The sequence below is a fragment of the Haliotis rubra genome, unplaced genomic scaffold, assembly GCF_003918875.1.
Source record: "Haliotis rubra isolate DU_JTF1 unplaced genomic scaffold, ASM391887v1 Scf382, whole genome shotgun sequence".
NCBI lineage: Eukaryota > Metazoa > Mollusca > Gastropoda > Lepetellida > Haliotidae > Haliotis > Haliotis rubra.
Genome location: NW_025767060.1, coordinates 315,490 through 385,888, shown reverse-complemented (window position 1 = coordinate 385,888; position 70,399 = coordinate 315,490). Strand labels below are relative to the sequence as shown.

Here is a 70,399-nt window from a genome sequence, read left to right as displayed (position 1 = left end):
CACCTCTCTTCCCAGGTTTTGGCGGGACACGGCACCCCCTGTCTCCCATGCTCTTCACTCTCTCCTGATTCGCCCGAGTGGGCGGTTGTGAGAGCACCTGGTCCCCTATATATCCTTTTATTATTTCGACATTTCTTCTAAATTAGCTGTATAAGGCTTTAGTTAACATTTACCTACAATATTCTACGGAATTAATTCTCAAATTTCTCAGTTTTTATCACGTTTTTACGTGATTATTCACATTGTTTACAATTGATGAAATTTTGTTCTGGTTGTAGGTATTTTTTGTCTGCTGTTGATCCGCATAACCTATGTCCTAATTGCAAGCCTATATGTTTATCTGACACTCGTTCTCAGTTCATATTATGTCTAGACGTGCAAAGGACAGGTCCAGCCGAGAATTACATGACATGTCTAAACCAGCTTAGCTTGCAGAGGACCGGCAGTTGGTGTCTACGCAGATGCACCATTCCAGTGGTCTACCGGGGTCGTCTACGGAGGAGGTTGCCGCCATAGACAATGCTGGATCGAGGAAGAGGTCATCTACATCTGATACACCCTCTTCGCAGTCTAAGAAGACTAGGGCATCATCTTCCCAGAGGAGGAAGGCAGCTACAACTAAGACTTCGTCGAAGTCTCCACACCAGGCAACGCAGAAGACGAGGTCCTTTTCAGCTGAGATCGTCCCTCTGGAAGAAATAGATGTCTACGATGAGCAACCCATCCTCATCCCTGAGATCACATCTAAGAAGAAGACGAAGACGTCTTCTACAGTGACCACGCAGGACAACCTTTCAATGCAGATGTTCGGCACGAAGGATCAACGCCCTTCGCAAGAAGCCTCATCCGTCTCAGATGCGTTGTCAGTACAACAGACAACAGACAACGCAAACCTTCAACCCGGGCGCCTTTATGCAGCAATTTACCCAACAGATGTTGGATCTGATGGAACAACGGTTCGCACACGGGACAGCTGCGACGAAGACGACGTCTGCGACGAACCCAAGTGAAGGTCAACTGAGCACCACACCACGTCCGTTGGGAACCAACGTCCTGCAGAGCATACAGGAAGAATCCAGCTCGACTACAGCGTCCGCACGAATACCTGGCAGCCATACCAACGTGGAACCCGCACCAACTACGTTCGACGGAAGGATCAGACGTTCGCCGAACCCACGTAGATCATCATCGACGTCAGATACGGATGTTCGTCACGAACCTGCACGCAACGGTTCGTTACCAAGGAGAAGAGAATCAACATCCGTATGAAGGCATAGAGATTCGTCACAAGACTCCAACCCTCGACAAAGCCGTTCACCAACACTGCGTCACACCAGGTTTCTACTCCCCAATTTTTCTGGTACCAAAGAAAAATTCAAAAGAAAAGTTCCGACTCATTTACAACATGAGGAAATTCAACAAGGATTACCTCCTACCACGCGCAAAGTTCAAGATGATACAACTTCCACAGCTATGACATGTCATACGTCCGCTAGACTATCTCGCCAGCATAGATTTACAGGATGTATACTTACACATCCCGATCCATCCGGAGTCAAGGAAATATCTACGATTCCTGTTCAACGGACGTCATTTCTAATGGAAGGTCCTGCCATTTGGAATATCGTCGGCCCCCTGGTTGTTTATTCGAGTGACAAAGACCATCAATATATATCTTCATCGTCGAGGTCTACGCTGTGCGTTCTACCTAGACGACGGCATTCAAGCTCAGCAAGATCCCAGTCAATTCAGACTGCAATTGAACTTCACCATCAGACTTCTCACTCCACTAGGACGGCTAGTAAATCTCCTCAAGTTGGAACTAGAGCCGACTCAGGACTTACAATTCTTAGGAATACGGCTTATAACAACAAAGAATCGCATTCTCGTTCCAGAGGATCGTTGGATCAAGATTCAACAAATGATCTCTCAAGTTCTACTCTCTCCGCTACCACTCTCAAATGGCAGAGCATGGGTCTCCCTCCGCGTCAGCTCAAGACATGACGAGATGGAGACTACAACTGCGTCCACTACAGAGATATTGTGAATGCCCACTTACACAGTCTGGATCCTTTCGAAATACCAGACAGGCTAAAACCATACCTACTATGGTGGACTCAGAAGTCAAATGTTTGCGGTGGAAATTACTTAATAGAGCCGGAGTGCAACGTCCACCTCTACGTTAGATGCATCACTGCAAGGATGGGGATGGGGCTGCCGAAAATGGCAAACCTCTGCACAACATGCTCGGCTGCCGGAAAATGCCCTACTTTGGTCCAAATACAAGACATTGATGATCCATGGATATCAACATGCTTGAGATGAAAGCAGGATCAGTAAATGCCCTACTACATTGGTCCAACATACTGAGAAACGCAAAGAAATGTAATAGCAGATGCGCTATCTCGACCACATCAACCATCCCCAACAGAATGGATGTTACATCCACAAGCGGTCAGATGCATCATACAGACGATAGGATCTCCACTCATAGACGTATTCGCCACAAGATTCAACAATCAACTGGCAACATTCGTCACTCAAATTCCCGATCCGCAAGCATGGGCGACAGACGCTCTAAGCATCCCATGGGAAGGACTAAACGTGTATGCGTTCCCTCCGCCAGCGTTAATACCACAGGTATTACAGAAAATCAGGCAGACAAGCAATCTACAACTAATTTTGGTCGCGCCTTACTGGCCAGCAAGAACGTGGCTTCCCGTTCTCTTACTAGAACTCGGAAAACCAACAATACAAGTTCCAGTTTGGTCAAACCTACTAATTCATCCTCACACCAAGCAAGTTCACAAGTATCTCAGATTATTCCACTTACACGTATGGAAAGTATCACGGATTGCTTGTCAAAAAGAGGATACTCCGCCAGAGCAGCGAAAGCAGTTACACTAGCTTTACGCAGATCTACTCGTAACTTGTATGAAGACAAGTGGCAAAGCTTTGAGAAATATGCATCGAGGAAAGGTTTCACTGCAGTGAAAGCAACACATCCTCAAGTGGCAGAATATCTTTGTCATCTCAGACAAATGAAGAAATTAAAAGGTTCCACATTATCTACATACCTGGCGGCTCTCAACTCAGTTATCGCTATGAATACAGGCGTGAAACTGACGAAAGTGCCAGAGTTACTGGCCTTGCTACGCTCTTTTAAACTGGAAGACCAACAAATGAAATTTAAAGCGCTGGCTTGGGATCTCAGCGTGGTGTTACGACATCTTATCAGTGATGTGTACGAACCACTAGAAAGAACTTCCTACGAATATCTTACACAGAAAACGCTATTTCTGATCGACTTGGCAACAGCGGCGTTGATGTCAGAAATACATGCGCTTGACTTCGAACGAATACGTTTTGACACACGTCACAACATGGTTCATCTAGGATTGAGGTGGGATTTCATAGCTAAGAATCAACTGCCAGGTCAACCGGACAGACAATTCCACATCCCAGCATTATCTACAATCCTTGGTCCACAGGATATACAAGATTTATCCTTATGTCCAGTCAGAGCGGTGAAAATATATCTACAAAAGTCTAAAACCAGGAGACGAAAATTCAAACGCCTTTCCATCCCCATATCGTCGGAGACACCCACAGAGATCTCACAGACTACGATATCAGTTTGGATGAGAGCAAACATACTACAAGCCTACAAGGCAGCAGGACTTGAGCCTCCTCGAGCCTCCAATCCGCACGAAGCACTGCAATCTACACTCGCTCTACATGGAAACTGCTCAATATCCACGATCATGGAAGGGTGTTTATGGAAATCGGAGACAGTATTTGCTAACCACTACCTCAGATACTTTGCTACCGAGGACGTCTCCGGTATCCACCAGTTTGGACCTCTGGTTGTAGCTCAACAGCTGACGGTCCCTCAAAGGCACTGAGGTGTATCTCGCCCTTTTACCGCATGTCATGCAAAGCTTGTACTCCAAGGAGTAGAGCTTATAGTCCATGTACACGTCTAGAACAGACTAGCAGGAATATTGGACCCTGTATATGTAAGGAATTACTTGTACACGGATAGGGTCACTACTCCACTTGATACGAACATCAAGAGTTGGAGTTATTAAAATCCACATGTACGGTTACAGAAGAGTCTGTTATATTGTGGTCCCCCCAATTTACCAAATTATTTCGACATATGGATCAACAGCAGCAGTGCCATTTAAAGTTCCCATGGGGGTATATAGGACGTAAATTCATCACTAAGGAATCCAGAGGTGGCTTGACCCACCACCTATCCTGTCGGATTCTACAAGCAATAAGCATGAGTCAGGATAAGGAAAAATATGTAATTTTCTGAATAAAGTTGATATTTTATACTTATGCTGACTCATGAGGTAAGCCCTCCCAACCTCCCCTCAAGGCACTCAGGATTTGCCAGTAAATCAGTGTGTCGGGCTATAAAGTACGGAGAGAGTGAAGAGCATGGGAGACAGGTGGCGCCGATTCCCGCCAAAACCTGGGAAGGGAGGTGACTCCAGGTAAGTGATTTTACGTCCGCTTTTTTTAAAGGAGTTTCAAAAGGGGATTCAAGTGTTCCACTAGCATTCGGAAGGAAAGGGAGACAAGCAAGCAATAAGCATGAGTCAGGATAAGTATAAAATATCAATTTTATTCAGAAAATTACATTTTGTGCTTGATAAATTAATTCTGATGAATTATTTGAATTCAAATGAATACAGCACTAGTAATGATTCTTTAAACTTTTGATTCAGAACTTTATTCCAATGAGTTTTAAACAATTTTGAGAATGCTTCAACAATCAGCCTTTGATGGACACCATAGTTGCCTCAGTGATTCTTTCTTCATTTAGGGCCTACATTCAGTCTACTCATAATCCTTTCTGCATTTCACACCTTAAAGTTTCAAAATAGAGTTGGTTGGCCATGAATAGTTACTTATGTTCCCAAATTATGGAATGTATGGCACCAGAGCAAAATCATTTGGAAAAGGCCAATGCTTTTTCATCATTGGCTTGTTTTTCATCCTAAGTGTTCAGTTGAAAGGAACAGTATATTTCCTCCTTTTCACCAATAGGGCCATCAGTACTGATGGAGCAAGTTGGACTTACACCATGCGGTGTATGAAGGACACACGTTGCAATTATCGATATTTTCTGTGCTGCTTGATCAATCTGATCCCATTTGTTGCTAAATCAAGTACTGGCTAGCAATCCTTGAAACGTTAGCCCTATGAACTCCTTAAGCTCATTCTTAACACACTGGCTACGATGAAAGTCGACAGTGGGGTAGCCCAGGAGTTAAAGCATTCACTCGTCATGCCGAGGTTCCGGGTTCGATTCCCCACGTGAGTACAATGTGTGAAGGCCATTTCTGGTGTCCCCCCACCGTGATATTGCTGGAAAATTGTTAAGAGGAGCGTAAAATAAGCTCTCACTCCTCGCTATAAGTTTTGTCTTCTAACTAAGGCAGGATCCTCCACAGAGTCATCCAAGTGTGGCAGTGCCTGTTAGCTAGAGGTTAAGTATATTAAAGAATAGGCCAGTGATAACAATTACGGAATACAGTTGGCTCAATCAAGTAGTTTTGCCCTGAACTAGCAGTGTTAAAACATGATGATGCAGGAGTCCTCATGCTTTAAGGTTATAATAGTTCAAGGTGAATATGTACCTTATTACACTGTACATTCGGGTAGATTCCAAATTTAATGCATACCGATGAATAATCTAAGGCTCAAAGCAAATGAAAATACTATGTCTGTGATCTAACTTAACAATCCTTGTTCAGGGCTAAATGACGTGCTGTTTTATTGATTTGTCTGCACCCCTACGTTAAAATACACATTGCCATTAAAACCCAGGATATAGTATGACCAGAAATTATTGAGAATTTTAGGAATATGTTTAATTGGATTTCTAGTATAAACATCCTTGACCAGCTATCAAGTGGTTGGTTTCATTCAAGAGAGACAACTCCGATAATCCTTTCTCATAGTTTGTGAAGAGTTATCCCCCCTTTGTTTACTTGCTAGCAGACATTTTCAGTGATCTTCAGTATTTATGATTTAGAGAAGAGGAAGTTGATTTTAGAGAAATGGATATGGCATTGAGCACCAGGGAGGCGCAGGTAGGCCCAGAAAATTGACTGTCGGTGACAGGAGGCGGCTTGGTATTCTTGTTTCTAGACACAAACGAAGGAGTTTAGAAAACTTAGAATCCTTGTTCAGATACATAAATCACTAATTGGCATCGTCATAAATGAAACCCCGTCATTAAAACTACTCATTTCGATCTTTAATTAACTTAAATAGACCTTTTTGACAACAGTGCACAAGCGAAATTTCAACCAATCAGAGCGGCGCCTCTCGGTGACGTCATATGAGGGCCGTGATTACACAATGCCATTTGAGGGCCGATGCAGAATTCATGTGCAGAATTCAGGGGGTAAATTATCCTTACAGATTTGTATAAACCTGAAATCGTGACAACTGGTGTGAAAAATGAAAGCTATATGTTCTCACAATCTACTGTCATTTAATTTTGTCTCCTGCTTTGCCTAGTTTCCGAGTTACAACTTGTTTTCATAGACGATTCGGTCAAATCACTTGGTGGTCAGTTAATGAATTTATAACAGGTATAATTAGTATTAACACCACTTAGATTACCCACCAAAGGTTCCCATTTGGCATTTCTTGTGTGTGGAGTAAATACTCAACATTATAAACATCGATCAAAGGATTAACCGATAACACGTTGATTGATTAATTACTGATATCTTACACAGCGGATTTGTCAAAAGGTAGTGTTTATGTATGTAGATTTACTAATCTATAGTGAATACACTCTGTCGTGTCTGTGTCTGCGTAAAAACAACGTCCTTCTTTCAAAGGATTAACCGTTAATACATTGATTGATTGCTCATTATTGGCTAACTAAATTACTTTTGTTTAAAGAATGGCGGACATTATGCAATTAGTTGCCAGGTGTGCCATCTTCGGTGACCAATGGGATTATACACCAATGTGAAATAGCTGAAACGATGTATCACTTTTTCGTATATTAGACTGTTAAAAGACACATCACTTGGAACAGCTGCAGATGAATGGCATATCATTCGTTTTTTGTGGATATTGATGGATACATTCCTCGAACAAGGTAATAGCCTGACATTGTTCCCATAACTGTAATCTGTTTTAAGTTTAATATTTACATTTTGTTTTTATTCATTTGTGGTAGCATTCAACAGAATCATTGTTTTCGCCGTGAAGTGTAATGAGACAGACAACATACACTAGGGCGTGTGTGCGAATTATGATTCACATTGACAAACTATAAAATGTCTAGATATTACAGTCCTGTTATAAATTCACTATAACACAGGCCACCACTGCGGGTCAGAAAATCGATAAACTAAGCCCTGGTTTACTCACCAGCGTACATGTTATATGGTAGGGGGGGCTGGATAGTAAACCAGGGCTTAGTTTATCGATGTTATATAGTAGGGGGGCTGGATAGTAAACCAGGGCTTAGTTTATCGATGTTATATAGTAGGGGGGCTTGATAGTAAACCAGGGCTTAGTTTATCGATGTTATATAGTAGGGGGGCTGGATAGTAAACCAGGGCTTAGTTTATCGATGTTATATAGTAGGGGGGTTCGATAGTAAACCAGGGCTTAGTTTATCGATTTTCTGACCCGCAGTGGGTGCCTGTGCACTATAAGTATCAGCAGATCGTCTGCTTTTTATTTAGTTTCAAAATGCATAGAAGTATGATAATACTTCGCTTCCGTGGAAGAAATCGTTATGTCATAAGTTGTGTCATGCAAAATCCTTTTGGTCATGATTCAAATACACATTTAACTACGAGTAGAAAGTAGTTTTGATTTTCTAACTTTAGGAAAACAAACCATAATCTCATTAATTCTAACAGACTTTAGCCCGTGACTTTACGATTTTCAAAAATGGCGGCGCAGGGTCGCGAACATCCGCCAGTCTGAGGATAAATGCTATTTAGGTTTGTTTTCACCGAGTTACAAAATCAAAACTACTTTCTACTGGTAGTAAAATATGTATTTGATTGATGACCAGTAGGATTTTGCATGACATAGCTTATAACATAACAATTTCTCTTGTGGAAAGGAGGTGGGTGTCAATATAATACTACTTACAGTATTATTGTTACTTCGACCACAACCTCGCTTCCGAGGAAGAAATCGTTATGTTACAAGTTGTGTCATGGAAAATCTTTATGGTCATCAATCATATACATATTTTACTACAACTAGTAAGTAGTTTTGATTCTTTAACTTCCGTGAAGCGATCTGAACGCAAGTAAGATATCGTTTCAGGCTTCCACAACGCTCGCTTCGCACTCGCAAACATAACCCATTTAGCACGAACTGCGGGGTCCTGTGGAAATCTCTGCATGGTGACACCATCACCCGACCCCTAGGAGCAATTGACGACAACGCAACGATTCGGCATGTCTTCGTTGATGTTGAGAAATCATCAAAATGACGAGCTTGCTACACACTTTATATACAACTATGAAAAAACCCCTGAAAATCCTTCCTCATATGACGTCACTGCAGTGCTCTGGCTACAGAGTTTCGTAACCTGTCTGGTTTCGTTGGCGGGCGAGATTGAAGCAGGCGACTTTTGGCAACTTTGAATCTCTCGGTATTAATTAACCACAAGTTTTTTTAGAATGAAATTGGAGTTCCGCATAAGGCTGACCACAAATCTTCCATATGTAATAGTTAAAAGAGTAAAAAATAACAAAGTTAATTTGTTCTTTAAGGCTGGATATGATTGATAGAGGAACTGTGGCTGTCTGTAAGGAGACAAATAGAACTGAGCTGCATGCAATGGGTTGGCAAAAAAGTCGAGGAATTCCATCACCGATCATGAAACCTGAACAAAAGCGCGAGGGTTGAACTGGTGCTTACAGCATAGAAATTTTAACTGGGACAATGTGATTTTCTCAGATGAAAGTTAAGTGTGGCTGTTTCCTAATACACTGAAATTCTGGACCAAACAAGCTGAAAAACCTTTGTATCAGCGCCCAAAGTACAGTCCGAAATTTAACGTGTGGGGTGGCATATCTGTGTTAGGGGCATCGCCCATCTGTGTATTTGAAGGGAATATGAACAGTGAGTGGTACACAGATAATCTTCCATCTGCTCACGTGTTCTATGGAACATTTTTTATTTTCCAGCAGGACCACGACCCAAAACATCGTTCAAAGCATTCACAGGCCTGGTTTCGGACCCAAAATATGACGTTATTAGATTGGCCAAGCTACATGTATATACCTGACCTAAATCCAATAGAAAATGTTTGGGGACTTATGAAGGAAAGTGTCAATAAGAAAAATCTGATAAATATTGCTGAAATGAAAGAAGAGGTGGTCCGATATTGGGACAGTATGGACCACGACTTTCTAACTTCTTTGATCAGTACTATGCCCCTCCGCATTGAAGCCTGCATTGCTGCCCCTGGTGACTTGACAAAATACTAACTGTTCACATGTCTTTGAATCTGGAGTTATGTGTTCTGCTAATATTCCCATTTAATACGTGAGTAATGAGTGAAAAAAGAAAAAAAATTACTATCTTTAAATTCTCAATAATTTCTGGTTGTACTGTAAAACGTTTCAAGGTGGTTTACATTCAAATTAAACATCTCAAGTTTCAATAAGACATGTGATTTTCGTAAATCTTATGGGTCAATATGAACATTGCGTTTTACTCCTAATGTAAGATTTGATCAGCACATCTAGATCATGCTGACACTGTCACGTGACATTCTAAGGATGCATTGTGGGACTGCTGGCGTTGTTGGCGAACATTGCCTTGTCTCTGTTTAATTGTGAGTTGATTCATTTAAATGTTTATGTTTCCACCAGTGATGTTAGCCGCCTGAAACAGCGGGAAAACATGACATTGGATGCCAACTGACCTAGTTACTTTGTTCCAAACTGGTTTGGTTCATGCATTTGGTTTTGTTATTTTTCATTTATTCTTCATTTAGTATACAAAGCCTCCGATCCAGAGTGCATGCTGCCAAGGATGTATGTCTATACAGAAGCAGCACTCTGTCCGACATTGCTACTCGTGAACATCCGGGTTAGAATTGATCTTCAGCAACCCATGCTTGACGTATGAGGTGGTGACTAACGGGATCGGGTATTCAGGCTCGCTGACTTGTTTTACACATGTATCCCAATTGCGTAGATCGATGCTCATGCTGTTGACCACTGGATTGTGATTATTTACAGATCGTCGCCATACAGCTGGAATAATGAGGAGTGCGGCGTTAAAAAACAACCAACCAACCGATATTGCGTTGTTCATGGACATCATTCTCCCGAATTCACTCGTCCTTCAGAAAGTTCTCTGTGAGCACAATAATAATTTTCCAGTTTCTCGACATGCATCAATGGTCACTTCTGCCTGGGAACATCCTACAGGGTCATGTAGATCGGGCAGGTACAGTCGTATACCTGGGGAGACTAGAGGGAGCTCCTTGAACAGACAGTGGCAAGGCCAATCGTACTCAGCACTTTCATAGCATATGTAGGCGTCATAATCAAAGTCATGGCTTTGTGGCAGGTATACTGGATTGAAACCAGGCACCTGTGACACATGATGTACTGTTTGGGGGAATTTGTACTCAAGAGGAAAGATGGGTGTGAGTTCAGTTGTATGCCGCTTTTTAGCAATATTCCAGCAATATCACGGAGGAAATGGTTTTCTCACCTTGTACTCATGTGGGGAATCGAACCCGTGTATTCGGCGTGTTAACAAACGCTTTAACTACTAGGCTACCCGATCGACCCAGAAGAGCTAGGAACAGCGACAAGAGCGCAATCAGGGTTCCTGTTACGGCCACGCTCAACCAGAACTGTCCAACACATGTTCTCCACTGGAATGTCCTTCTGGCATAAAAGGTGGCTAACTCAGACAACGTTCCATCACCAAGTATACAACTGTAGCTGCCATGGTCATCTAATGAGACATCAGTTTATTGTAACCACTGTATGAAGTGAAGGGTGTCACAGCTGCAGCTGAAGATGTTGCCTGCCATGGAGCCGTTATTAACAACGATGTCTGTTGGTTTTTACTGATGACTGTATTCAAGTACGCCAACATGGTGACGAATCTGGAAACATCGCTTCTTCACGATGTGACGTTAGACGATGACATGTTTGTGTCCCCAACTGAACCCTTCTTCCAGGACCTGGAGAGGAGCCTTAAACAGTAAGTGATACAACGTTTACGTGTGTACACGTGGAAGGATATCTGCCAGTTGCCATGTTGGTGTAAACAATCGCAAACTAAGGAATTGTTTACATGCAAAAAGTAATACCCTTTCCAAGCATTCGTACTATAAAAACACGGCCATTCACAATAATATGGAATCATGCCCTGAGATAAATGGCATAAAAATTAGAGCAATTCCGGCTGAAACAAGATGTTGGTGTAATATTCTGACGGAAATGAACGGAAATGTGTAACAATGGGAAGAATGTTCAAGAAGAATGGAAATGTGTAACAATGGGAAGAATGTTCAAGAGGAATGGAAATGTGTAACAATGGGAAGAATGTTCAAGATGAATGGAAATGTGTAACAATGGGAAGAATGTTCAAGAAGAATGGAAATGTGTAACAATGGGAAGAATGTTCAAGAAAATGTGTAACAAATGGGAAGAATGTTCAATGGGAAGAATGTTCAAGATGAATGGAAATGTGTAACAATGGGAAGAATGTTCAAGATGAATGGAAATGTGTAACAATGGGAAGAATGTTCAAGAGGAAATGGAAATGTGTAACAATGGGAAGAATGTTCAAGATGAATGGAAATGTGTAACAATGGGAAGAATTCAAGGTGTAACAATGGGAAGAATGTTCAAGATGAATGGAAATGTGTAACAATGGGAAGAATGTTCAAGATGAATGGAAATGTGTAACAATGGGAAGAATGTTCAAGATGAATGGAAATGTTCAAGAGAGAATGGAACAATGGGAAGAATGTTCAATGGGAAGAATGTTCAAGATGAATGGAAATGTGTAACAATGGGAAGAATGTTGTGAATGGAAATGGAACAACAATGGGAAGAATGTTCAAGATGAATGGAAATGTGGAAGAATGTTCAAGATGAATGGAAATGTGTAACAATGTGTAACAATGGGAAGAATGTTCAAGATGAATGGAAATGTGTAACAATGGGAAGAATGTTCAAGATGAATGGAAATGTGTAACAATGGGAAGAATGTTCAAGATGAATGAATGGAAATGTGTAACAATGGGAAGAATGTTCAAGATGAATGGAAATGTAACAATGGGAAGAATGTTCAACAATGGGAAGAATGTTCAAGATGAATGGAAATGTGTAACAATGGGAAGAATGTTCAAGAGGAATGGAAATGTGTAACAATGGGAAGAATGTTCAAGAAATGGAAATGTGTAACAATGGGAAGAATGTTCAAGATGAATGGAAATGTGTAACAATGGGAAGAATGTTCAAGAGGAATGGAAATGTAACAATGGGAATGTTCAAGAAATGTGTGTAACAATGGGAAGAATGTTCAAGAAGAATGAATGGAAATGTGTAACAATGGGAAGAATGTTCAAGATGAATGGAAATGTGTAACAATGGGAAGAATGTTCAAGATGTTAACAATGGGAAGAATGAATGGAAATGTGTAACAATGGGAAGAATGTTCAAGAAGAATGGAAATGTGTAACAATGGGAAGAATGTTCAAGATGAATGGAAATGTGTAACAATGGGAAGAATGTTCAAGACAATGGGAAGAATGTTCAAGATGAATGGAAATGTAACAATGGGAAGAATGTTCAAGATGAATGGAAATGTGTAACAATGGGAAGAAATGTTCAAGATAATGGGAAGAATGTTCAAGATAATGGAAATGTGTAACAATGGGAAGAATGTTCAAGATTCAAATGTGTATGGGAAGAATGTTCAAGATGAATGGAAATGTAACAATGGGAAGAATGTTCAAGATGAATGGAAATGTGTAACAATGGGAAGAATGTTCAAGATGAATGGAAATGTTCCTATGGGAAGAATGTTCAAGAAGAATGGAAATGCAACAATGGGAAGAATGTTCAAGATGAATGGAAATGTGTAACAATGGGAAGAATGTTCAAGATATGGTAACAATGGGAAGAATGTTCAAGATGAATGGAAATGTGTAACAATGGGAAGAATGTTCAAGATGAATGAAATGCAATGGGAAGAATGTTCAAGATGAATGGAAATGTGTAACAATGGGAAGAATACCAAAGATGGAAATGTGTAACAATGGGAAGAATGTTCAAGATGGAATGGAAGAATGTTCAAGATGAATGGAAATGTGTAACAGTGGGAAGAATGTTCAAGAGGAATGGAAATGTGTAACAGTGGGGAAAGAATGTTCAAGAAGAATGGAAATGTGTAACAATGGGAAGAATGTTCAAGATGAATGGAAATGTGTAACAATGGGAAGAATGTTCAAGATGAATGGAATGTGTAACAATGGGAAGAATGTTCAACACAATGGGAAGAATGTTCAAGAAGAATGAAAAGAATGGAAATGTGTAACAATGGGAAGAATGTTCAAAATGAGTGGAAATGTGTAACAATGGGAAGAATGTTCAAGATGAATGGAAATGTGTAACAATGGGAAGAATGTTCAAGATGAATGGAAATGGACATTGATCAAAGATATACCAATGGAAAATAAATACAAACAATTACAGTTTAAAATATGGTAGTGTCCCCTTTTTCACAGCGTCTTGGTCACTGATCCGTTAAGGTGTGAAGTTTCACTATCAAGACTCGGATAACTAGCTGCTGTACCAATTAAGGGTAATTATGTGAATGCAATCAACTGAGAGAAGTACAGGAGTACAGCTCTAGTGGTTCCTATATCCATACCAGTAATATGGAAAAAACAGGCACGAGAAGAGCTGACAAGTGTACCAAAGATTTAGGAGATAGATTTTGGATGGGTATGAAGAAGCAACACCTCAAGAGATTGCAGCCCGACTTCAGATGTACGAGAGTATCAAGTCAAGTCTGTACAGACAAAGTACCAAGAAGGTCCTCCGTACTCCAAAAGACGCCCAAAAGCTACAGCTTGATGGAGACCTCATTCACCTGATGAAGGAGTAAGAATAAACTTCGAAACGTCGTGACCCTTCGCAATAAAGAGACCGCCTCCGTGGTGTACTGGTTAGAGCGTCCGCCCTGAGAGCGGAAGGTCGCGGGTTCGATCCCCGACCGCGTCATACCAAAAGACGTTAAAATATGGTAATTGTTGTTCCCTGCCTGACGCTCGGCATTTATGGGTACAACAAGGACTGGTCGGCTCGGAGTCAGTAAAATGTGTCTGAGTGGGGTATTCATGCTTCACTGCGGCATGGTATCTCAGTGAGCTAGCACTATAAAACCAGCTTAAGTCTGAGCTAGTACAAGCAGCCGCATGCACGTCGTCATATGAGCGAAATATTCTCAAGCACGACGTTAAACCCAATTTCACCTCACCTCACCTCACCTCACCTCACCTCACCTCACCAATCCTCACCTCACCAATCCTCACCTCACCAATCCTCACCAATGGATGGCACTTTCAACATTTGTCTCAAAATATTTTATCAAGCATATATCATTCACCCTCATGATAGGTTACATCGTACTTTGCCTGAGCTGTTCTGCCTCCACTGGACCAGTGCCACATACCGTCCGGTAAGCTCACTGTCAAAATTTGGACAACTGGCTAGATCAATTACAGAAGTGTGACATTTCTCTGTCAAAATTGGGACTGTCAAAATCGGGACTAAACCTAAAATATTACATTCAATTTTTCCATGTAATGAATATTTGAAAAATATTACATAAATCAAAGTGAGTGAAGTAATCAATTTTGTAATTTTATTAGCCAACCTTATAATATATACCTATGTATAAGGTACCAGAAACAAGGTGTAATTTTAGAATGTTTGAAAGTGACTTAAAAATACAATAAAAATATTTTTTAAAAACAAATTCGAAACATTTCATGCAATTAATACAGGCTTTAGAAAAAATATTTGATGTTTAACATTTATGATTCATGTACACATCTGCCTTGGTAAGACCCCAAGGTGGCTTCAAAAAGGAGTCTGTAAAATCGTGGAGTTTTACCTGGTAATAAAGATGAAGGAAAAAATACTTCAATAATACTTCAGCGTCTCTAGATACATGGATATGTGCGCTATCTAAATATCCTATAATAATAATGAAGCTTTAATCATTAAAAGCAATCCCGTTTATGAAAGCTCCTTTAACACGCTGAATTTTTAGTGAGTGAGTGAGTTGAGTTTTACGCCGCTTTTGGCAATCTTCCAGCAAAATCGCGGCGGGGGACACCAGAAATAGGCAGTGAATATTAGAATACAGTTGTTTACATCACACCTCTATTAGATTTGTTGGTTTCACACCAAGTTCTCTAACCGACTGATTCCCTGTTAACTTTCAACGTGGAAATCACCACGTAACACAACCGCTGTGTTTTTGTATGGAGCTTTGTAAACCAGTAAACAACAGGAATGCACATGTCGACGAGAGTCAGTCTGAAATCATGGTACTGACATAGGGTGACATAATAGCACGCAGGTATGGCAAACTATTATCTTTCATTAAATACAGCCACCTGACTACTTCACCTTTGTACACTATCAAGTTAAAATGCCTTTAAGGCAATCCAGACCGTGTCATGGGTTGTTAGACATGCACAAGAGCGGCTGACAGAAGTTGCAAATCATGACATCGTTACGTGCTTACTTCCACGTTCGAGCTGAAAGTTTCCCGGGAATCTGTCCGTAAAAAAACTCGATGTGAGTCCAAAAGAGCAATGTGATATACGCGTATTCCAAAATCAAGATTACAAACCAATAGAAATCACTACAAAGGTATTTCGGCGACATTTTCAAAGACAGTGATTATAGCACAAATGTAAATAAAGCACACCACAGTCCCGCTAGCTGCTGCACAATGTTTCACAATGTTGAACATTGTTGCACACGGAATAACACTGCCACATGTGCAACAAACAAACTAAAACAACCCACAGTTCAACATCGGCGTATAGACCTTTCCATGGCTTATTTCATGGGCGCCGCCATTTTGTGGCAGCCATTAAGCGGCTGCAACGATGAACTGGTCTGTGCTATTTGTAACGCCGCGGCAATCTATGACGTTGCAAACAAGTCTAGACGGTGCCCAGTCAACGCTTACGCCGCGAAAAACAACGTCTATTTACAGGTCCAACATTACATCTCGTTTTAGGGATTTCTGATGTCATGTCTAAAACAAACATTGCAGGTAAGATATATTTAACGTACTAAAGTTTAAAGAAATGACCAAGTAATGTCAATATCATGTGCATTTTGTTGTAACTCGGCTATTGTATTGTGCACGAAAACTGAAGGCCTTTAAACGAAGTTGAATTTAACGTGAAACTGCATGTAAACTATAGGCCGCCTGTATCTTATAAGGCCTGTGTTCTGAATTTGAACTTGCCTGTATTTTCAAATATGTATAGGGCATTTAAATATTTCCAAACATATTCCCCTAATGTTGTCTTGTTTATATTTTGATTTGATAGGTCAAGAACCATCGTCAAAATTTATTATTTAGCTATATAAATTTCTAGATTTACACACGGTAATCTCTTACTAAATGCTCACAAATGACTACGTTTTGACTATACCTTGACCAAATAATTTGTGAAAAATACCTTCTACTTTTTATCTACATATTTGTGTTATTAAAAGTACTAGTATATTTCTTATTTATCTCACACAAATTAAGACGTTCTCTTGTAACTAGAAGTAACAGCTGGTTAAATATAATTAGGTCAGATAGTTATCTCAATCTGTAATGAGGCTAGGTCAAATGTGATGAGTGGGTATGGTTATTATTGTACTTTCTGTTACAGAGTCACTACCTGAAGGCAGTGCCAAGTGGGTTACCAATAATACTGGAAAGTGGCCTCAGATAGGATATGAAGATATTATTGACTACCTCATTAAGTCCCACTCATTTGATTCCAAGGAAATGAAAGCTGAGCAACATATGCATATAATTATGTGCAGAATGGATGGTTAGGTGATATTCAAAGCATTGTGGAAAATGAAGTTCATTATCTTAAAGCCTGTGTGTCACCCTCTCAGCCAGGAGCCTCTACAGTTCCTTACAATGCATGGATTGCTGCAAGGAAAGATGGTACTGTATTAACTGCATGTTGCACTTGCCCAGCTGGTCATGGAAGGTCATGTAGTCATGTTGCAGCCATTATGTATGCTGTACATCTAGCCTGGTTACATGGATATGCTGGTAAATCTTGTACTGATTTACCTTGTACATGGGGACGAGGGACTGACAGCAATAAATTACTCAGTGAATTAAAGGCCATGAATTTCAAGCATCCAAAAAGATCTGATGATCCCAGTCAAGCTGCAGAAACGTCTACATCATCGAAAAGCAAGCCCTACAGATTTAAGCAGTTTGTTACCACAGAAGACTTTACTGAGCATGTAAATAATTCTCCACTTTGTTCTCTTTGGAAACTGAAGGGTACACTTCTCCATAAAACATTTTCAGCCACTGAAAATGTAAATCCTATCTGCAAGGAAACGTCAAATGATGAATCAAGACATGGATCTCATGATATTGATTATAGCAAGACTGTCACAAAATTGGAATGTTCTGTTTGCCAGGAATTTTATGACAAGTATGTTAATCTTCCTGAGTACAAAAGAGAAGAATTAAGTAATTTAACATTAAACCAGGGTGCATCATCAAGTCCGCTATGGAAAGACAGCAGGCGAGTAAGAATACCAGCATCAAAGGCCAACAGTGTACCTAAAACAAGTAGAGGCGACCCTGAGAAATTCCTGAACAATCACCTGTATGAGAGATTTAAGGGTAATGACAACACTGCTTATGGAGTGACCCATGAACCCATAGCAAGGACACATTATCAGGATATTTCTGGGAAGAAAGTAATGTGTACAGGAACTGTTATATCATCACATGAACCATTTCTGTCTGCTAGTCCTGATGGAATCATTGAAGATTCTGCAATATTAGAAATAAAATGTCCTACATCTGTGCATGCAATGATTGACTCGGGAAAAGGTGATGTTCGAAACATTGAGAGTGAACTAGTTCTTTACTCAAAAGGGAGAAATGGATATTTCACTCAGGTGCAAATGTGTATGTTCTGTACAGGAAAACATCAGTGCACCTTTCTTATGTGGAGACCAGAAGAACATGACAGAGTCCTGCTTGATGTTGCATATGATTCCAGCTTTGTTGACAATACACTGTCTAGATTAAGAGCGTTTTATTTTAAACATATGCTGGTCCGGTTGGTTGATGACTTCAAGGCAGGTCGGTTCGTGTTGAGTGAGGAATACAAGCAGTTCTGTGTGTCACCGTAGCATGTGTAGTGTAAATAAAGCTGTAACAGCATCAACACATAAATTACACAGCTATGCGAAGTTTGTTGTTTTGTTAGAGCTGAGTCAATAAATTGCTATCTATCTAATTGATGTGATGTATCTACTATGTTATTGACTTACTGTTGATGTTAAAAAGAATTTGTATATAACCTGTAAATGTGTACATTTCCTTCACTCACTGACACTCAAATGAATAGTAATAAAATCAAAGTTGTGTATTATGAATTGCTGATATTTTATGAAGAAAATTACAGTTCAAGTCAAATACTATTTCACATGCTAGTAACTTAAAATAAATGTTTAACATATTTAGGTTGAATAATAAAATACAATGTACCAGTATGAAATGAATATGTGTTTTTGTTTTTAATGAACATGATCAGTATTTATATCTCATGTAATTACTCACACTTAAGATGAAATCTTTAACCCCCTGAAACAGGAATATTGTTGTCACACATATCATGGGACCATATATACAGTTACAGAAACTTGTGAGATTTTCCTAGTGGCCCAAGTGGTGATGTATCTGTAAAAAAAAACACTTTTGGTGATCACTAACTGCTATTGTTTTCTCCAAAATATCAGTGTGGCCCAAAGACAAAAGTGGTGGCCATCTGCCACTGGTAGTTTCTATCACTGTATATATGGTGCCATGCATATGGCAGTCTAAGGGTTAAGGTGATTTACAAGTTTGATTTCATTGAATATCTATAGGTTGGTATTTAAACATAAAACAGCAATGAAAACAAAAATCAAGGTGAGGGGAACATTCAGTTTAATGATTTAAACATCAATTCAATGAGACTATGTATTTATAATTTATCATTCTTGTTGGTGAAATATCACATTGCAAAATCACATACATCTCATAAGCTTAAGCAGCCTACTAGATGTCTGAAACATACATGACTACTCAGTCTTTGTCCTTGATGAGTTCTGGTCTGAGGTTACACAGGACTGCACACACTTTGACTATCTTATCCAACTTTTGAACGGAATTAAGAGGTAGAACCTGATTCAATATTCTGTAAGACTTCAACCTGGCAATTGCTCTTTCTACATGTATTCTTACAGATGCAATTCTTCGTGTTTCTATACACTCTGTAGCACTCAGTTGTTTACGACCCTTCATAAAAGCAGGAATGTTCAGTTTCACTCTTCTAGCATAAAGTTCATTGCTTATTGTAAAGCCTCTATCTGCCATTACCTCATCACCAGGTAACAAGTAGTTTAGAAAACCCGAGTTCTTGGTGATATACACATCACTTGCACGACCCCCATAGCATCTTGAAACATACATAATATATCCATTGGGAGCAATAGCAACAAGAATTTTGGCAGTATTGTGACTTTTATATGTACTGTAGGTTTGAGCTCTAACCTTCAATGAAAATGGACGTTGCAAGAACATTTCTGTACAGTCAATAATGCAGGTAGTGTGTGGATAGGTAGTCTTAAAGGACATTGGCATTGCAGATCTAATAACATCTCTTGGGAGCCAAACAATGCAATCCTTTAGCTTTCTGGCTAAAATTGAGATACAAATTCCAAAAATTTTACTTGCTAATTGCGTGGAAATTGAAAATCTTCTCCCGAGATCATGAAACTGAATTCCAAGCCTAAGTCTCATAAGTGTGAGTAGTGTTTGATCTGAGAGTGGCATCTTAATGTTTGACCGCAGTACAGATGTAAGATAAGTTATTATTGACAGAAACACCTGTAGAGTAAGTCCAGTGTAAAACACAGAATCAGTGTTAGTCTTAATACTGTCTGCAGAAAAGGCAGGAAAATTAACCTGAACAGAGACATTCTTTGTTTTGGTCGTGTAGTGCTGGGTTGCATAATGGTGATCTACTGACTTGTTAAAATGAACCTGTACTCCTACAGTTCTGTTTGGAACTTTTATCATAGGTCTGTGAAGACAAAAACAAGACTTCTGTTTACAACAGTCACAATCACTTGGTCTGGAGTCATCATTCCCCTTTTCCTTCTCTTCAGCTTGAGATACAGGTTGATCTGTCAGTTCAGCTTCAGCATGGCACTCCTCAGTCAGTTGATTGCTCCTTGGGGTCCGAGAAACATCAGAGAGAGGGTGTCGGAAAATGGTCCTTCTTCCTTGTGTCACCTGGAGAGTGGAAAGTTAAAGTATAACAGGCTATTATACTTTTACATCAATGAACAGTAATAAATAGTTAATAACATAATTGTCAAAATAACTTTACGTTTAATACATCACTAGTAGGACTATATTGTACATTACATTAAACTTAAAGTACACTAACCTTTCGTTGATATCCCAAATTTAAGACTGGATCAGGATTTTGTTTGCATTGATGGCCATCCAAAAAATGAATTGAGCATATCTGAAAAAGAGTTATAAAAATAAAATAAGTACATTTCTATTTAGCCAATGTCACTCCAGTAACTACAATGGGTTATCACATTTTCAACAATTTTTTTCACTCCTGTTAAACACTAGAGCCGTTAAATAAAGAAATTCTTTACATCCCAGTACTATGTGTACACTAACGATACACGGAGGGTAAAGTAATTAAGCAATAATAAATTACATAATAAATTAATCCAGTAATGTTATTAACTAATTTTAAGGAAAGATATATTGAGTAAATAATGATAAATAGACTGTTTCCTCTCAATATTTTTGGGCATATTGCAAGATATCAGTAAGTTTCTACAATACAAATGTCTCTAGAATAATGATTTGTAGCACATAAGGTTTTAAAATGTTGGAATATTTTACTAGTAAAAATTGTCGTTCAACCCTTTGTTCCATAGCTTTACCCTACAGTGCATTCGTACCTCCTATACTGTAACATAGGAGGTACGAATGCTACGAGATCTTTAGCTTACGAGAGTTTTGTGAAACGGGGTCCAGCACTGTAGGCCCTACATGAATAACAAAATATCTAACGTTTCATTATCTCTAGTTATCAGATGGGATAAACTATTGTGCCACTAATTATCTTGATAAATACATACCTATCAGATGGGTGAAAATCCTTCCGATTAACACGTGACACCCAAACACGACGACGATCTTCATTCACAGGAAACCTATGGAGATGATAGGGAAATAAACAAGGGCAGTCCTTCCGTGGCAGTTTATGGACTGTACAGGGCAATTCCTTCCATATACGTAGATTTCTCTGGCTATTTGTACAGTCTTTCATAGCACAAATTCTCCCTGATCCACGTTCATAAGGCCTACCTCTGTCCCGAGACATATTTTCGAAAAAAACAAGCAAGTTGCCAGACGTAAAACGTCAATGCAGCCGCTTAATGGCGGACGACACTAGCGCCACCACAAAGGGGGATAACTGAGAGTGGCACGAAGCACTGCTCCGTGGAAAGGTCTATAGTCAGAACAATAACTCCCCTAGTTTAACACTGGCTTACAGTCCCAACAATAACTCCCCTAGTTTAAAACTGGCTTACGGTCACGATGATAACTGCCCTAGTATAACACTGGCTTATGGTCACGATGACAACTCCCCTAGTTTAACACTGGCTTATGGTCACGATGCTAACTCCCCTAGTATAACACTGGCTTATGGTCACGATGCTAACTCCCCTAGTATAACACTGGCTTATGGTCACGATGATAACTCCCCTAGATTAACACTGGCTTACGGTCACAATGATAACTCCCCTAGTTTAACACTGGCTTACGGTCACGATGATAACTGCCCTAGTATAACACTGGCTTACGGTCACGATGATAACTCCCCTAGTATAACACTGGCTTATGGTCACGATGATAACTCCCCTAGTTTAACACTGGCTTATGGTCACGATGCTAACTACCCTAGTATAACACTGGCTTACGGTCACGATGATAACTCCCCTAGTATAACACTGGCTTATGGTCACGATGATAACTCCCCTAGTTTAACACTGGCTTACGGTCACGATGATAACTGCCCTAGTTTAACACTGGCTTACGGTCAGGACGATAACTCCCCTAGTATAACACTGGCTTATGGTCACGATGATAACTCCCCTAGTTTAACACTGGTTTATGGTCACGATGATAACTCCCCTAGTTTAACACTGGCTTACGGTCACGATGATAACTCCCCTAGTTTAACACTGGCTTATGGTCACGATGATAACTCCCCTAGTATAACACTGGCTTACGGTCATGATGATAACTCCCCTAGTTTAACACTGGCTTATGGTCACAATGATAACTCCCCTAGTATAACACTGGTTTATGGTCACGATGATAACTCCCCTAGTTTAACACTGGCTTACGGTCACGATGATAACTCCCCTAGTGTAACACTGGTTTATGGTCACGATGATAACTCCCCTAGTATAACACTGGCTTACGGTCACGATGATAACTCCCCTAGTTTAACACTGGCTTATGGTCACGATGATAACTCCCCTAGTATAACACTGGCTTATGGTCACGATGATAACTCCCCTAGTTTAGCACTGGCTTATGGTCACGATGATAACTCCCCTAGTATAACACTGGCTTATGGTCACGATGCTAACTCCCCTAGTTTAACACTGGCTTATGGTCACGATGATAACTACCCTAGTTTAACACTGGCTTATAGTTCCAACAATAACTCCCCTAGTTTAACACTGGCTTATAGTCCCTACAATAACTCCCCTAGTTTAGCACTGGCTTATGGTCACTACAATAACTCCCCTAGTTTAAACGCTGGCTTATTGTCACGATAATAATTCCCCTAATTTAACACTGGCTTATTTTCACGATAATAACTCCCCTAGTTTAACACTGGCTTATTGTCACGATAATATACTCTCCTATTTTAACGCTGGCTTATTGTCACGCTAAGAACTCCCATAAAAAGTAATTTTGACGTTTTAACAACATTCGTAAATATTCTAAGTACAAAGTGTAGCTTTGAAATACAGACTGCAATTATTCATATAGCCTCAACTAATTAAATTACAATGTAAAACGTTCTGTTTTTTGAACATCTATATGTGAAAAAGATGGAACTCTTGTAGTAGTTATATTCAAAATAATTACATACAAAGTCTTAATTCAAATCTTGTAGATAATTTTGTTCACCCATAGTAGTTTCACTTCGTGTATGCGCATTGAACTGACAACATGCGACATGATATCTCTGCAGAACATACTGGAGAAACAAAGGGGGAACCTCTCGTCAGCTATGACAGGGTTTACTTTAGGATGAGTCAAGCCTTTAATTGGACATATAGTCAGGTTTACAAAGTTGTAAACAAATCAGTTACCTCAGGGGTCGTGCAGTTTATAAACTGTATGAACGCAAAATCCCACCGACGTGTGCTAAAATACAAGATGAGATCAAAGATACAATAAATGTCTCGAAAACAACACTTATTGTAGCTCTGGTAGAAATGGGGTTCAGGTAGACCAAAAGGGGAGATGACAGAGCTGTGTTTAAAGAAACGTACTCAATCCTGTCCATTGCTTCGCTTATCTCCGAACAGTTGAGGAATACCGCAATTTGGGGTTTCAAATTATATACTTTGATGAAACCTGGTGTAATAAAAATCACTCAACCGATCGGATGCGGCTTCCTTCAGATTGTTCTAAGGTACCAGTGTTACCATTAGGCAAAGGTAGACGCCTGATCATCTTGCATGCTGGTACCCGTAGTTAGGGACTGATTGGGGGTTGTGACTTTTTGAGGCCAAGAAATCTGATGGTGATTACCATAGTGAAATGAATTGGCAGGTGGTTCGAACATCAGCTATTAGCTCAGCTGGACGAACCAATCATTTTGGATAACGCCAGTTACCATAACCTGCGTGTCCCTGGTACCATCACACACACCATGAGCAATCTCAAGGCTCAGTTGCAGGATTTTCTCACTTACTGTAACGTGCCTTACAGGCAACCAGAAACAAGGGGTCACTCATGGAAAAAATCCGGCAGCACAAAAAGCCAATCCAGTACATCACTGACAAACTAACTGCAACCAAGGCCACATAGTTCTGCGTACTGGTGTACGGCACTATGAGCTCAATCCCATCGAGCTGATCTGGCGTAACTGTAAGAATTGCATTGCTGGCAATAATACCACATTCAAGCTGTCAGACGTTAAAGAGCTTGCTTGTGTTTGCTTCTTTTGCAAGAATTACCCCAGAAGTGTGGCAAAGTGCTGAAGACTGTGTTCTCAAAATCGAGGACGAATACCGTCTGCAGGACAGCGTTAACGTCAGCCGAGTTGCACCTGTTGTAATTCCGCTGGATTACTTCACCTGCAGTGATATTGACTCTTGATATTTTGAGACGGTCCCTGACATGTACTGCCCGTGCGTTACATAACGTTGTCACCCTGTCTGCCTGCCAGGTGGGTCACAGTATAGTTTGTTTCTTAGAAGGGTTTCTACCATCGATTTTTTTCTACGTTTTTCGATATTGTATGAGTAATCATTATGATTAGGGAATGGTACATCGTGATTACTCATATGCCGTATTAGATCGAGGTGGTATGAATGATTGTATATGAGTTTTGAATCTGAAATATCAACCATAATCAAATAATTGCCAAAAAGCATTTTCCAAGCATTTCTGGCATTACAATTTTTTAGTTTAGCACTGGCTCTTTGTCACGATATTGTCTTTCAAACTCAGAATTCATCTTGTGATACATCCTTTAGTAAACAGATTCAGTTTCATTCGTGTAAAGTAATTTCAAGGACTTAAAAAGTGATCATTTTCACTTAAACAAAGTCTCAGCGTGGATGTTTTGCTTCTTTAATGATACTATACTAATAGCACCTCGCCACTCCCTTGAAATCCAGTCCTTGGAATGTATCGGCAGCATTCAAGCGAATGTCAAACGCAATAGATACCTAATGTCAAACGCATATAGAGTACATATTTGATATACTTTACATGTGCATCCGGGTCCGAGTTTATCTATTCCTCCGAAATATCCGTAAGAACAGCGACTAACTCCCGAGAAATACGTATACAATACATGTACAACACGTTCTTTCTGAAAAACACCCTGTCGATGCTTGTCCACGAAATAATTCAATACCACCTATATCTTTTGTAGGCTTCTTGTGTTTGAAGGTTATTTAGTTTAAACTTGTGTTGTGAAATGTTTGCAATTATATTTATTTACACTCCTAAAGTTTTCTTTTCTGCCAGATTATATGATGTGTGTCTTTTTAAAACTGACATTGTTCTTCTACATTGATTTAAAATGAAGATAGTTTATTGTACGTAAAGAGTATTAAAATGATAGGCAAAGTAGGGATAGTGCAAACAGCCGGAAGCATAAAAATATCGTGCAATAAGTTGCCAAAGAAATCACAGTCTTTCTTCGTGTCAACGAATGTAGCTAATGTTGCATGAACAGATTCGTTTTCTGATGAAAGAAATCAGATAAATGTTTCCTTAGTAGGGTGACACAAATATTTTTGTGCAACATACTCCTTTCTTAAATCGATGTATGCACCACATATATTCGTCTACGATATCCGCCATACCAAAAGGGCAAAATCTTGAATGTTTGGCCAGTGACTGTTGACAATGTATAATTCAAACGTACTCAAAAATGTTTCTATTCAGCAACTATTTGTATTGAATTGCCATTATAAGCCCATTTTCGCTATTAGCTAGTTCTCCACCCCTTCAAAATACTTCAGTATTTGACTTATCAAGGTTAACATCTAATTTCCATTCATTCGAGTTATTCTGCAAAATGTCAAATTGTTCCTTTTAACCTACCACCGAGTCAGATACTAAGATCACGTCGTCAGCAAACACTAAGATTATAATCTATAAATTATCATGATATAGTTGTACGCCATGTTTTCTGCATGGATTATTTCATTTTCTAGTTATAGATAAAGAGGTTACTGATAAAGAAGGAGAAAAGAATAGGACTTAACAACCACCCTTGCTTCACACCTGATGGGTATTTCACAATAGGCAGTGAATCCCCCCCTCGCTGCGTACACAAGCCGCAACGCTAGGATAAATACCTTGTAATATAAATAAATTCTTTCCATCCAATCCCGCCCATCTTAAACATAACAATAATTTCTGCACAATTGCTCACAATATGAAAATATGATCTGCAGTAGAATAGCCTTTCCTGAAGCCAGCTTCAGAATTTTATCTCTAATATTTGCCCTCATGTTTGGGCTTTTGTTGAGGATAGAAATACAGAATTTTAGTATACTTCTTGTCAAAGATATGCCTTTACAATTATCAGAGTTATTCATGTCACCCTTCGTATGTAATGGTACTGTTGTATAATAGACTGATGTTAATAATACAGGTCTTTGGAAGTTTTATTATCTCTACTAAAATCTTGTCCGGACCAGTTGATTTTCTGCTTTTAAGATGTTCTGTGGCATCGAGAAATTCGGTTTCTGTTATCATTGAGTCAAGGATTTCCACATCAGTCTCTGTATAGTCACTGGTCTCTAAAGTATCCATAGTGTTCAACAATTGGGTTGTATTATAACAATCAGCATCTTCATCAGAATGTGAAAAGACAGACCGACCGTGTCACAACCACTGGTCTGTTTTTATTGTCCGACTCTCCTATAATAGCCCAGCGGATAAGTGATCAAATTGTGCACTTTGTGTTACGAGCATGAAATTTGGCGTGATTGTAGCTTATACCATTCTTATTGAATAAAGATCGAGAGGCCTCGCAGATTTTTTATATTTTCAATAATTTTGAGGAAAAAAGTGAAAAAAAAATCATTTTTTATACTATTTTCGTCATAATTTTAAAAAAACATTCTCCAAAATTCTCAAAAGTAATATATCAAATTGTAGGAAATTCATAGCTGGTCATTTTCCATCTATACATGTCTTTTTATCTTTAATTTATATCATGACTACCCGAAAATGGGAACATTGGCGGCCATTTTGAAAAATGGCCGCCATATAGAGTACATCAGTAAAATAAGTATGAGATCATCCCATGATCTAACATATTTTTTATCATTTCTTTGCAAATTCAATGCGAGAAGCCTCACAGATTGTGGCCATTTTTCATATTTGGGGGGAAAAGTGGGGGGGAAATGGAATTTTCCCCAAAATGTTATTTTAACTCAATTTTAAATCCTCATAAATTATGTATCTAGAATATTGTGAGAACAAATGAATGTTTATTTCAAGGAATATATCATTAGATTTACTTACATGTATAATGTATGAGCTTGGTTGACTATAGATCACCTATGAAAACTTAGCTATCTCAAAGTCAAAGTAGCTATCTCATTAATCTATGGAAGGTTACTCAATCCTGTGTAATTGTATCTAGGTTGACTGAATCAGAAATGTGCAGAGCACTTAAGAGCTGCTTTTAAACCAGTTTGGACCAGTTTGAACATTTTATACACATGCATTTCAGCAATTCCTGGCAGCCCTTTCATGCCAACAGAAGAGTTGTCCATACAGGTCCAAGCTCTCCCCTAGAGTTATTGCCAACCCTATGCAGAGGGCTTGGTAACTCCTGTGATTTCATCAGGCATTGCTCTGAAACATAACTCCCCTGATTTACAGCTCTCTTTATATGTTGGATCAAAGCTGATTCTGTTGGGGGAATATTGTCCAAAGTTCTCCCCTTCGTGGTGAACAAATGCTTTCTTGCTTCATTCACTTTCACGAGGTTGCTTGCTCTGTCATACAGCAGTACATCAAATCTCTCAAGCCGATGAATCAGCATTAGTGATTTCAAGTGGTGGACAGGTGAGGGAAATAGAGGTGCCTGTAAGTTCAGGAAAAATTGTCACAGAATGTGAAGCTGTGAAACATTGGAAGGGATCTACTTTTCTCAGGACCCAGACCTGATGCAAGTTCACGAATTACAATATAGCGAAGAGTTTTCCGGTACCAAACCCCACCCATACTTCTTCAAGATCGAGAATGCCTGTTGCAGCTATGGCCAACACAACCACATCAGTGTCAACAGTACGGCTGTAAAACTTCTTCCATCCTTTATGTGAAGCATCAGCGAAGCAACTTTCTTTTATCTTTTTATCTCTTCATAGTTACAGGGTGCCAATTCCAAAAGGTCTTTTGGTTGATTGGACACCACATATTCGCCAATTGTGCTGATGACTTGTTTGATTCTATCAAGGCTATTTTCTGTACAAGGAAAGCAAAAAGTTATTTCTTGCTGGCATCACATCTCGGGAATTCTTGCCAGTTCTGAGGAACTGGCTTCCACTCGTCGTCTTTTTCCACTTCCGCTTTTTGTTCTTACACTGGATTTTTACGCTGTCCGTTTTGTATTCGTCCCAGACAATATCCACTCTCTGATTAGTGTCCAGAAGAGACTGCAAGTACTTCAAGAACACATTATCAGCATATTCATCAAATGCTATTGGAGCTGCTGGTTTTAGCATGTTTATTACTGCAGATCCATCAAGGATTGATACGTCAACATCTGGTTTTGAGTCAGTTGGTGGTGAAATTTTCTTCATGCAATTGAGAAGAACTGATTTTGCGCATGGACGTAGAGAACCTTGATGAGATATAGTTGGTGAGCAAGACTGATTTTCATGTCTGACAAACCCATCCAGGTTTCCATCCCTTGACTCGTCTGTTTATATCTTGTCTTCATGGAAGAAGTTCTACATCTGTATTGTTGACACAGACGTGGTTGTGTTGGCCATAGCTGCATCAAGCGTTCTCAGTGTTTCACAGCTTCTCAGGCCATGACAGTATGCCATCCTTTGGTGGAATTGAAAAGAAGGCCTCGCGGAATACATGGAATGCTTTTCCTGAACTTACAGGCACCTTTATTTCCCTCGCTTGTCCACCACTTGAAATCCTAATGCACAGATTCATCAGCTTGAGAGTTTTGTTGTACTGCTGTATGACAGTGCAAGCAACCTCATGAAAGTGAATGAAGCAAGAAAACATTCGTTTGCCACAAAGGGGAGAACACTGGACAATATTCCCCCAACAGAATCATTCCCCAAACAGAATCATTCCCCAACAGAATCAACTTTGATCCAACATACTAGTAACTATGGACAACTCTCACGAAGGCATGAAAGAGCTGCCGGGAATTGCTGAAATGCATGTGTATAAAATGTTCAAACCGGTCCAAGTGATCTCTCAAATGCACTGCACTTTTCTGATTCAGTCAACCTAGATACAATTACACATGATTGAGTAACATTCCATAGGTTGATGAGATAGATACTTTGACATTGATGTTGTGTTGATTTTGATATGTTTTTATAGGTGATCTATAGCCAACCAAGCTCATACATTATACATGTAAGTAAATCTAATGATATATTCCTTAAAATAAACATTCATTTGTTCTCACAATTTTCTAGATACATAATTTATGAGGATTTAAATTTGAGTTAAAATAACATTTTTTGGAAAATTCAAGTTTTTTCCACTTTTTCCCCTCCAAAATTGAAAAATGGCCACAATCTGAGAGGCTTCTCGTATTGAATTTGATAAGAAATGATAAAAATATGTTAGATCATGGGATGATCTCATACTTATTTTACTGATGTACTCTATATGGCGGCCAATTTTTCAAAATGGCCGCCAATTTTCCCATTTTCGGATAGTCATGATATAAATTGACTTCCGTAGACCTAACCGTTAAAGATAAAAAGACATGTGTAGATGGAAAATGACCAGCTATGAATTTCCTACAATTTGATATATGATTTATGAGAATTGGAGAATTTTGTAAAACGTTATGACGAAAATAGTATAAAAAATGAATTTTTTTTTTCACTTTTCCCCCCAAATTATTGAAAATATAAAACATCTGCGAGGCCTCTCGATCTTTATTCAGTTAGAATGGTATAAGCTACAATCATGCCAAGTTTCATGCTTGTAACATAAAGTGCACAATTCAGTGAAAAAATTGCACTTATCCGCTGGGCTATAAACTATGTAATAACAAATTGATAACAAAGTAGAGAATTGGATTAACAAAGGCTAGGTGTGGAAGGCGAAGGTGGACGCAGGGCCAAGCCAAAGCGATTGAATGACCTGCTCATTATAAATCGAGGTATTAATCGAGCGAGAGATTGGTCCCGCGTCCGCCCCGAACCTCGCCACCTGACGTCATTGTAATTCAATTTAATTGTACAACAAAGTTAAACCATTTAGGATGAAATCTGTGGGTAAATAGATTAAGGTTATGTAACATAGAGATAGGGTTGATAACAGTTGTAGTATTTGGAAGTTTGAGATGAGAAACGTGATTTAAGTTATAGGAAAGTGATAGAATAAAAGGGTTTGGCAAACATGGGGAGGGTGGGAGGGAAACTGAGAAAAAGATGATAAAATGAAATTGCTAACAAGTGGTTGATAAAATGACGGTTATCTAAAATGGCGGCGGAATGAAAGAAAGTGACGTAATATAAATATTATGATGACGTGTCCAATTGTGTGATGACGTAATGTAAGCGGATGTGATGAAATGCACATCTTGGGGTGTTTGTAAACATGAGCAGGTAGTTTTGTTAAGAGGAATTTATTGTGTTTGCTGTAAAGAAATGATATGTAATTGTCAGTAGAATGAGAATAATTGTAGGAATTCAGGAAATGCATGGAGCGTACAATAACGACATTTAGCCAAATAATGCTAAATGGAATTATATTACAAGCAACATCACCTTTGCGTTTCAAGGAACGAATCTCTTGACAATATTTACCAGAATGTTGAATGAAAGTGCTCAATTGTTTTCAGTCGGAGATCTCTTGTTTTCTTCTTATATTTGCTGCATGATCTTTTATATTTACTCCTAAAAGTACAAAAGACTTTCTATTGTAGGCAGTGTAAGTTTAAACTTCCAAAGCGCCTTCCTTTGTGGACCTACACTCGTCGTTTATAGGTCCGCGTCTTAACATTATGCATTTAACTGCAGTTTTTTCATGCATCTGGCTGCATCCAGATAATGACAGCAGCATCTAAATCTGTGTCAATATATTCTGCGAAACTTTATCAGATACATTGTTTAAACAATTAATTTGTAATTGTTAAGACCTATACCTCACATGGGTATAAAGTTTCCGGTTCTCACAAATATGCTAACGTTTTCCCCAGGAAGGGTATGCCGAGAAGGGTATATAAACCACCCCGGTACAGCGAGCCTCAGTGAAACCTTCAGACCAAGATGGAACATGATAACACCACTACTCTTCCTCAAAATGATCCCCAGAAGGCCACCAGGCAACAGTTATTGGACGAAGCAAAAGCGCTGTATCAAATTGACAACTCCAGCGAGGAACTGCCGGTCAAGGTAGATTCTTACGTCGGTTCTTTGTTCTAGATAGATCATACATTATGCAAGGTTTTCTGTTCAGCAATTTTTGTCCATTGCTCATATCAGCAGGATGGGCAGTCCGTCCATTTTTATCAAATCGTTTGTGAATCCATCCTTTTTGTAGAAGCAGACTCGACTGGTAATTCCCTCCATGTATACCCTCACCTCGCCTTGTAAGCTTTGCAGAGACAGTCCACCAATTTGTACCCTCACCACGCCTTGTAAACCTGGCGGAGTCAGTCTAACCTTCTTTAAACCACTAGGGAAAGTTAAGTCCATTGTTCTTGGAATTGTTTTATTAGCATAACTGATTAGCTGCCCTAGGGCAATTATTTCTATTTAAAAACGATAAAATCGTACTTATTTTGATAATCTTCATCATGCCTAATACATAACACGCGTATTAAGCCGTTTACTTACCCTCAATTAGGTAGTTATTTAAGTAAACTCTGTTCGGGCTAAATAACTACCATGTAAATGTGATTAACCTATACATACCATAACCTCGCCTTGTAATCCTCGTGGAGTCAGTCCACATTTCTATACCATCACCTCGCCTTGTAATCCTCGTGGAGTCAGTCCACACTTCTATACCATCACCTCGCCTTGTAATCCTCGTGGAGTCAGTCCACCCTTCTATACCATCACCTCGCCCAGTAATCCTCGTGGAGTCAGTCCACCCTTCTATACCATCACCTCGCCTTGTAATCCTCGTGGAGTCAGTCCACCCTTCTATACCATCACCTCGCCTTGTAATCCTTCAGTCCACCCCTTCTATACCATCCTCGTGGAGTCAGTCCACCCTTCTATACCATCACCTCGGCATGTAATTCTCGTGGAGTCAGTCTACCCTTCTATACCATCACCTCGCCTTGTCATCCTCCTGGAGTCAGTCTACCCTTCTATACCATCCCCTCGCCTTGTAAACCTTGTGGAGTCAGTCTACCCTTCTATACCATCTCCTCGCCTTGTAAACCTTGTGGAGTCAGTCTACCCTTCTCTACCATCCCCTCGCCTTGTAATCCTCGTGGAGTCAGTCCACCCTTCTATACCTTCACGTCACCCTGTAAACCTTGTGGAGTCAGTCTACCCTTCTGTACCATCACCTCGCCTTGTAAACCTTGTGGAGTCAGTCTACCCTTCTATACCATCCCCTCGCCTTGTAAACCTTGTGGAGTCAGTCTACCCTTCTATACCATCACCTCGCCTTGTAAACCTTGTGGAGTCAGTCTACCCTTCTATACCATCACCTCGCCTTGTAAACCTTGTGGAGTCAGTCTACCCTTCTCTACCATCCCCTCGCCTTGTAAACCTTGTGGAGTCAGTCTACCCTTCTATACCATCTCCTCGCCTTGTAAACCTTGTGGAGTCAGTCTACCCTTCTATACCATCACCTCGCCTTGTAAACCTTGTGGAGTCAGTCTACCCTTCTATACCACCACGTGGCATTGTAAACCTTGTGGAGTCAGTCCACCCTTCTATATCATCACGTCTCATTGTAAACCTAGTGGAGTCAGTTTACCCTTCTGTACCATCACCTCGCCTTGTAAATCTTGTGGAGTCAGTCTACCCTTCTCTACCATCTCCTCGCCTTGTAAACCTTGTGGAGTCAGTCTACCCTTCTATACCATCACCTCGTCTTGTAAGCCTTGTGGAGTCAGTCTACCCTTCTATACCATCTCCTCGCCTTGTAAACCTTGTGGAGTCAGTCTACCCTTCTATACCATCACCTCGTCTTGTAAGCCTTGTGGAGTCAGTCTACCCTTCTATACAATCACCTCGTCTTGTAAACCTTGTGGAGTCAGTCTACCCTTCTCTACCATCCCCTCGCCTTGTAAACCTTGTGGAGTCAGTCTACCCTTCTATACCATCACCTCGTCTTGTAAACCTTGTGGAGTCAGTCTACCCTTCTATACCATCCCCTCGCCTTGTAAACCTTGTGGAGTCAGTCCACCCTTCTCTACCATCCCCTCGCCTTGTAAACCTTGTGGAGTCAGTCTACCCTTCTATACCATCACCTCGTCTTGTAAGCCTTGTGGAGTCAGTCTACCCTTCTATAACATCACCTCGTCTTGTAAACCTTGTGGAGTCAGTCTACCCTTCTCTACCATCACCTCGCCTTGTAAACCTTGTGGAGTCAATCTACCCTTCTCTACCATCACCTCGCCTTGTATACCTTGTGGAGTCAGTCCACCCTTCTGTACCATCACCTCGCCTTGTAAATCTTGTGGAGTCAGTCCACCCTTCTGTACCATCATCTCGTCTTGTAATCGTCGTGGAATCAGTCCACCCTTCTATACCATCACCTCGCCTTGTAAGCCTCGGGGAGTCAGTCTACCGTTCTATACCGTCATCTCGTCTTGTAAACCTTGTGGAGTCAATCTACCCTTCTATACCATTATCTCGCCTTGTATACCTTGTGGAGTCAGTTCACCCTTCTCTACAATCACCTCGCCTTGTAAACCTTTCGAAGTCAGTCCACCCTTCTATACCATCACCTCACCTTGTAAACCTTGTGGAGTCAGTCCACCCTTCTGTACCATCCCCTCGCCTTGTAAACCTTGTGGAGTCAGATCACCCTTCTATACCATCACCTCGCCTTGTAAACCTTGTTGAGTCAGTCCACCCTTCTATACCATCACCTCGCCTTGTAAACCTTGTGGAGTCAGTTTACCCTTCTATACCATCACCTCACCCTGTAAACCTTGTGGAGTCAGTCCACCCTTCTGTACCATCACCTCGCCTTGTAAACCTTGTGGAGTCAGTCCACCTTTCTATACCACCACGTGGCATTGTAAACCTTGTGGAGTCAGTCCACCCTTCTATACCATCACGTCTCATTGTAAACCTTGTGGAGTCAGTTTACCCTTCTATACCATCTCCTCGCCTTGTAAACCTTGTGGAGTCAGTCTACCCTTCTATACCATCACCTCGCCTTGTAAACCTTGTGGAGTCAGTCTACCCTTCTATACCATCACCTCGCCTTGTAAACCTTGTGGAGTCAGTCCACCCTTCTATGCCATCTCCTCGCCTTGTAAACCTTGTGGAGTCAGTCTACCCTTCTATACCATCACCTCGTCTTGTAAGCCTTGTGGAGTCAGTCTACCCTTCTATACCACCACGTGGCATTGTAAACCTTGTGGAGTCAGTCCACCCTTCTATACCATCACGTCTCATTGTAAACCTAGTGGAGTCAGTTTACCCTTCTGTACCATCACCTCGCCTTGTAAATCTTGTGGAGTCAGTCCACCCTTCTCTACCATCTCCTCGCCTTGTAAACCTTGTGGAGTCAGTCTACCTTTCTATACCATCACCTCGTCTTGTAAGCCTTGTGGAGTCAGTCTACCCTTCTATACCATCTCCTCGCCTTGTAAACCTTGTGGAGTCAGTCTACCCTTCTATACCATCACCTCGTCTTGTAAACCTTGTGGAGTCAGTCTACCCTTCTATACCATCACCTCGTCTTGTAAACCTTGTGGAGTCAGTCTACCCTTCTCTACCATCACCTCGCCTTGTAAACCTTGTGGAGTCAGTCCACCCTTCTATACCATCTCTCGTCTTGTAAACCTTGTGGAGTCAGTCTACCCTTCTACTACCATCCCCTCGCCTTGTAAACCTTGTGGAGTCAGTCTACCCTTCTCTACCATCACCTCGTCTTGTAAGCCTTGTGGAGTCAGTCTACCCTTCTATACAATCACCTCGTCTTGTAAACCTTGTGGAGTCAGTCTACCCTTCTATATCATCACGTCTCATTGTAAACCTAGTGGAGTCAGTTTACCCTTCTGTACCATCACCTCGCCTTGTAAATCTTGTGGAGTCAGTCCACCCTTCTCTACCATCTCCTCGCCTTGTAAACCTTGTGGAGTCAGTCTACCCTTCTATACCATCACCTCGTCTTGTAAGCCTTGTGGAGTCAGTCTACCCTTCTATACCATCTCCTCGCCTTGTAAACCTTGTGGAGTCAGTCCACCCTTCTATACCATCACCTCGTCTTGTAAGCCTTGTGGAGTCAGTCTACCCTTCTATACAATCACCTCGTCTTGTAAACCTTGTGGAGTCAGTCTACCCTTCTCTACCATCCCCTCGCCTTGTAAACCTTGTGGAGTCAGTCTACCCTTCTATACCATCACCTCGCCTTGTAAACCTTGTGGAGTCAGTCTACCCTTCTCTACCATCACCCTCGCCTTGTAAACCTTGTGGAGTCAGTCTACCCTTCTCTACCATCACCTCGCCTTGTAAACCTTGTGGAGTCAGTCTACCCTTCTATACCATCACCTCGTCTTGTAAGCCTTGTGGAGTCAGTCTACCCTTCTATAACATCACCTCGTCTTGTAAACCTTGTGGAGTCAGTCTACCCTTCTCTACCATCACCTCGCCTTGTAAACCTTGTGGAGTCAGTCTACACTTCTGTACCATCACCTCGCCTTGTAATCCTCGTGGAGTCAATCTACCCTTCTCTACCATCACCTCGCCTTGTATACCTTGTGGAGTCAGTCCACCCTTCTGTACCATCACCTCGCCTTGTAAATCTTGTGGAGTCAGTCCACCCTTCTGTACCATCATCTCGTCTTGTAATCGTCGTGGAGTCAGTCCACCCTTCTATACCATCACCTCGCCTTGTAAGCCTCGGGGAGTCAGTCTACCGTTCTATACCGTCATCTCGTCTTGTAAACCTTGTGGAGTCAATCTACCCTTCTATACCATTATCTCGCCTTGTATACCTTGTGGAGTCAGTTCACCCTTCTCTACCATCACCTCGCCTTGTAAACCTTTTGAAGTCAGTCCACCCTTCTATACCATCACCTCACCTTGTTAACCTTGTGGAGTCAGTCCACCCTTCTGTACCATCCCCTCGCCTTGTAAACCTTGTGGAGTCAGATCACCCTTCTATACCATCACCTCGCCTTGTAAACCTTGTTGAGTCAGTCCACCCTTCTATACCATCACCTCGCCTTGTAAACCTTGTGGAGTCAGTTTACCCTTCTATACCATCACCTCACCCTGTAAACCTTGTGGAGTCAGTCCACCCTTCTGTACCATCACCTCGCCTTGTAAACCTTGTGGAGTCAGTCCACCTTTCTATACCACCACGTGGCATTGTAAACCTTGTGGAGTCAGTCCACCCTTCTATACCATCACCTCGCCCTGTAATTCTCGTGGAGTCAGTCCACCCTTTTATACCAATACCTCGCCTTGTAATCCTCGTGGAGTCAGTCCCGCCTTCTATACCATCACCTCGCCCTGTAATCCTCGTGGAGTCAGTCCACCCTTCTATACCATCACCTCGCCATGTAATTCTCGTGGAGTCAGTCTACCCTTCTATACCATCACCTCCCCTTTTAATCCTCGTGGAGTCAGTCCACCCTTCTATACCATCACCTCGCCTTGTAAACCTTGTGGAGTCAGTCTACCCTTCTATACCATCACCTCGCCTTGTAATCCTCGTGGAGTCAGTCCACCCTTCTCTACCATCACCTCGCCTTGTAAACCTTGTGGAGTCAGTCTACCCTTCTGTACCATCACCTCGCCTTGTAATCCTCGTGGAGTCATTCTACCCTTCTTTACCATCAACTCGCCTTGTATACCTTGTGGAGTCAGTTCACCCTTCTATACCATCACCTCGCCTTGTAAACCTTGTGGAGTCAGTCCACCCTTCTCTGCCATCACCTCGCCTTGTAAATCTTGTGGAGTCAGTCCACCCTTCTGTACCATTATCTCGCCTTGTATACCTTGTGGAGTCAGTTTACCCTTCTCTACAATCACCTCGCCTTGTAAACCTTTTGAAGTCAGTCCACCCTTCTATACCATCACCTCGTCTTGTAAGCCTTGTGGAGTCAGTCTACCCTTCTATACCACCACGTGGCATTGTAAACCTTGTGGAGTCAGTCCACCCTTCTATATCATCACGTCTCATTGTAAACCTAGTGGAGTCAGTTTACCCTTCTGTACCATCACCTCGCCTTGTAAATCTTGTGGAGTCAGTCCACCCTTCTCTACCATCTCCTCGCCTTGTAAACCTTGTGGAGTCAGTCTACCCTTCTATACCATCACCTCGTCTTGTAAGCCTTGTGGAGTCAGTCTACCCTTCTATACCATCTCCTCGCCTTGTAAACCTTGTGGAGTCAGTCTACCCTTCTATACCATCACCTCGTCTTGTAAGCCTTGTGGAGTCAGTCTACCCTTCTATACAATCACCTCGTCTTGTAAACCTTGTGGAGTGAGTCTACCCTTCTCTACCATCCCCTCGCCTTGTAAACCTTGTGGAGTCAGTCTACCCTTCTATACCATCACCTCGTCTTGTAAACCTTGTGGAGTCAGTCTACCCTTCTATACCATCCCCTCGCCTTGTAAACCTTGTGGAGTCAGTCTACCCTTCTCTACCATCACCTCGTCTTGTAAGCCTTGTGGAGTCAGTCTACCCTTCTATACAATCACCTCGTCTTGTAAACCTTGTGGAGTCAGTCTACCCTTCTATACCATCTCCTCGCCTTGTAAACCTTGTGGAGTCAGTCTACCCTTCTATACCATCACCTCGTCTTGTAAGCCTTGTGGAGTCAGTCTACCCCTTCTATACAATCACCTCGTCTTGTAAAACCTTGTGGAGTCAGTCTACCCTTCTCTACCATCCCACCTCGCCTTGTAAACCTTGTGGAGTCAGTCTACCCTTCTATACCATCACCTCGTCTTGTAAACCTTGTGGAGTCAGTCTACCCTTCTATACCATCCCCTCGCCTTGTAAAGCCTTGTGGGAGTCAGTCTACCTTCTCAACCATCCCTCGCCTTGTAAACCTTGTGGAGTCAGTCTACCCTTCTATACCATCACCTCGTCTTGTAAGCCTTGTGGAGTCAGTCTACCCTTCTATAACATCACCTCGTCTTGTAAACCTTGTGGAGTCAGTCTACCCTTCTCTACCATCACCTCGCCTTGTAAACCTTGTGGAGTCAGTCTACACTTCTGTACCATCACCTCGCCTTGTAATCCTCGTGGAGTCAATCTACCCTTCTCTACCATCACCTCGCCTTGTATACTTTGTGGAGTCAGTCCACCCTTCTGTACCATCACCTCGCCTTGTAAATCTTGTGGAGTCAGTCCACCCTTCTGTACCATCATCTCGTCTTGTAATCGTCGTGGAGTCAGTCCACCCTTCTATACCATCACCTCGCCTTGTAAGCCTCGGGGTGTCAGTCTACCGTTCTATACCGTCATCTCGTCTTGTAAACCTTGTGGAGTCAATCTACCCTTCTATACCATTATCTCGCCTTGTATACCTTGTGGAGTCAGTTCACCCTTCTCTACAATCACCTCGCCTTATAAACCTTTTGAAGTCAGTCCACCCTTCTATACCATCACCTCACCTTGTTAACCTTGTGGAGTCAGTCCACCCTTCTGTACCATCCCCTCGCCTTGTAAACCTTGTGGAGTCAGATCACCCTTCTATACCATCACCTCGCCTTGTAAACCTTGTTGAGTCAGTCCACCCTTCTATACCATCACCTCGCCTTGTAAACCTTGTGGAGTCAGTTTACCCTTCTATACCATCACCTCACCCTGTAAACCTTGTGGAGTCAGTCCACCCTTCTGTACCATCACCTCGCCTTGTAAACCTTGTGGAGTCAGTCCACCTTTCTATACCACCACGTGGCATTGTAAACCTTGTGGAGTCAGTCCACCCTTCTATACCATCACGTCTCATTGTAAACCTTGTGGAGTCAGTTTACCCTTCTGTACCATCACCTCGCCTTGTAATCCTCGTGGAGTCAGTCTACCCTTCTATACCATCACCTCGCCTTGTAAACCTTGTGGAGTCAGTCTACCCTTCTATACCATCACCTCGCCTTGTAATCCTTGTGGAGTCAGTCCACCCTTCTCTACCATCACCTCGCCTTGTAAACCTTGTGGAGTCAGTCTACCCTTCTGTACCATCACCTCGCCTTGTAATCCTCGTGGAGTCAGTCTACCCTTCTTTACCATCAACTCGCCTTGTAAACCTTGTGGAGTCAGTTCACCCTTCTATACCATCACCTCGCCTTGTAAACCTTGTGGAGTCAGTCCACCCTTCTCTGCCATCACCTCGCCTTGTAAATCTTGTGGAGTCAGTCCACCCTTCTGTACCATTATCTCGCCTTGTACACCTTGTGGAGTCAGTTCACCCTTCTCTACAATCACCTCGCCTTGTAAACCTTTTGAAGTCAGTCCACCCTTCTATACCATCACCTCACCTTGTTAACCTTGTGGAGTCAGTCCACCCTTCTGTACCATCACCTCGCCTTGTAAACCTTGTGGAGTCAGATCACCCTTCTATACCATCACCTCGCCTTGTAAACCTTGTGGAGTCAGTCCACCCTTCTATACCATCACCTCGCCTTGTAAACCTTGTGGAGTCAGTTTACCCTTCTATACCATCACCTCACCCTGTAAACCTTGTGGAGTCAGTCCACCCTTCTGTACCATCACCTCGCCTTGTAAACCTTGTGGAGTCAGTCCACCTTTCTATACCACCACGTGGCATTGTAAACCTTGTGGAGTCAGTCTACCCTTCTATACCATCACCTCGCCTTGTAATCCTCGTGGAGTCAGTCCACCCTTCTCTACCATCACCTCGCCTTGTAAACCTTGTGGAGTCAGTCTACCCTTCTGTACCATCACCTCGCCTTGTAATCCTCGTGGAGTCAGTCTACCCTTCTATACCATCAACTCGCCTTGTAAACCTTGTGGAGTCAGTCTACCCTTCTGTACCATCACCTCGCCTTGTAATCCTTGTGGAGTCAGTCTACCCTTCTTTACCATCAACCTCGCCTTGTAATACCTTGTGGAGTCAGTTCACCCTTCTATACCATCACCTCGCCTTGTAAACCTTGTGGAGTCAGTCCACCCTTCTATACCATCACCTCGCCTTGTAAATCTTGTGGAGTCAGTCCACCCTTCTATACCATCATCTCGCCTTGTAAACCTTGTGGAGTCAGTTTACCCTTCTCTACCATCACCTCGCCTTGTAAACCTTTTGGAGTCAGTCCACCCTTCTATACCATCACCTCGTCTTGTAAACCTTGTGGAGTCAGTCCACCCTTCTATACCATCACCTCGTCTTGTAAACCTTGTTGAGTCAGTCCACCCTTCTATACCATCACCTCGCCTTGTAAACCTTGTTGAGTCAGTCCACCCTTCTCTACCATCACCTCGCCTTGTAAACCTTGAGGAGTCAGTCCACCCTTCTATACCATCACCTCGCCTTGTAAACCTTGTGGAGTCAGTCCACCCTTCTCTACCATCACCTCGCCTTGTAAACCTTGTTGAGTCAGTTTACCCTTCTATACCATCACCTCGGCCTTGTAAACCTTGTGGAGTCAGTCTACCCTTCTATACCATCACCTCGCCTTGTAAACCTTGTGGAGTCAGTTTACCCTTCTATACCATCACCTCGCCTTGTAAACCTTGTGGAGTCAGTCCACCCTTCTGTACCATCACCTCTCGCCCTTCAAACCTTGTTGAGTCAGTCCACCCTTCTCTACCATCACCTCGCCTTGTAAACCTTGTGGAGTCAGTTTACCCTTCTATTCCATCACCTCACCCTGCAAACCTTGTGATGTCAGATCACCCTTCTGTACCATCACCTCGCCTTGTAAACCTTGTGGAGTCAGTTTACCCTTCTATACCATCACCTCGCCTTGTACACCTTGTGGAGTCAGTCCACCCTTCTCTACCATCACCTCGCCTTGTAAACCTTGTGGGAGTCAGTCCACCCTTCTATACCATCACCTCGCCTTGTAAACTTTGTGGAGTCAGTCCACCCTTCTGTACCCTCATCTCGTCTTGTAAACCTTGTGGAGTCAGGAGTCCTTCTATACCATCACCTCGGCTTGTAAACCTTGTGGGGAGTCAGTTTCACCCTTCTATACCATCACCTCGCCTTGTAAACCTTGTGGAGTCAGTTCACCCTTCTATACCATCACCTCGCCTTGTAAACCTTGTGGAGTCAGTCCACCCTTCTATACCATCACCTCGCCTTGTAAAGCCTTGTGGAGTCAGTCCACCCTTCTGTACCATCACCTCGCCTTGTAAACCTTGTGGAGTCAGTCCACCCTTCTATACCATCATCTCGCCTTGTAAACCTTGTGGAGTCAGTCCACTCTTCTGTACCATCATCTCGTCTTGTAAACCTTGTGGAGTCAATCTACCCTTCTCTACCATCACCTCGCCTTGTAAACCTTGTGGAGTCAGTCCACCCTTCGGTGCCATCATCTCGTCTTGTAAACCTCGTGTAGTCAGTCCACCCTTCTATACCATCACCTCGCATTGTATACCATGTTGAGTCAGTCCACCCTTCTATACCATCACCTCGCCTTGTATACCCTGTTGAGTCAGTCCACCCTTCTCTACCATCACCTCGCCTTGTAAACCTTGTGGAGTCAGTCCACCCTTCTATACCATCACCTCGCCTTGTAAACCTTGTGGAGTCAGTCCACCCTTCTGTACCCTCATCTCGTCTTGTAAACCTTGTTGAGTCAGTTTACCCTTCTATACCATCACCTCGGCTTGTAAACCTTGTGGAGTCAGTTCACCATTCTGTACCATCACCTCGCCTTGTAAATCTTGTGGAGTCAGTTTACCCTTCTATACCATCACCTTGCCTTGTAAACATTGTGGAGTCAGTCCACCCTTCTGTACCATTACCTCTCCCTTCAAACCTTGTTGAGTCAGTCCACCCTTCTCTACCATCACCTCGCCTTGTAAACCTTGTGGAGTCAGTTTACCCTTCTATTCCATCACCTCACCCTGCAAACCTTGTGATGTCAGATCACCCTTCTGTACCATCACCTCGCCTTGTAAACCTTGTGGAGTCAGTTTACCCTTCTATACCATCACCTCGCCTTGTAAACCTTGTGGAGTCAGTCCACCCTTCTATACCATCACCTCGCCTTGTAAACCTTGTGGAGTCAGTCCACCCTTCTATACCATCACCTCGCCTTGTAAACCTTGTGGAGTCAGTCCACCCTTCTATACCATCATCTCGTCTTGTAAACCTTGTGGAGTCAGTCTACCCTTCTGTACCATCACGTCTCGTCTTGTAAACCTTGTGGAGTCAGTTTACCCTTCTGTACCATCACCTCGCCTTGTAAACCTTGTGGAGTCAGTTTACCCTTCTATACCATCACCTTGCATTGTAAACCTTGTGGAGTCAGTCTACCCTTCTATACCATCACCTCGCATTGTCTTGGAGTCAGTCTACCCTTCCTTGTAAGCCTTGTGGAGTCAGTTCACCCTTCTATACCATCACCTCGCCTTGTAAACCTTGTGGAGTCACTTCACCCTTCTATACCATCATCTCGCCTTGTAAACTTTGTGGAGTCAGTCCACTCTTCTGTACCATCATCTCGTCTTGTAAGCCTTGTGGAGTCAGTCCACCCTTTCTACCATCACCTCGCCTTGTAAACCTTGTGGAGTCAGTCCACCCTTCTATACCATCACCTCGCCTTGTAAACCTTGTGGAGTCAGTCCACCCTTCTATACCATCACCTCACCCTATAAACCTTGTGGAGTCAGTCCACCCTTCTCTACCATCAACTCGCCTTGTAAACCTTGTGGAGTCAGTTTACCGTTCTATACCATCACCTCACCCTGTAAACCTTGTGGAGTCAGTCCACCCTTCTGTACCATCAACTCGCCTTGTAAACCTTGTGGAGTCAGTTTACCGTTCTATACCATCACCTCACCCTGTAAACCTTGTGAATCAGTTTACCCTTCTATACCATCACCTTGCATTGTAAACCTTGTGGAGTCAGTTCACCCTTCTCTACCATCACCTCACCTTGTAAACCTTGTGGAGTCACTTCACCCTTCTATACCATCACCTAACCCTGTAAACCTTGTGGAGTCAGTTCACCCTTCTCTACCATCATCTCGCCTTGTAAACCTTGTACAGTCAGATCACCCTTCTATACCATCACCTCGCCTTGTAAACCTTGTGGAGTCAGTCCACCCTTCTATACCATCACCTCACCTTCTAAACCTTGTGGAGTCAGTTTACCCTTCTATACCATCACCTCACCCTGTAAACCTTGTGGAGTCAGTCCACCCTTCTGTACCATCACCTCGCCTTGTAAACCTTGTGGAGTCAGTCCACCTTTCTATACCACCACGTGGCATTGTAAACCTTGTGGAGTCAGTCCACCCTTCTATACCATCACGTCTCATTGTAAACCTTGTGGAGTCAGTTTACCCTTCTGTACCATCACCTCGCCTTGTAAATCTTGTGGAGTCAGTCTACCCTTCTATACCATCACCTCGTCTTGTAAGCTTTGTGGAGTCAGTCTACCCTTCTATACCATCTCCTCGCCTTGTAAACCTTGTGGAGTCAGTCTACCCTTCTATACCATCACCTCGTCTTGTAAGCCTTGTGGAGTCAGTCTACCCTTCTATACCATCACCTCGTCTTGTAAGCCTTGTGGAGTCAGTCTACCCTTCTATACAATCATTTCGTCTTGTAAACCTTGTGGAGTGAGTCTACCCTTCTCTACCATCCCCTCGCCTTGTAAACCTTGTGGAGTCAGTCTACCTTTCTATACCATCACCTCGTTTTGTAAACCTTGTGGAGTCAGTCTACCCTTCTATACCATCACCTCGCCTTGTAAACCTTGTGGAGTCACTTCACCCTTCTATACCATCATCTCGCCTTGTAAACTTTGTGGAGTCAGTCCACTCTTCTGTACCATCATCTCGTCTTGTAAGCCTTGTGGAGTCAGTCCACCCTTCTATACCATCACCTCGCCTTGTAAACTTTGTGGAGTCAGTCCACCATTCTTTACCATCAACTCGCCTTTTAAACCTTGTGGAGTCACTTCACCCTTCTATACCATCAACTCGCTTTGTAAACCTTGTGGAGTCAGTTTACCCTTCTCTACCATCACCTCGCCTTGTAAACCTTGTGGAGTCATTTTACCCTTCTATACCATCACCTCGCCTTGTAAACCTTGTGGAGTCAGTCCACCCTTCTATACCATCACCTCACCCTATAAACCTTGTGGAGTCAGTCCACCCTTCTCTACCATCAACTCGCCTTGTAAACCTTGTGGAGTCAGTTTACCGTTCTATACCATCACCTCACCCTGTAAACCTTGTGGAGTCAGTCCACCCTTCTGTACCATCAACTCGCCTTGTAAACCTTGTGGAGTCAGTTTACCGTTCTATACCATCACCTCACCCTGTAAACCTTGTGAATCAGTTTACCCTTCTATACCATCACCTTGCATTGTAAACCTTGTGGAGTCAGTTCACCCTTCTCTACCATCACCTCACCTTGTAAACCTTGTGGAGTCACTTCACCCTTCTATACCATCACCTAACCCTGTAAACCTTGTGGAGTCAGTTCACCCTTCTCTACCATCATCTCGCCTTGTAAACCTTGTACAGTCAGATCACCCTTCTATACCATCACCTCGCCTTGTAAACCTTGTGGAGTCAGTCCACCCTTCTATACCATCACCTCACCTTCTAAACCTTGTGGAGTCAGTCTACCCTTCTATACCATCACCTCGCCTTGTAAACCTTGTGTAGTCAGTCTACCCTTCTCTACCATCTCCTCGCCTTGTAAACCTTGTGGAGTCAGTCCACCCTTCTATACCATCACTCGTCTTGTAAACCTTGTGGAGTCAGATCACCCTTCTATACCATCACCTCGTCTTGTAAACCTTGTGGAGTCTTCTTCTATACCATCACCTCGCCTTGTAAACCTTGTGGAGTCAGTCTACCCTTCTATACCATCACCTTGCCTTGTAAACCTTGTGGAGTCAGTTTACCCTTCTATACCATCACCTCGCCTTGTAAACCTTGTGGAGTCAGTTTACCCTTCTATACCATCACCTCACCTTGTAAACCTTGTGGAGTCAGTCCACCCTTCTATACCATCACCTCGCCTTGTAAACCTTGTGGAGTCAGTTTACCGTTCTATACCATCACCTCACCCTGTAAACCTTGTGAATCAGTTTACCCTTCTATACCATCACCTTGCATTGTAAACCTTGTGGAGTCAGTCCACCCTTCTCTACCATCACCTCACCTTGTAAACCTTGTGGAGTCACTTCACCCTTCTATACCATCACCTCACCCTGTAAACCTTGTGGAGTCAGTTCACCCTTCTCTAACATCATCTCGCCTTGTAAACCTTGTGGAGTCAGATCACCCTTCTATACCATCACCTCACCTTCTAAACCTTGTGGAGTCAGTTTACCCTTCTATACCATCACCTCACCCTGTCAACCTTGTGGAGTCAGTCCACCCTTCTGTACCATCACCTCGCCTTGTAAACCTTGTGGAGTCAGTCCAACTTTCTATACCACCATGTGGCATTGAAAACCTTGTGGAGTCAGTCCACCCTTCTATACCATCTCCTCGCCTTGTAAACCTTGTGGAGTCAGTCTACCCTTCTATACCATCACCTCGTCTTGTAAGCCTTGTGGAGTCAGTCTACCCTTCTATACAATCATCTCGTCTTGTAAACCTTGTGGAGTCAGTCTACCCTTCTCTACCATCCCCTCGCCTTGTAAACCTTGTGGAGTCAGTCTACCCTTCTATACCATCACCTCGTCTTGTAAACCTTGTGGAGTCAGTCTACCCTTCTATACCATCACCTCGCCTTGTAAACCTTGTGGAGTCAGTCTACCCTTCTCTACCATCTCCTCGCCTTGTAAACCTTGTGGAGTCAGTCTACCCTTCTATACCATCCTCGTCGTCTTGTAAACCTTGAGGGAGTCAGACCACCCTTCTATACCATCACCTCGTCTTGTAATCCTTGTGGAGTCAGTCTACCCTTCTATACCATCTCCTCGCCTTGTAAACCTTGTGGAGTCAGTCTACCCTTCTATACCATCACCTCGTCTTGTAAGCCTTGTGGAGTCAGTCTACCCTTCTATACCATCACCTCACCTTGTAAACCTTGTGGAGTCAGTCTACCCTTCTATACCATCACCTCGTCTTGTAAACCTTGTGGAGTCAGTCTACCCTTCTATACAATCACCTCGTCTTGTAAACCTTGTGGAGTCAGTCTACCCTTCTCTACCATCTCCTCGCCTTGTAAACCTTGTGGAGTCAGTCTACCCTTCTATACCATCACCTCGTCTTGTAAATCTTGTGGAGTCAGTCTACCCTTCTATACCATCACCTCGTCTTGTAAAGCTTGTGGAGTCAGATCACCCTTCTATACCATCACCTCGCCTTTGTAAACCTTGTGGGGTCAGTCCACCCTTCTGTGCCATCATCTCGTCTTGTAAACATCGTGTAGTCAGTCCACCCTTCTATACCATCACCTCGCATTGTATACCATGTTGAGTCAGTCCACCCTTCTATACCATCACCTCGCCTTGTAAACATTGTGAAGTCAGTCCCACCCTTCTGTACCATCACCTCTCCTTCAAACCTTGTGGAGTCAGTCCACCCTTCTATACCATCACATTGCCTTGTAAACCTTTGTGGAGTCAGTTTACAGTTCCCCTTCTATACCATCACCTCCACTTGTAAACCTTGTGGAGTCAGTCCACCCTTCTGTACCATCACCTCGACTTGTAAACCTTGTGGATTCAGTTTACCCTTCTGTACCATCACGTCGGTTTGTAAACCTTGTGGAGTCAGTTTACCCTTCTATACCATCACCTCGCCTTGTAAACCTTGTGGAGTCAGTCCACCCTTCTATACCATCACCTTGCATTGTAAACCTTGTGGAGTCAGTCTACCCTTCTATACCATCACCTCGCCTTGTAAACCTTGTGGAGTCAGTCCACCCTTCTATACCATCACCTTGCATTGTAAACCTTGTGGAGTCAGTCTACCCTTCTATACCATCACCTCGCCTTGTAAGCCTTGTGGAGTCAGTTCACCCTTCTATACCATCACCTCGCCTTGTAAACCTTGTGGAGTCACTTCACCCTTCTATACCATCACCTCGCCTTGTGGCTTTGTGGAGTCAGCCCACCCTCTTCTGTACCATCATCTCGTCTTGTAAACCTTGTGGAGTCAGTCCACCCTTCTCTACCATCACCTCGCCTTGTAAACCTTGTGGAGTCAGTTTACCCTTCTATACCATCACCTCGCCTTGTAAACCTTGTGGAGTCAGTCCACCCTTCTATACCATCACCTCGCCTTGTAAACCTTGTGGAGTCAGTCCACCCTTCTCTACCATCACCTCGCCTTGTAAACCTTGTGGAGTCAGTTTACCCTTCTATACCATCACCTCACCTTGTCAACCTTGTGGAGTCAGTCCACCCTTCTATACCATCACCTCACCTTGTAAACCTCGTGGAGTCAGTTTACCCTTCTATACCATCACCTCGCCTTGTAAACCTTGTGGAGTCAGTTTACCCTTCTATACCATCACCTCGCCTTGTAAACCTTGTGGAGTCAGTCCACCCTTCTCTACCATCACCTCGCCTTGTAAACCTTGTGGAGTCACTTCACCCTTCTATACCATCACCTCGCCTTGTAAACCTTGTGGAGTCAGTTCACCCTTCTGTACCATCATCTCGCCTTGTAAACCTTGTGGAGTCAGTCCACCCTTCTATACCATCACCTCGCCTTGTAAACCTTGTGAAGTCCACCCTTCTATACCATCACCTCACCCTATAAACCTTGTGAAGTCAGTCCACCCTTCTGTACCATCAATCACTGCGCATTGTAAACCACGTTGAGTCATTTCACCCTTCTCTACGATCACCTTGCCTTGTAAACCTTGCAGGGAGTCAGTCCACCCTTCTATACCATCACCTCGCCTTGTAAAACCTTGTGGAGTCAGTCCACCCTTCTACACCTTCAAGTCGCCTTGTAATCCTCGTGTAGTAAGTCTTCCCTTCTATACCATCACCTCGCATTGTAAACCATGTTGAATCAGTCCACCCTTCTATACCATCACCTTGCATTGTAAACCTTGTGGAGTCAGTCCACCCTTCTCTACCATCACCTCACCTTGTAAACCTTGTGGAGTCACTTCACCCTTCTATACCATCACCTCACCCTGTAAACCTTGTGGAGTCAGTTCACCCTTCTCTAACATCATCTCGCCTTGTAAACCTTGTGGAGTCAGATCACCCTTCTATACCATCACCTCACCTTCTAAACCTTGTGGAGTTAGTTTACCCTTCTATACCATCACCTCAACCTGTCAACCTTGTGGAGTCAGTCCACCCTTCTGTACCATCACCTCGCCTTGTAAACCTTGTGGAGTCAGTCCAACTTTCTATACCACCATGTGGCATTGAAAACCTTGTGGAGTCAGTCTACCCTTCTATACCATCACGTCTCATTGTAAACCTTGTGGAGTCAGTTTACCCTTCTGTACCATCACCTCTCCTTGTAAATCTTGTGGAGTCAGTCTACCCTTCTATACCATCACCTCGTCTTGTAAGCCTTGTGGAGTCAGTCTACCCTTCTATACCATCTCCTCGCCTTGTAAACCTTGTGGAGTCAGTCTACCCTTCTATACCATCACCTCGTCTTGTAAGCCTTGTGGAGTCAGTCTACCCTTCTATACAATCATCTCGTCTTGTAAACCTTGTGGAGTCAGTCTACCCTTCTCTACCATCCCCTCGCCTTGTAAACCTTGTGGAGTCAGTCTACCCTTCTATACCATCACCTCGTCTTGTAAACCTTGTGGAGTCAGTCTACCCTTCTATACCATCACCTCGCCTTGTAAACCTTGTGGAGTCAGTCTACCCTTCTCTACCATCTCCTCGCCTTGTAAACCTTGTGGAGTCAGTCTACCCTTCTATACCATCACCTCGTCTTGTAAACCTTGAGGAGTCAGACTACCCTTCTATACCATCACCTCGTCTTGTAATCCTTGTGGAGTCAGTCTACCCTTCTATACCATCACCTCGCCTTGTAAACCTTGTGGAGTCAGTCTACCCTTCTATACCATCACCTCGTCTTGTAAGCCTTGTGGAGTCAGTCTACCCTTCTATACCATCTCCTCGCCTTGTAAACCTTGTGGAGTCAGTCTACCCTTCTATACCATCACCTCGTCTTGTAAGCCTTGTGGAGTCAGTCTACCCTTCTATACAAATCACCTCGCCTTGTAAACCTTGTGGAGTCAGTCCACCCTTCTATACCATCACCTCGCCTTGTAAACCTTGTGGAGTCAGTCCACCCTTCTATACCATCACCTTGCCTTGTAAACCTTGTGGAGTCAGTTTACCCTTCTATACCATCACCTCGACTTGTAAACCTTGTGGAGTCAGTCCACCCTTCTGTACCATCACCTCGACTTGTAAACCTTGTGGAGTCAGTTTACCCTTCTGTACCATCACCTCGCCCTGTAAACCTTGTGGAGTCAGTCCACCCTTCTATACCATCACCTCGCCTTGTAAACCTTGTGGAGTCAGTCCACCCTTCTGTACCATCACCTCGCCTTGTAAACCTTGTGGAGTCAGTTTACCCTTCTATACCATCACCTCGCCTTGTAAACCTTGTGGAGTCAGTCCACCCTTCTATACCATCACCTTGCATTGTAAACCTTGTGGAGTCAGTCTACCCTTCTATACCATCACCTCGTCTTGTAAGCCTTGTGGAGTCAGTTCACCCTTCTATACCATCACCTCGCCTTGTAAACCTTGTGGAGTCACTTCACCCTTCTATACCATCATCTCGCCTTGTAAACTTTGTGGAGTCAGTCCACTCTTCTGTACCATCATCTCGTCTTGTAAGCCTTGTGGAGTCAGTCCACCCTTCTATACCATCACCTCGCCTTGTAAACTTTGTGGAGTCAGTCCACCATTCTTTACCATCAACTCGCCTTTTAAACCTTGTGGAGTCACTTCACCCTTCTATACCATCAACTCGCTTTGTAAACCTTGTGGAGTCAGTTTACCCTTCTCTACCATCACCTCGCCTTGTAAACCTTGTGGAGTCATTTTACCCTTCTCTACCATCAACTCGCCTTGTAAACCTTGTGGAGTCAGTTTACCGTTCTATACCATCACCTCACCCTGTAAACCTTGTGGAGTCAGTCCACCCTTCTGTACCATCAACTCGCCTTGTAAACCTTGTGGAGTCAGTTTACCGTTCTATACCATCACCTCACCCTGTAAACCTTGTGAATCAGTTTACCCTTCTATACCATCACCTTGCATTGTAAACCTTGTGGAGTCAGTCCACCCTTCTCTACCATCACCTCACCTTGTAAACCTTGTGGAGTCACTTCACCCTTCTATACCATCACCTCACCCTGTAAACCTTGTGGAGTCAGTTCACCCTTCTCTAACATCATCTCGCCTTGTAAACCTTGTGGAGTCAGATCACCCTTCTATACCATCACCTCACCTTCTAAACCTTGTGGAGTCAGTTTACCCTTCTATACCATCACCTCACCCTGTCAACCTTGTGGAGTCAGTCCACCCTTCTGTACCATCACCTCGCCTTGTAAACCTTGTGGAGTCAGTCCAACTTTCTATACCACCATGTGGCATTGAAAACCTTGTGGAGTCAGTCCACCCTTCTATACCATCACGTCTCATTGTAAACCTTGTGGAGTCAGTTTACCCTTCTGTACCATCACCTCGCCTTGTAAATCTTGTGGAGTCAGTCTACCCTTCTATACCATCACCTCGTCTTGTAAGCCTTGTGGAGTCAGTCTACCCTTCTATACCATCTCCTCGCCTTGTAAACCTTGTGGAGTCAGTCTACCCTTCTATACCATCACCTCGTCTTGTAAGCCTTGTGGAGTCAGTCTACCCTTCTATACAATCATCTCGTCTTGTAAACCTTGTGGAGTCAGTCTACCCTTCTCTACCATCCCCTCGCCTTGTAAACCTTGTGGAGTCAGTCTACCCTTCTATACCATCACCTCGTCTTGTAAACCTTGTGGAGTCAGTCTACCCTTCTATACCATCACCTCGCCTTGTAAACCTTGTGGAGTCAGTCTACCCTTCTCTACCATCTCCTCGCCTTGTAAACCTTGTGGAGTCAGTCTACCCTTCTATACCATCACCTCGTCTTGTAAACCTTGAGGAGTCAGACTACCCTTCTATACCATCACCTCGTCTTGTAATCCTTGTGGAGTCAGTCTACCCTTCTATACCATCTCCTCGCCTTGTAAACCTTGTGGAGTCAGTCTACCCTTCTATACCATCACCTCGTCTTGTAAGCCTTGTGGAGTCAGTCTACCCTTCTATACCATCTCCTCGCCTTGTAAACCTTGTGGAGTCAGTCTACCCTTCTATACCATCACCTCGTCTTGTAAGCCTTGTGGAGTCAGTCTACCTTTCTATACAATCACCTCGTCTTGTAAACCTTGTGGAGTCAGTCTACCCTTCTCTACCATCTCCTCGCCTTGTAAACCTTGTGGAGTCCGTCTACCCTTCTATACCATCACCTCGTCTTGTAAATCTTGTGGAGTCAGTCTACCCTTCTATACCATCACCTCGTCTTGTAAAGCTTGTGGAGTCAGATCACCCTTCTATACCATCACCTCGCCTTGTAAACCTTGTGGGGTCAGTCCACCCTTCTGTGCCATCATCTCGTCTTGTAAACATCGTGTAGTCAGTCCACCCTTCTATACCATCACCTCGCATTGTATACCATGTTGAGTCAGTCCACCCTTCTATACCATCACCTCGCCTTGTAAACATTGTGAAGTCAGTCCCTCCTTCTGTACCATCACCTCTCCCTTCAAACCTTGTGGAGTCAGTCCACCCTTCTATACCATCACATTGCCTTGTAAACCCTGTGGAGTCAGTTTACCCTTCTATACCATCACCTCCACTTGTAAACCTTGTGGAGTCAGTCCACCCTTCTGTACCATCACCTCGACTTGTAAACCTTGTGGATTCAGTTTACCCTTCTGTACCATCACCTCGGCTTGTAAACCTTGTGGAGTCAGTCCACCCTTCTGTACCATCACCTCGACTTGTAAACCTTGTGGAGTCAGTTTACCCTTCTGTACCATCACGTCGGTTTGTAAACCTTGTGGAGTCAGTTTACCCTTCTATACCATCACCTCGCCTTGTAAACCTTGTGGAGTCAGTCCACCCTTCTATACCATCACCTTGCATTGTAAACCTTGTGGAGTCAGTCTACCCTTCTATACCATCACCTCGCCTTGTAAGCCTTGTGGAGTCAGTTCATCCTTCTATACCATCACCTCGCCTTGTAAACCTTGTGGAGTCACTTCACCCTTCTATACCATCATCTCGCCTTGTAAACTTTGTGGAGTCAGCCCACTCTTCTGTACCATCATCTCGTCTTGTAAACCTTGTGGAGTCAGTCCACCCTTCTCTACCATCACCTCGCCTTGTAAACCTTGTGGAGTCATTTTACCCTTCTATACCATCACCTCGCCTTGTAAACCTTGTGGAGTCAGTCCACCCTTCTATACCATCACCTCACCCTATAAACCTTGTGGAGTCAGTCCACCCTTCTCTACCATCAACTCGCCTTGTAAACCTTGTGGAGTCAGTTTACCCTTCTATACCATCACCTCACCCTGTAAACCTTGTGGAGTCAGTCCACCCTTCTCTACCATCAACTCACCTTGTAAACCTCGTGGAGTCAGTTTACCGTTCTATACCATCACCTCACCCTGTAAACCTTGTGAATCAGTTTACCCTTCTATACCATCACCTTGCATTGTAAACCTTGTGGAGTCAGTCCACCCTTCTCTACCATCACCTCGCCTTGTAAACCTTGTGGAGTCACTTCACCCTTCTATACCATCACCTCACCCTGTAAACCTTGTGAAGTCAGTTCACCCTTCTCTACCATCATCTCGCCTTGTAAACATTGTGGAGTCAGATCACCCTTCTATACCATCACCTCGCCTTGTAAACCTTGTGGAGTCAGTCCACCCTTCTATACCATCACCTCACCCTATAAACCTTGTGAAGTCAGTCCACCCTTCTATACCATCACTTCGCATTGTAAACCACGTTGAGTCATATCACCCTTCTAAACGATGACCTTGCCTTGTAAACCTTGTTGAGTCAGTCCACCCTTCTATACCATCACCTCGCCTTGTAAACCTTGTTGAGTCAGTCCACCCTTCTACACCTTCAAGTCGCCTTGTAATCCTCGTGTAGTAAGTCCACCCTTCTATACCATCACCTCGCATTGTAAACCATGTTGAATCAGTCCACCCTTCTATACCATCACCTCGCCTTGTATACCATGTTGAGTCAGTCCACCCTTCTATACCATCACCTCGCCTTGTAAACCTTGTGGAGTCAGTCCACCCTTCTGTACCATAATCCCGAATTGTAAGCCTCGTAGAGTCAGTTCACCCTTATATACCATCATCTCGCATTCTAAGCCTCGTGGAGTCAGTCCACCGTTCTATACCATCACCTCACCGTTTAAGACTTGAGGAATCGGTCCACCCATATACATGTATACCATCTCCTCGACTTGTATATATGCATTCGCTGTCTCAACCGATGGCTGCCCAGTCTTCATTCACGCTCAGTTGCGTTCACCGGCAAATCGAGGCTTATAAAGCGGGGGTGATCGTATAGACGGATGGGTCAGTCCACCCGTTAAAGGGCTAGTCATCTAAGGCTTCAACCCGTCAGTCAACCACGTCAACTAGCGCTCAATAGCTGTCGGGAGACGATTTGCCGGCTGACGCAACGGAGCGTGACATGAGACTTTTCGCTACCATCTGTGAAGACGGTGTTTATATATAAATACGCATAGCATAGGGAGCATGTTCTTCAACCCGACCAAGAATGCCCTTTAGTTGTAAATATCCCATTTCTGATGCGTGCATTGTATTATGACTGATTTTGATTTGGATCCCATCTCTCTGTTTTGTACTTTGATATTTAGTTAGGTCATATTATAATACCATGTTATTTTACCAGTACACATTTGATATATTTGACGCCTTTATTTAAACCCAATTTTCTAGATCTATAATTAAACTGGTTGAGTTCCATGAAGGAAAACATCATCGATCTAAGCATTAACCGATAAAAAGTTGACTGATTAGTCACTGTTACACAGTGGATTTGTCAAAAGTTTATGTAATTAGGTATGTAGGTATATCCCATTTACATGAGGAAACCAGGAAGTGAGGGCTACTGCCGCACAATCTATATGATGTATAGAAGTAAACACAACATGTCGTAATATCACAACTTGTAGGTTTATTACAGGTCCCCATGTCTGTACAATAATAATCCCCTCAGCAAGATATTAAATAATGTACTTTGCACTCCCAACTGTTAGCCTCCGACGACAAAACTGTCTTCTGGCCGGTATGACACAGTTGCCCAGGGTAGCCCAGTGGTTAACGCGTCCGCTCGTCACGCCAAAGACCCGGGTTCGATTCCCCACATGGATACTATATGTGAAGCCCATTTCTGGTGTCCCCCGCCGTGATATTGCCGGAATATTGCTAAAAGCGGCGTAAAGCCATACCCACTCACTCCTTATTCGTGCCAGAATGTGATGACTACGTTTCAACCCCAGAACTGTCCTAATTATATTGTCTTGGGTTTGTCACCACCATGCTCATGTTCAGTGGCATACAGTTATGAAAGGAATGTATTTGGAATCTCCAAATCTTAGATTATTTAGATAAACGAAACGCCCAACTCACACTAACTAAACATATTATGACTTCTTTTTTAGGTAAAAAAACTGCCAACCAAGGAGACATTTTCATTGGGCTATAGCGTGAGTTGCCTATAAAGGTTCTATGAGATTTGTTTGAATGTGATCCTATATACATTCTATGTAGCACCACAGTGACTTGAATTGATTGTACATATGTTGCTTAGCAACACAGAGATTTGATTGAATGTAAAGACCATAGACATACTGTATAGCACCACAATCACTTGAATAAGTGTAAGATTGTACACGCGTTGCTTAGCAACACAGAGATGTGATTGAATGTAAGACCATGGAAATCCTGTGTAGCACCACAGTCACTAGAATAAGTGTAAGATTGTACACGTGTTGCTTAGCAACACAGGGATTTGATTGAATGTAAAGACCATAGAAATACATGCACTGTATAGCACCAGAGTCACTTGAATAAGTGTAAGATTGTACAATCATGTTGCTTAGCAACACAGAGATTTGATTGAATGTAAGACCATAGACATTCTGGATTGAGACTTGAATTAGTGTAAAATAGGTGATAGGTGGTACACATGTTGCATAGCAAAACATAGATTTGTTTGAATGTAAGGCCATAGACATTCTGTATAGCACCACTGTGACTCCATGTTTTCATTTTGTTGATTTAAGGTGCTATTGATCCTGAAAACATTGGCCCTTTTCTTTGGGCGGATACAAGTACACTTGGGGGCTTTTAAAAGATGGCTTTTGCAGAAGCACCACTTGACAAAGAAGATATACAGCATTGATCAAGTGACAACGATTTACAAGAAATCCGGCTATCCCGTACCATATTATGTAGGTTTAGTGACAAGGGAGATTTTAATATTTCAAAGTTCTCGTTTCATTTTGTTCATACAGGTCAAATACTTAGTTGTGACGAGGCTAAATACTTGGTAAATTAGTTCTGTTGTTTAAGCGTACTTCCTCCTTACGATTAATAATGTTATTCACGTAGACAGACGTCATACCTGTATTCACGGGCTTGCGTTATGATGTGGCTCTTCTTGTACGTAGGGGTTTAAGACATGCAAATTATATGGTTCATCTTATAATCAGAGCAATTGGCTTTGCGGAGGTCAGTTGGCTATGATCTGGTTTCATCCTGATTGTGTTTCTAGCTGTGCCAGTACGGTACCCATGCTCTCTGACTTGTTTACGATGCGATTACTCAAGCTTGGATACACCTGTGGCCTGTTAGTGAAACTCATATAGATTTCCGTTGGTGAACAGTTTGTGACTTGTTATTGCAATGTCTATTCAGGCCTCAAAAGGCTTGTGAGAGATGATGCAATTGGGGCAGCATTTTTATTTTCTGTGTTTCTCATCGCCCGACCGACCCTTCTAATTTTATTGCCGACCCCCTCAAAAACCTTTTTTTACATTCAAACACCGCCGACTCGAACCTAAAACGTACTGCCTCGTCATATAAAACGTTTTTCTATCTAAAATGTTTTAATCAGTTGCTGCCGCAAGTCCAAAGAACACGAGAAATTGTAAAAAGAATGACAATAAATGAGAATCAAGAACATTATTCGGATAATTTTGTCTTTAATAAGTTTTTTTCCCCCGACCGATCGACCCATTTTCAGAATTTGGTGGCTACGTGAAACACATACAAAAATGATGCCCTTGTACGCACGGTTGTGGACAATATTAACATTTTTACATCATTAAACCTGACTGAGAGTTTCAGTTGTAGCTTCAAATGACCTTTTACTTCCTCCAGCATATTGGGAGAGAGTGTATGTTTTCTGATCAATATTGATTCCAGTTATATCGTTTTTGTTCTTGACTAAATTTGCAAGAATTTTAGCACACAACAAAAAAGTATGATGAGAGAGGATCACCTTGTCTACAACCTATTTGAACAGAAATCTGAGGTGAAATATTTCCATTTATGGTGAAATTAGAGTGAATATCACCATAAAAGGTTGAAACCCATTCTATAATATTTTTACTTTCAAGGTTTTGTAATTATAAGCTTTCTCAAAGTAAACCAACGAAAGCGTTCATGGCAAATCAGGTGTTATTGTATGAAGAAGTATGTCATAGATTAGACGAATATTATCACAATGTATCTGTTTGCTATGAAGCCAGTGCGATCATCCTGAATCAAAGAAGGCAACTCTTTCTTTAGCCTTTCTGCTAAAACTGAAGGTATGAGTTTATAGGATGTGTTCAGTAATGTTATGGGTCCCCAATTTTAATAATTTCCTTTTGCATTTCTTGTTTAATAAACAATTTCCAACATATACCATACATTGCTTTCTTCCAAAAGTAACCACAAATCACAGCTTAAATGGCAAAATGACACTGTCATAACTCAAAATTTATATAAGATTACTCAAGACACAAAATTACGATGGTTTCAATGTAGACTTGCATAGAATAATACAAATACAAATGTATACTTATTTAGAATTGATAAGGCAGAGAGTTCAGTTTGCAGTTTCTTTAGTACAGAACAAGGAGATATTTTACAACTCTTTGGGGAGTTTCATAAGGTCAAGGAAGTTTGGAAAAAATTTAGTTTTGTTTGGAATGAGGGGGGATATTGAAATGATCGTGTTATTCATTTAATATAAGTTTTATCCAAATCTTTTGTTTATAAATGTAAATTGAAATTACCCCAACTAAACCATCACTAAAAGTTTTCAAAATGAACTTAAAAATAGATATATGACAGAAAAACATATCTCTTTGGGCAGAAGTGAACAGAATATTTTTTTATACACTGACTGACTGACTGAGTTTGGTTTTACGCCGCTTTTAGCAATATTCCAGCAACATCACGGCGGGGGACACCAGAAATAGGCTTCACACATTGTGCCCATGTGGGGATTCGAACACGGGTCTTCGGTGTGACGAGCCAACGCTTTAACCATTAGGCTACCCCACCGCCCCTTTTTTTTATTATTTTTTTTTTTATACACAGTGAGCATTCTACCCCTGTTTGTTGGAACCTTCCCCGACGCCTAGTTAAACATATTATTATGCACTAGATTTCTTATATTGGTGCCTATTGTACTAGTCCAGACATGGCTGTCTTTAATTGGTATTTCTGGACGGCTGTTTCCCACCCCGTCAGTTTCTATAAATATGCTGTGAAAGGATGTTATTCGAATCCCAAGTGTCAACCAATTCTCTTCTGTCTATAATATTAACCTCAGATCTATAAACTTGTTCACAACTATTGTCAATCTCGGATATAAATCTTTTATATTGACATATGTTCTTGTAACTACCGAATATACATCACCATATGAGTGTATCTATTCAAACCACAAGAGGCATTCGTTTCCTCTGGATGAGTGATTGAGTGAATTTAGTTTTACGCCGCACTCAGCAATATTCCAGCTATATGGCGGCGGTCTGTAAATAATCGAGTCTGGACCAGACAGTCCAGTGACCAACAGCGTGAGCATCGATCTGCGCAATAGGGAACCGATGACATGTGTCAACCAATTCCGCGAGCCTTGCCGCCCGATCCCGTTAGTCGCCTCTTACAACAAGCATGGGTTACTGAAGGTTCATTCTAACCCGGACCTTCATGGGTTCCTCTGGATGTATGTCTGATATCGTAACAGGGAGTCTGGTAAAAAAATGTTAACTCTGGTAATATGTTGATTAAAAAAACAAAAACATATTTACATAATAGTGATGCTTTCAGACCATTGCACATTGGGAGGAAGACTGGTTTTTCGGTCGCCAAAGACTTGCGGGTGTCTGTCCTCATTTAATCCGTCTCTGCGCAAAGATCCCAGACAGGTAAGTTAAACTGTCCAAGTCGGCAGTCACAATGTTGTCGAGGACGATACAGCCTACCTATGTCAGCGCGTATAGTCCACCTATAACCGATACTTACTCTTGGATGTGTATCATTTAGATTAGCTGTTCAGGAGAGTCACCTGAAGCCTTTCCTGGACATGTCTTTGGATCAAGCTCTTGCACATGAGAAGCTGTTTTATTGCGACTTGGGAATTCTGGAAGGCATCCCTTGCAGTCCAGACTATCATGTAAGTCATTACCTTCATCAGGTCAAGTATAGCTGCTGAACATGAGCGGGATTAAGTACACATTAGTTTCAGACAATACTCACTCTCATGCACTGTTTGAATCCAGTTCCTCGATGGAAACTAGGGTGGGTATTGCAGAGAATTTTCATATTGCGATATATTGCGATATGTATTGCAAGATGTTCTTTTTAACAAAAAACTACTTATAATCGAGTTAATGTGTGATTTATAAATCAGAATCACAACAAAATCACTATGCTTGATTGACCTTAATAAAAAGTTAAATGTTACTTTCACCGCGATCATTCCCACCACCCTTACCACAATCATCAAGATTTCGGAGTGTTACGAAGTTTTCCGAATGCATGTCAAATTACCGGTGTTTGATCAGCGTATCGCAATACGTATGGTTTCATGTGTGAACTGGTAAATACCGTTAAACCGGTTATATTGCGCAGCCCTAATTGAAACCATATCTATATGTATATTGTTGTTGTTTTATTATTGCGTACTGTGTGTGAGAGTACGTATGTGCGAGTGAGATGCTAACACTGTTTAGGTTTTGAGAGTTATGTTCCAATATAATTGAAGATCCCAGATTGCAGGAAAACAAAACATTTTCATCATCGATCGTTTTGTTTGTATTACTCCTATTCATTTTGGGATACACATAGACATATGGCCTCGTTGGTCTCCATATATTAATTCATCAAGTACAGCCTTAATCGGGCGAGATATTGATAAAGAAGCGAAGTGTGAGAAAACCGATAGGCTGGAGTTGGTCGCCATTTCAAAGATACTGTTTCAGCATATGGAATACCTCTAGAATACATTTAGCTGGGCCCAGTTATTGTGACGATGATCGCATTTGCATAAGGTGAGTGAGTTCAGTTTTACGCCGCACTCAGCAATATTCCAGCTATATGGCGGCGGTATGTAAGTAATCAAGTCTAGACAAGACAATCCAGTGACCAACAGCATGAGCATCGATCTCCGCAATTGGGAACCGATGACATGTGTCAACCAAGCCAGCGAGCCTGACCACCTGATCCCGTTAGTCGCCTCTTACGACAAGCATGGGTTACTGAAGGTTCATTCTACCCCGGACCTTCACGGGTCTTTTTCAACGTGCAATATATTTACCTCTAGGTATGTGCCCCAATCCTGCTGCTGTACAGAAACAACAGTGGCGAGCTACTTCCGGTCGCCATCCAGCTGTTCCAGGAAAAAGGGCCTGACAATCCGGTAACATTCTGATTCTCTGTTTATAGGTGTGTTTCACTAAATGTATGTGATAAGTACAGTGCTGCCTATCCTATACAGAAGAACTTGGTGTTATATTCTCACTCATACCTTCGGTGAATGTCCACAGTTCGGTGTGCTTTTATGCCAGTGTAATCTGTTCCATTAGATACATGAGACCGGTTGATGTTTTACAATTATTCCTCGACACCAGGTGTTCCTGCCGTCAGATGACCGGAATGTGTGGCTGCTGGCGAAGATGTGGTACAACCAAGCGGAGGCGACATACCACCAGAGTGTAGCTCACCTGGGTAAAGTTCATGCAACAACCAGATAACAACCCAACATGGTTTACTAAGCTATATCTACCCTAATGACAGGCTTTCTTTGATCGTATTTCCCAATCATGGTTTTCTACAAATATCTACTTTCATGACAGGCTTTCAGTGTTTATACTTCCCATTCATATTTTACTTCTATATATACTATTCACACTTTGCTAAGGATCAAATCATGGATTCAACAGAAAACTGTCATGTGGGGTCAAATTTGGTTTAAATATCTAAGCTTATTGTAAGCATAGATCCTAGGTTTCAGTATGCCATTTCATCTTGTTGATCCCATACCTACCATTGACATGTGTTGTGTACTTGTCAATGTCTCGTTCCATGATTTGCAAAATGTTTGATTGGTGCCATGAAAACCACTTTTATGGTTACTCATGTATCGAGTGCATAGATTAAAGTGACTGTTTGCCTAAAGAGGGGTAACCATATTATTATTTATCCATTTCAAATTATAGATCTACCTTTAAGTAAAGTTGTGAAATTTTGTGATCCTTAGCAAAATGTGAGTAGTATATGTTAACAACCCGATCTACCTGTGCAGGGATCACCCATCTGCTGATGGAGGGGGTGGATCTGTCTACTCACAGGCATCTCTCTCAGTATCACCCTATCTACAAGCTCCTGGCACCGCACCTCGTTGGCACAATGGCTATCAACGAGTACGTACAAGGGGACCGTTCATAATTTATGGCTAGGGGGGTAGGGGTGGTGGGTGATGATGATTTTTGTGGAAAAGCATGTACAATGTGAATGCCCCCCCCCCTATAATGTATGTACAAAATAATTGACCCCCCTGAATGTCATGTACAAAATCAATGACCCCCTCCTCCCGTTCCTATAATTTCTAAGCATAATTTTAATCATATTTTTATGTACAAAATTGCTGACACACCCACACACACACACACACACACACACCCCAGTTCGTGTGTACAAAATTGATGACCCCCTATAGCTCCCCAGATCAAAATGGGTTTGTGCCCCCTTAAAATCATCATCACCCCCTAGCCATAAATTATGAACAATCCCGAGAAGGCAATTTTGGGCGGCCTGCTCACATACATGCTTTAGATGTACAGGCTCAATGAGGTTTTCTTCCTGCAGGTCCCTGGTGGAAGGTCCGCTATGTCAACCTGTCATCATAGTACTTTAATTCATAGAAAGGGATTTTACAGCCGCGCTATTATATACTGAGAGAAACAAATTAAGGATCACAGAAAAATTTAAGCATTCCTTTAATATTTTCCAGTTTTCATCACCAGCTTTGAATAGAAAAAGGAACGCTTGAATTTTCCCGTGATCCTTTATTTGTTTCTGTCAGTATATATTCACAAAATCGTGAACTTCAAATTAGATCAATTATACTTTCTTTAAGCGGTGCGGTATAATGAACAATGGAGGTAGTACTGTGGATAAACAACTCCTTCTTACAATGATACAAAAAGATAATAATAGAACAATTATACACTTGCTCGACTTGTCATCTGCAATTGTACCTCAATATTATGGTACCTCAATGTTTATACCGCATAACAACTTCAGATTTCTGTCTCGTGGTGACAAGTGTTAATGTCTTCTGAACTGAAACCAATCAAAGACATGGTACTAAAACTTACATTTGTTCAGCATTATGAAACTACATCTAGGTTTTCATACCTCATCCTGTCATACGGTTTTCCATGTAATAAGGAAAGGCCGAGAACTGCTGCTGGACGGAGGTGCTTTGAACACGTTGATGTCTGTTGGAGTAGAAGGTGTCGAACATCTTATGGCCAAAAGGTTAGTGTGGGTTGATTAACAAGTTCCATTTGCACCAGGAAATTAACACGCCTGACAATAAAGACAATAAATAAATACGTGTAATTTAATTACGACTACGTTTGCTGCAATTGTCATTTTATTGTTTTACAGTCTGCCCGACTGGCACCTAGATGTTGATGGCACTCTACCTGAAGATCTGAAGAGAAGAGGGGTATGTGTAAATGTTGGAAGAAGAATGCGACTTCAGCAGTTATTGTGGAAAGTCCACGTTTTAGTGTATTTACGTCATGTACATGGTATCCACTACACTTTGATGTAGGATAGTGGACACTTTGGTCTCGTGATGACGTCGTGTCATCTCCACTATCATCACTGCAGTTTGTTACCTACGGGTACTGGAGGAGGCAGTGGTTGGGTCCTGCCAATTCTTCGTTTTCTTGTTCATCTTCTTGTTCTTGGTGGTTTGGGTGTTGTTCTTCTAATTATTATTCTTCTTGGTTATATTATGTTATATATGTTTATTTATGAAAAATGAAACCTTTATCAAAACTGTGAGCAATCGCGGTCTTCTTCTCATTGTCTTCCTTCTTCTTGTTCCCATGGTGCCTTCACCAGCCCTTCCCTTTGATTTCTCCGTTTTTTTGGTTTTCCACCTCCTATCTCAGTTTGTTCATTAATGTTTGGGAACTGTTTTCTGTACTCAGGTAAATGGTGAAGGTGTTTTGCCCAATTACCACTACCGAGATGATGGCTTGAAGGTGTATGAGGCCATCGAGGCATATGTCACCAAATATGTCCACCTGTACTACGGTAAGTCCTTCACAGAAAACTTGGGCCAAAATTGCAATGTAGATTAACACACACACGATCAGCAAATATCGTACAAATACCAACCATAGAAACTGAAAAAATGGTATATTCGCAAGGCATTACTGTAAATGAATAAAATTGTAAATATTATGATGTGAGAGACTTCCAACATTTAAATTCGTATCTACTAACAGGCTGGACTGGTTGAGTTAATAGTGCATAAGTATGGCGCATAAGTAGATCATAGATTGTCTAGATTCCCATGTATGGCGGAATCACTTAACTGAAGATGTAGTTAGTCTTGCCCATGTATGAGGGAATAGCATAACTGGAGATGTAGTTCATCTTGTCCATGTATGGTGGTATTGCACAACTGAAGATGTAGCTAGTCTTGCCTGCATGACTTCACTTCATGCTCTCAAGTCACTAACAGCGAAAGACTTGCCCCTTGTCAGGGGAAGGCTAAAACTGATGTTGGCTCAACCCTCAGGTGATGGATATACAGAATATGTTACAGAAAGCGACTTTCCTGCATGGTACTATAGCAAAATAGGCGTGAGACGAACCCCCTCATCTATCATCCATCCACTTTCAGAGTCAGTAAAGGTTGTTTGAGTGACATGAGTTTGTGATTATGTTTAATTCATACTCTTTTTCGAAGAGAATGACCAAGCTCTCCTCAGTGATCGGGAGATACAAGCATGGGCCAATGAGCTTGTAACAAGCACGAAAGACGGAGGCATCGGTATGAATGTGAGTTTTGATCATTTTTTTTGCATTAAATCATATGCATTATAATATGTAAATATTATAAAGGGCATACACTACAAGTGATCTCTGACATAAATCGCATTTCCATTCAAAATATACTTAACTGTACGTTTGATGGATAAACTTACACTATTGGTGACCAAAGTGGTACCTGCAATGCCAAAAACTAGAACAATATAGGGGGCTGTTGCAACGGACAACATAGAACAAACAGGTTAAACTATCCCTTCGGGTCAAAATGACTGCTCACCACAAAATAAAATGCAACTGCTATTTGTAAAGATACAGATATAATAATTCGATTATTATTCTTAAAAACTTAAAATACACAAGTTAACAATATATTCCCAATTGCAGTACTTGTATTCAACATAATCCTCAATGTTTAAATCCTTTATGTTTAAATGAAGATACAAGTATAAAACTTTGGATCGATACTCCTATTGGTAAACAAGTAGAGAAAAGAATGTTAGCAAACCGAAAATCAAGGAATGATAAATGATCACAAGATTTCCTTTCCCCACAGTTAATAGCAGTTGTCTCCTCGCAGGCTTAGTCATTTTGACAATTCGTTGGGTTACCAGCGACTGATTATACGTGATGATGTTAATGAATTATTCAAAATAAAATTTCAACAGTGTGGCCTTAGTGTCTGCTATATAAGTCAATGCCATTTAGATTGACATAACACCTTGGCCCCTCTACCAATTGTTGACAGCAGATACTTTATAAACATTCTGGAATGAACAATGTGGAAAGTATTCATCCTTGTTAACACCATACTACTAATAAATACTATTATAAATCAGATTATCCGTTCTGTTTTGTCTTAAATTTCCGTTGAACATTTTTCATTTGGAGTATTTGAGACTGCAGTACCAAGAACAAAGTCACCTATTCCCCAAATGTGCGCTTACTGTCGTGACACAGGGGGTTCCTGGAGGTGGCAAGTTCCGTGAGCTGAATCAGCTGATCAAGACACTGACGTCAGTCATCTTCACCTGCAGCGCCCAGCACGCCGCCGTCAACTTCCCTCAGTACAACTTCTCTGGCTTTCCGCCGGCCTATCCAACTAAACTGACGGGTTCACCACCAACTAAAAAGGTAGCTATACTTGTAGAAGCTCCCTCTTGCATAATGCTATGTGATAAACTTGATATCTTGCAACTCTTGCTGATAAAAGTACGTGATAAAATGGATATCTTGCAGCTCTCTCTGATGACAATGTTATGTGAGTGGATAACCTCTTTCTGCCTGACGTTAATAAATGATTCTTTTGATTCCTTTTGGAAGCAGAAAGTATTATATTGCATGAAAGTTGGTTCGAGGATGTAAGCAAATCTTTCAGGAACACCGAGCTGTGGAGGATGTTCTCAAGGCCCTACCGGATGTGGATACCCTGTCAGAAATGATTTTGGTTGCAAACTTACTCAGCACCAAGATTACAAATGCATTAGGGGACTTCGAAACGATCTACATTCAAGACCACAAGGCTGTCCAGATATGGCAAGAGTAAGTATTTGTGTTGCATGACTTTCTGAGGATAGATACACAGGTCCAACAGACCATATCCTTTCTTTCTTATTTTCACAACTCTAACATGTTATTGAAAGGTATTCATCTGTCTCTGACATATTCAATGTTTGGTTAAAGTCACGATTATTGGTATAAAATGTAGTTATTCTTTCATTCTTGTTTTGACATCACTCACATATTAGTTTATGGCATGTATTTGCTGATTCAAGTTCAAAGGGTATTCATCCTTATGTGACATTGTAGTGTCTAAGCTGTAGCGATCACCTTGGAACTTGGCGTGGAGCATGCTAACTTTAGACGACAAATGACAAGCATGTTGCGTCAAGGCTGCTACTTTATTTCGTCTGCTGTACGTCACGTGACATCAGTGGCGCGTAGCCGTAAGCAGGCTGTCAAGCAAGCAGTGCTACTCTATAATGTTGTCACTTCGGTACTGTTTCAAACTGTTGAAATGCATTATTTGTTTTCCTCTGGAGCTATCCTGTTGACCAAAGCTTCAGGCCCATACACTTCTCTCCCAAACATGAGTTTATTAGGTGTAACCTGATGTCAAATATGGCAGATGCACATTCCAGTTGCTGGGTTCCGATTAAACCTTTTAACCAGTCCGTTTGAGGAAGGATGATACAGAATTGGTCCTGTCTTACCACCCACATCAAGCAAAATGCAGACATGTTTGAACAAGTTGCTATCAAAGTTTGTTCCTTGATCTGTATGGACTTCAACTGGTACTCCGTACCTAGTGACAAACTCTTCCACAAAAGTCTTACAGACCGATTTGGAAGGGCAAATGCCGGCCTCGACCAATTTGGTAAATTGATCCATGATGACCAAGATGATTCCTCTTGCAAATACTGGAAATGGTCTAAGAATGTCCAGCTGTACACGATCTAGAGGTGACCCGCTTTGGTACACTTGTAAGGGAGCTTTGAGTGTTTGATTTTCCCTATTCTTGGGTTGACATGTGTGATACCTTGCAACGAACACCTCTACATACGATGAAAGATTGTGCCAAAAGAACAGTTGTCGAACGCGCTCCTTTGTTCAGTCATTCCTGGGTGGCCTAAAAGAGGGGATTCATGAAAAGACTTGATATGTTTTTTCGGTGTTGGCCCACTGATATCTTCTTGCCATATGTTCAAATGGATAAAAAGACCAACTCCCAATCTTCTTGACCGTCAAATGCCGTTAATTTAGGACGCGGAACATCTTTGCATACAGAGCGATTGTTGGCAAAACCTAGAAAGGTTCCGCCTTGTTGAGCTGCTGGTGTTGAGCTTCTGCCATAAGCAAGTGGTGTTTGTGGAAAGCTAACTGATAGGCCTCAGGCGTTTGAGGTTGTCTGTTCCACTGAAAAGAGTTGATCAGAGACAATTCGGGCTTGAATCTTGATTGTATTGGTGTGCTGCTCATTTGAAGTGTTGCAGCATCTCCTTTTAAAAACCGAGATTCTTCTCTGCTCTTTTCAATCTCACCAAGTCTTATTGCCACTGTTCTAGCACCACTTTCTTGCATTTCGTTAAAGCAATGCCTTGATTCCAATCGATCTTTCTCCAGCCTTCCCTGGAGCCAGGCTTGCTACGCCTGGTGTTGCTGATGCCACCTTTGCCTTTCAGCTGCCGTGTCACAAAAGAATCGTTGGGATCCATCACCAGGCTGTTGATAGCGCCATCTTGGAGGGAATGGCTTGTGCCATAAGCTTTGCTGGTTGTTGTCTCCCTTACTCGACATTCAGTTTGAATGCAGCTGCTAGGACCTCCTGTGGGTCCACAGTAACATGAAACTGTGGGCCAAAACACTCATCTATTGCATCAAACTCAAGATGTTTAAGCCACTTCCTGGCTAGAACTTCACAAGGGTGGACCCCGTCGATTGTTAACTTTCCAACATTGTTCTGTGAAGGACGTCCTCTCCATGTTTTGAACACGTCGAGTTGAGAGTAGAGAGTTCCTCCCAAGGGATGTATTCAGGTTGACAATGTGACGGTTAATCAGTTTGGTTTGTCTGACCACTACTGAGTCTGAGTGTACCCAGCTTGTTTTTTTCGGATTGGCTTCCACTTCGTTCCAGACACTGATACAGACACTGGGGGAAGTCCTCCACAAGCTGCATGGGAAGTCTGTCTTCCACATGCACTAGGCTGTTGTGTTTGTGCGTTTGAATCAAACATGGTGCTGGTGTGTTTTAGCATCCTTGTTTTTCACTGTTTTTAACAATGTTTCATTTCACTCAAACTCAACAAATATTGAATCAGTTGCTTCACTGCATGTTCCAACATGTCGTTTAAAGTGTTCATTAAGCACACAGAAAGTTGCATTTACCTTAGAGTATAAATGACGTCACCACGTTTCAGTTTATATATGACAATCAAATTTTAGGGTGTTCCCATACTTTTTTGTTTATAGTATAATTGACATTAGAAGGAAGAATTTATGTCCGGGAACTTGAAAGCTGCGTCCATACACAACACAGCTCTTGGAAAACCGGGAACAGGGACTGATCACTAAAACACAGCAGAGAAATTTCTGTCAGCCTGTCAGTTCAAAATGCTGACTGCATGAAAATCCAAATACAATGTCAATGAAAAGCAAATGTTACACAAAGATAAGTACGAAGTTAATCTTAAACAAGCATTGTCACAAGGTGACATCATCCCCCACCGCAAATTATCAAATCAAACTTATAAAGTAATGAAAGTTTAAGTTAAATGTCAACAAAAACATGACCAGTCAATCTCTCTTGATATCTTGCTCTTTAGGTGTTCAAACACACACATATTTTCAAGACTACACATATTTTCAAGACTGACTTTGACCTTGACATTAATGTCATAGTGTATGAAATATGCATAGTACTAAAGAAATTGCTCATTGAAAAACATTTAAGGGAAGTCTTGAAAGTCTGAAGAAAATCCAGTGAACTATTTTTTAAATATCTTGCTGACAATTCAGGTTAACATGCTGAAATCTTCAAAGTGTCGCTGTGACCTTGAAAATTAAGTGAAGGTCACCTATGCTGAAATCTTCAAAGTGTCTCTGTGACCTTGAAAAGTAAATGAAGGTCACCAAAATTGACTGGGCCCTGCACCTTCCCTAGATAAAGCTTGGTTTCAAATATGAAGACAATCCAGTGAACGGTTCTTGAGATAGCTTAACATGCAGGTTTACATGCTGAAATCTTCAAAGTGTCGCCATGACCTTGAAAAGTATGTGGGCCCTGCGCATTCCCTAGATAAAGCTTTGTATTGAATATGAAGAAAATCCAGTGAACAGTTCTTGAGATGCATGCAGGTAAAACGTGAAAGTCCCCTTGTGACCTTGAAATGAAGGTCAAGGTCACCAAACCTGACTTTGACCTTTCTTATAGTGTGATGAACCTAGGTACCAAATATGAAAAGAATCTAGAGAACGCTTTTTTAAGATATTCCAATTCGTACGGACAGACGGACAAAGCCTAATACTATATCCCCCGCTTCGCGCAAAACGCGTGGCGGGGGATAACAAGTATTTTACACTCCTGACAATATCTCCCCGTGCAGTTACAGGATTAAGAACGATCTCACCCGAGTCCGCCGAAGCTGCTGAAGGGGCAGGACTGCCCCAGAATCATCATTCAGGGAATAGGTCAGAGTCAGGTCATCGAGTCGAACGAGTAAAGAAAGCACTTCTGACATCAATGTATCATCTAATCTGTAGCGGTTCCCTTGGAACTTGGCGGTGGGCACGCTACTATAGACGACACACTACAAGCACCATGTTAGGTTGCCATCTTTATTTCGTCTGCTGTATGTCATGTGTCATTAGTGGCACGTAGCCGTAAGGCGTGTTTACTCGAGCAGGCAGTGCTACTCGATAACACTACAATATTGAATGTATGGTCAAAATCTTGACTCTTTCAGCCGCTGTTATGGGTATAAAATGTAAAGACCACCCTTCTCTGAATATCTGCTATAACTTTTGTGATTACTTCCAGGTTTCGCATGAAACTGTCAGAAATTACACAGTCATTCACCGCTGACAACAAACAGTGTCGGGTTCCACCCTACGACTTTCTCCTTCCTGAGAACATCCCCAACTCTGTCAGCATCTGAGATATTGTATCCGGTACAGTGATGTTTCTTGACAGACAGCATCTCCAACACCAAGGAAACATCTACAGCATATTGACTAACCTAAATATATACGTGCACAATTATTCATACCAAAATATAATTATTATGTGACATACAATGTACAAGACAAGTCACAAAAAGCTGAACTGTATAAAAGTCTTTACTGGTTAATATATGGAACTGGTCTCTCCCTGATATTTAGAAATTTCTGGCTTCATAATTATTTCCCCTTTTCACAAAAGACACAGGGAACAGACTCCAGGGACCAGGCTATAAGCTGTTAGAAGATATATTTATATTTTATGCGAGTAAGTAGGGCTTCCACGAGTCCATTTTTTGGACTCGAGTACTCGAGGGGTGAGACTCGACTCGAACCCGAGTACTCGAAATTCATACCTTTCAAGCAAACGATAGCGTAAATT

At 42.1% G+C, this 70,399-nt stretch overlaps 2 protein-coding genes across 2 annotated transcripts; one reads left to right on the top strand and one right to left on the bottom strand.

Moving 5' to 3' along the window:
- Positions 1-19,258: 19,258 nt before the first annotated feature.
- Positions 19,259-20,838, bottom strand: LOC124286417. Its single transcript, XM_046722791.1, has 2 exons — positions 20,783-20,838; positions 19,259-20,625 (listed from the first exon to the last, which is right to left on the bottom strand). Exon 2 carries the CDS (start codon positions 20,407-20,409, stop codon positions 19,414-19,416), a length of 996 nt encoding a protein of 331 aa, XP_046578747.1. The 5' UTR covers positions 20,410-20,625; positions 20,783-20,838; the 3' UTR covers positions 19,259-19,413.
- Positions 20,839-31,631: 10,793 nt separating this feature from the next.
- On the top strand, positions 31,632-70,026 carry LOC124286402 (arachidonate 12-lipoxygenase, 12R-type-like). Its single transcript, XM_046722770.1, has 13 exons — positions 31,632-31,757; positions 59,054-59,151; positions 59,270-59,399; positions 60,549-60,644; positions 60,856-60,952; positions 61,530-61,647; positions 62,678-62,767; positions 62,900-62,960; positions 63,454-63,559; positions 64,221-64,312; positions 65,261-65,434; positions 65,679-65,842; positions 69,839-70,026. The coding sequence occupies exons 1-13, from the start codon at positions 31,632-31,634 to the stop codon at positions 69,954-69,956; spliced, it is 1,470 nt and encodes a 489-aa protein (XP_046578726.1). The 3' UTR covers positions 69,957-70,026.
- Positions 70,027-70,399: the final 373 nt, after the last annotated feature.

What these genes read in the sequence shown, in the direction of transcription:
- LOC124286417 (XM_046722791.1), bottom strand. Translation starts at nt 20,409, where the DNA reads ATGATAAAAGTTCCAAACAGAACTGTAGGAGTACAGGTTCATTTTAAC.
- LOC124286402 (XM_046722770.1), top strand. Translation starts at nt 31,632, where the DNA reads ATGGAACATGATAACACCACTACTCTTCCTCAAAATGATCCCCAGAAG. An exon ending in GCGAGGAACTGCCGGTCAAG is followed by an intron (nt 31,758 to 59,053) that starts GTAGATTCTTAC and finishes TGATGCTTTCAG; the next exon opens with ACCATTGCACATTGGGAGGA. An exon ending in ATATGTCCACCTGTACTACG is followed by an intron (nt 63,560 to 64,220) that starts GTAAGTCCTTCA and finishes TCTTTTTCGAAG; the next exon opens with AGAATGACCAAGCTCTCCTC.